This window comes from Camellia sinensis, chromosome 7 (genome assembly GCF_055761805.1).
Source record: "Camellia sinensis isolate YWXY chromosome 7, ASM5576180v1, whole genome shotgun sequence".
In the NCBI taxonomy this organism is placed as follows: Eukaryota; Viridiplantae; Streptophyta; class Magnoliopsida; order Ericales; family Theaceae; genus Camellia; species Camellia sinensis.
In genome coordinates, this window is record NC_138967.1 from 130,490,435 (window position 1) to 130,562,523 (window position 72,089).

Sequence of the window (72,089 nt, forward strand, 5' to 3'; positions counted from 1 at the left end):
ACCCAGACACACGCTCGAGCGAAGGAACTATAGCTCGAGCGAAGGATGAACTAACTCGCTCGAGCGAAGAAAAGCTCGCTCGAGCCAAGAATGCACAGCTACAGGTCCAAATCAAACACTACCTCTCGCTCGAGCGAACAACTCCTCGCTCGAGCGAAGAACCAAAAACCTGGACAGCAACTCTTGGTTTCTAAACCCAACCAACCTGAAACAAACCTGCCCAACACATCCTATAATTCCAAAAGAGAAAATAAGGAATAACAACAACAGCCATTATACAATGACAGAATCTACGGAACAGTCCGGATACAATAATTAAATGGGAAAAGACCGGGGTCGCTATAACCTCCCCCCCTTCAAAGAATTTCGTCCCCGAAATTAGACACAAATTTGAAAACAGGTTTTTTTTTTTTTTAATACCCAAAGATAGTATATAACAATAATAAATAACTTGACCCAATACTGGTCACTTTATCTCTTTATCAAGAGGCATCCCACAATATATATAAAACAACATATATTTCAACCTGCACCACTATTATGCATTATTCCTTTCAATGTTAACAATTTCCATATCATATTCAACTGCATGATATATATACCACATCTAACAATGTAATCAACATATACAATGTTACACTAATCTTTCTATAATGAAACAAGTTTCAAGATACACCCATTTACCAAAATATACCCAATGTTTTACAACTTAAGACATATGTAAAGCTCTTAAGTTCAACAATATAACAGAATCTAGTTATAAGATTACAAATCAACAAACATGTCCGGATATTTCTCGCGGACTTCCAATTCACGTTCCCAAGTGGCTTCCTCCACTCCGTGGTGTCTCCACAAAACTTTGACCAAAGGGATGGTCTTGCCTCGCAAGACTTGATCCCGCCTATCCAATACCCGAACCGGTCTCTCCTCATACGAAATATCCACATCAACCACTAAATCGGTCCAATCCAACACATGTGATGGATCCGGCTCATACTTCCGAAGCATACTCACATGAAACACGTCATGTACTCCAGACAACTGTGGCGGCAAGCTAAACGATAAGCAGCCTCGCCAATCCTCTCAAGGATCTCAAACGGACCAATGAATCGAGGGGACAACTTCCCACTCTTCCCAAACCTCATCAAACCCCGTCTAGGTGATATCTTCAGAAAGACATGATCACCCACCTCAAACACCAAAGGTCTCCTCCTACGGTCGGCATACGATTTCTAACGACTCTGTGCTGTAACAAGCCTCTTACGGATAAGCTCAACTTTCTCCGTAGTTTCCCTCACCAACTCTGGACCCAACAGAGGTGCATCACCCACCTCGGCCCAACACACAGGAGATCTACACGGTCGGCCATACAAGGCCTCAAATGGTGCCATACCGATACTAGACTGGAAACTGTTGTTGTAGGCAAACTCCACCAACGGCAAGTGCCTCTCCCACGACCCACTAAAGTCTAGAACACAACCCCGAAGCATATCCTCAAGTATCTGAATAGTACGCTCGGACTGTCCGTCAGTCTGAGGATGATAAGCCGTGCTAAAGGTCAACTTAGTGCCTAAGGCACTCTGCAAACTCTGCCACAACCTGGCAGTAAAACGAGGATTTCTATCTGAGACGATCGTCACTGGGACCCCGTGCAATCTCACTATGTCCCGAATATACAAGTCGGCAAGATGATCTACCGAATCTCTCGCGCTCATAGAAATAAAGTGCGCCGACTTAGTCAACCGGTCTACAACCACCCAAATAGCATCACTACCCCGCTGAGTCCTCGGAAGACCTACAACGAAGTCCATAGTGACATGCTCCCACTTCCACTCGGCAATAGGCAAGGGTTGCAACAAACCCGCTGGCCTCTGATGTTCGGCCTTCACTTGCTGACAAGTAAGACACTTAGATACGAAAGCTGCCACATCTCTCTTCATACCCCGCCACCAGAACTGACGACCCAAATCCCGATACATCTTAGTGCCTCCCGGATGCACCGCAAGGCGTGAATGATGAAACTCTCGGAGTACCTCCTCTCGGCAAGACTCCGGCACAAACGGACGGTCTCGGTATCTCACACTCAGGTCGGAATACACCGTCAAACCTTTCTCAACCTTTCCACTGGAAATCTTCTCACGGAGAGATTCTACCTCAAGGTCACCTCTCTGAGCCTCTAACACTCGAGTCACAAGTGTAGGCTGTGCAACAACAGAAAACAAGGCCGCAGCCTCAACGGATTCGCCCATAAGTAAATCAAACTCTCCAAGTGCACCCAACATCTCCCACTCTCGGATGGCTATGCTAGCTATGTCACCAACAGGTTTCCTGCTAAGGGCATCGGCCACCACATTGGCCTTTCCCGGATGATAATGCAACTCAAAGTCATAATCCTCTATGAACTCCATCCACCTCCTCTGCCTCAAGTTTAAGTCTTTCTGTGTAAATAAATACTTCAAACTCTTATGATCCGAGAACACCTCGAATTTCTCACCAAAAAGATAATGCCTCCAAATCTTCAAGGCAAATATCACAGCTGCTAACTCTAGATCATGGGTAGGGTAATTCTGCTCGTGAATTTTCAACTGACGAGAGCCATAGGCAACTACTTTCCCTTCTTGCATTAACACACAACCCAGACCCTCTCGTGAGGCGTCACAATAGACTGCATAACCCAACCCTCTCTCTGGAATAATCAATACTGGAGCGGTAGTCAGTCTAACTTTCAACTCCTGAAATGACTTTTCACAAGTCTCACTCCATACAAATTTGACTCCCTTCCGAGTCAGTTTAGTCAACGGTGATGCTAACCTGGAGAAATCTTTCACAAACCGATGGTAATACCCAGCTAACCCCAGAAAACTGCGGATCTCAAATACACTCTTAGGCTGTGCCCAATCCTGCACTGCCTCTACCTTGGATGTATCTACAGACACTCCTTCACCGGATACCACATGGCCTAAGAATTTGACTTCTTTCAGCCAGAACTCACACTTCCCAAACTTGGCATACAGCCTATGGGCTCTAAGTAACTCAAGCACCACCCTTAAATGTGCCTCGTGCTCCTCCTCAGAAGGCGAATAGATAAGGATGTCGTCCACAAAAACGACTACAAACCGATCCAAGAATTCCCGGAAGATCCGGTTCATCAAATCCATAAAAACTGCCGGTGCATTGGTGAGCCCGAATGGCATCACCAAAAACTCATAATGGCCATACCGCGTATAGAATGCCGTCTTCGGAATATCCTCTTCCCTGACCCTCAACTGGTGGTAACCCGATCTCAAGTCTATCTTAGAGAAACAACGGGAACCCTTCAACTGGTCAAACAAATCATCGATACGAGGCATAGGGTACTTATTCTTAACCGTAGCCCGATTCAATTTTCGATAATCTATACAAAGTCTCAAAGCACCACCTTTCTTTTTAACAAAGAGGGCCGGTGCTCCCCACGGTGAAACACTAGGACGTATAAAGCCCTTATCTAGTAACTCCTGGAGTTGAATCTTCAACTCAACTAACTCGGCTGGGGCAAAACGATAAGGTGCCATAGAAATCGGCGCCGTGCCGGGCACCAGGTCAATAGAGAACTCAGTCTCTCGATGCGGTGGCAAACCAACAAGATCCTCGGGAAAGACGTCCGAGTACTCACAAACCACCCTTGGCAACTCAATCTGAGTCTCAACATCCTCATTAATCGAAAGGTTAGCAAGTAGACCACTAAGCTCACTCCGTCCTCGCGGAACATACCCCGGTGGCAGCACATCACCAACCCGGTCCCCCAGAAAATGAAAATACTCTCCGCTCACAGTACAACAAGTAACCCTCTGGCGGTAGCAATCAATAACTGCCCGGTATGACGATAACCAGTCCATACCCAAAATAACATCGAAACCCCTCATTGGCATAACCACAAAGGAAAATGGAATTCTATGATAATCAACCTCTATATCACAACCCCTAACGCCTTGTTTCAAAATCAATTCACCCCCAAGAGGTGATACTACACATATAGGAGATGCTAACTGTGCTAACTCCAACTCCAAAACAGATGCAAATGCAGCAGACACAAAGGAATGAGATGCACCCGTATCAATCAAAACATTAGCAACCGAGTTGCAAAACAAGAAGGTACCTCTCACAACTGATGGAGTCGGTACAAGATCCTGCGCGGTAACAGCATACACGCGCCCAGACGACCTCTGATCAACCTGCTCAACCCTAGGAGCATAAGATTGCTGCACCAACTGAGACGATGAAGCCCCCTGATTGGCCTTTGAGGCCTGACCCGACTGAGCTGGCTGCTGACCCTGAATCGGCCTCAAACCAGATGCACCAGGTGTGCCACCCAACTGCGGGCAATACCTCTTCATATGCCCTGGCTGACCACACTGATAACACGAGAGTGGCTGACCTCTACCCTGACTCTGGCTCTGAGATCGAGCCGAAGAAGATGCTGCTCTCTAAACTCCTCCCCTCTGAGGACAAACTGGAGACTTGTGGCCCAGCTGGCCACACTTGAAACAGGTAATGTCTCCCTGGCTGCCTTTCCCCGAACTAACACTCGGTACAGGAAAAGTCGATCGAGAAAAGCTACCCTGAGACTGCTGGGGATTAAAACCCTTCTGTCTCCTACCATCATTCTGACCATCCTGACTCCTCTTGGAGCCCTTCTGCCCTTCCTCCTCCTCCTGCATCATGATCTCCATATGGGCTGCAGCATCAACCATACGCCCATAATCCCGAATCATAGTTCCCCCAACTCTCAGCTTGAGGCCACGCCTCAACTTCTTCTCAAACTCAATACAACGGCGTTCCTCAGACGCCACCAACTCAGGTGCAAACCTGGACAAACTAGTAAATGCAGCCTCAAATTCGGCCACTGAAGAACTCGCCTGCTTAAGCTGACAAAACTGGTCTCGCAGCTTCTCCCTGACTGCCGGAGATAAAAACTTCTCCTGGAATGCATTCACAAAAGCCTCCCATGTACCTCCTATACGCCCCTTAGTAAATTTCCACCACTGACCCGCATCCCCCTTCAACTGGAAAGATGCCAGGGTCACTTTCAACCCCTCGTCTTCGATGCCAAGCATCTCAAACGTCTTCGTTGTCTGTTCGAGCCATTCATCTGCCTTAAGTGGCTCTTTAGGATCACCCACAAATTCATCCGGATTGGACCGGAAGAACTCCCTCTTCAGAAAGGAAGGTCCTGCATCCGCAATACCAGCCTGAGCTTGATTCTCAGCTCTAAGAATGCCTACAGACTCCCTGAATGCCCCTGCTATCTCTCGGGCGAGAGCGCCCATAGCCTGCTGGCCTACTGGCTCGGCCACATTGGCTTGGCCAATTCCCTCCTGAACTGCCGGAATCTCTTCTGGCACAGGCACCTCCTGCCTACCCGGCCTACCACGCCTACCGCGTCCTCGTCCTCGTCCTGACATCCTAATAAAGGAAACAAAGACATTAGCACATTAATAAATGTGTCGAAGCTAAACACTCGCGTCCTAATTCAATGGACAACAATAATTCATTCCACGTAAGCACATAATCACATAAGCACCTACGAATTTCATTCCCGGATAATGATAGTCCCAATGCGTTACTATAGTTCCGGTTGGAAGCAGCAGTGATCAAGTGCCTTTCCAACAAGACTACAAGAAACTCAAGGGTCCAATCAACATCCTAGAACTACATTCCATACCCACATAATCACATAAACATGTTATCATAAAAGCATATAACATTACACTAAGTCTCTATCAAACGAGACGAACCCAATGTGATACTAATCACTTCCCACGTACCCAAAGTATTCAAACCCGGTACGCTCTGATACCAAGTTGTAACGCCCTCAAAATTAACCCATTATATATATATATATCATTGACATTCATTATTTAAAGAAGACAATCTATTAATTCATTCATCAGAGTATTACAAAATAAAGCATTACATGTATTATCGAATAAAATGCCCTACAGGCTTACATCTTTCCAAGCCAACACTTGAATACAAAAATATGAGTTCTAACTCAATACAAGAAAAGCCCTAGGCTTGAATGTTTACATGTACTAATAACTTAAGACAGTTGACTATAAGTAATCTTCTTCAATCCAGAAGCCAAACCCTCCCAAGCTAATTCCTTGGAGGTAGTTTATCACCTGAACCTGAAAATGATGTTCCCATAAAGGGTGAGCCACAGCCCAGTAGAAATATACTAAACCACATATAAGCAATGAATAAAGCAATAGCATTCAACAGATGGTTAACCAAGATAATCAAATACTTTATTTTACAGTCTCATGACACTATTGTCTAAGATACGTTTTACTTTCCAATTTTATCAACATGGCTCAGAACCTGGCCAAACTTACAACAGTGAATCACATATATCATATTCACATCCTTCCAATATCAACTAACAAATGAGACTCAAGCTCAAATCAAACACTTCATACTTCCAGATTGATACACATTTTAGTGCTGTATCAATAAAACACTTCTATATAAATAAGCACACATAAAAGTGATGCTAATGGAGTCCATCCCCTATCTCCTCCCAAACAAAATCCGGTTTAGAGGTCCATCCCCTATCTTCCCCTAAACCGTGGAGTACATCCCCTATCTCCTCCCACACACAAACAATGTATGCAAATGCAATGCTCAATCAATACATGTATTTTCTGTATCAATGCCACAGTCAAAATTAATGACTTAACCAATGTGATTAGTTCCAGTTATTCCTAATCCACATGCAATGTCTACAACAATCATGACTATCCTCCACCGATAGCCCAAAACAGTTATTTCTAAACTGAAAATAACTATGTCCACAATTCAATAGACAAATGATTCAAATTATCCAATTATGCCATTTAATCAATGAATTTCCCCAATTCCATGAATTTAACCATCTTTTCCCAATTCCATGAATTAGTTATACAAATCAATTCAATATTTCAACTAAGGTTTTTCCCAAAATTTACCAAAGTATTCCCAACATATTAAAATACCAAAACTTAGAACATAACCTATAAAATGGAGTAGGAAATCCCTACCTCAAAGAAAACAACCCAAAAGGTGAAGAAAGAGATGAGTGCCCAAATGCCAAAGTGCTCCAAATCGCCAAATGCTCAGATTAAATGGTAGCCCTTGCCTCACTCTATCTTTTTAATGAAGGATCTAGGGTAGAAACACACCCTAAGTGGATCAAATCTAAGAAAGAAGGTGAGTAGGGAGAGAGAGAAGTCGAACCTGAGGTTTTGAATCAAAAGAATATGAAAAAGACTGATCAAATCCCGCTGCTGTGTATATAAACTGGACAGGCTCGCTCGAGCGAAGACTTGGTCGCTCGAGCGACCAGACACAGAGAAACTACGCTCGAGCCAAGGAAGCCTTGCTCGAGCCAACAACTCAAATGCTCGCTCGAGCGAAAGAAAGCTCGGTCGAGCGAAGAACTCAAACCCTCAGGTCTGAACCCAGACACACGCTCGAGCGAAGGAACTATAGCTCGAGCGAAGGATGAACTAACTCGCTCGAGCGAAGAAAAGCTCGCTCGAGCCAAGAATGCACAGCTACAGGTCCAAATCAAACACTACCTCTCGCTCGAGCGAACAACTCCTCGCTCGAGCGAAGAACCAAAAACCTGGACAGCAACTCTTGGTTTCTAAACCCAACCAACCTGAAACAAACCTGCCCAACACATCCTATAATTCCAAAAGAGAAAATAAGGAATAACAACAACAACCATTATACAATGACAGAATCTACGGAATAGTCCGGATACAATAATTAAATGGGAAAAGACCGGGGTCGCTATAGATTATCAGGGCGTCAGTTCTCCAGGCGCTAGCTGGAAGGGTATGATACCTGTGATTATAAGCGCTGAACACATAAGTGTGTGGAGTCCATCCCCTATCTTCTCTCACACACTGGAGTACAACCCCTCTCTTCTCCCCAACCGGTATACAAAAATAATGTAATTCAGCATTTCATTACATATGATGTTCAATCAACAATGGTGTAATACATACACAACAATTCAACACAACCTTATCATCCTCCACCGATGACCAAAATCTCCAGATGCATGCATATTATACATCTATTAACAGACCCAACTAACATGAGAGTACAAAACTCAGCAACAACATGAACATGGTAGTTAAACTATACCCCACACAAGTGTGTTCAACACTCAAGATACAACATTCCAATTTTCAAAATACCTTTCCCATTTCACAAAATGAATTCCACTTCCTTTGTTTTCACAAAATCATTCCCATGGACAAAAGCCATACTTCATTTGAATTCACTACATTCTTTTCAAAGCCATTTCAAACTAATTATGCACATTAAGTCATAAACAATAAATTAGGGTCTTTCCTTCCTCTTTTTCAATATTGACCAAAAAGGCCCAATTAACATCAACAAACAACAATAACCACAATTAAGACTCAAAATACCTAAGTATTTGCCCAAAGATCTAAACCCCTCAACTAATCTATTAAATCAAATAAGAAAATTTAGGGTTTCCTCTCCTTTCAACAACCACATGCTAATTAACACTCCAATTAGCCCAAACCACAACTAATGATAATAAACCCAAATTCAACAACCAACCCAAGGTTCAGTCCCATGATTTTCATAAATCCAACATGATACAATTTTTTATGCAATACAAAAACTACCACATGTCTATCTATAGATGAAGTATTGAAGAGAAACAAGGAAAATCCCTACCTCAAAAGAGAACTCAAAAAGAGATGATGACCCGAAATCCAAGTGCTCCAAATCCACTATTTTTCAGATTAGAATGAAGCCCAAGCCGCCCTCTATCTTTCTTACAAAGAACTTAAGATGGATTCACACTAGAAGTAGATGAAAACCTAGAAAGAAGATGAGTTTAGAGAGAGAGAAGTCGGACCTAGGGTTTGGAAACTAGAAGAGGATGAAAAGACTGATCAAAACCCGCTGCTGCCTATTTAAACTGGACAGGCTCGCTCGAGCGAAGACTTTGTCGCTCGAGCGACCAGACACAGGAAAGCCTCGCTCGAGCGAAGAAACGCTCGCTCGAGCTAAGAAACACTGCTCTCAGGTCTAAACTAGACGCAAACGCTCGCTCGAGCGAAGAAACCCTGGCTCGAGCCACCAGACACAAAACTCAACCCTCGCTCGAGCGACCAAACTCTCGCTCGAGCGACCAATCCAAATTCTGGACAGTAACACCTGGTTTCCAAACCCAACCAATCTAAAACAAACCTGCCCAACACATCCGATAACTCAAAAAAGAGAAAATAAAGGATGACAACCACAATTATACGTTGAGAGAATCCAGGGAACCTAAGTCCGGATACAACAACCAAAAGAAGAAAGACCGGGGTCGCTATAACGACCGTCCGTATCATAGCTAGTAAATGTGGGGGATTTTTTTTAAAAAAAAATTGGAAAATGGTTTTTCGTTGCCCACGACTGTCCGTATAATAGCCGGTAAATGTGAGGGTGGTTTGAATTCAAGGTGCCCAATTCCCTGTCTAGGCTTATCACTGGACGAATGTGGGAAAAGTGTTTTTGGGTGTCCACATAGTTCTGCCGTATTGTAGCTGACGAAAGTGGAAAAATGATTTTTGGGTGTCCACATAGTCCTGCCGTCTTGTAGCCGACAAAAGTGGAAAAACGGATGGTTTTCGAAAATGTTTTGGGTGCCCACGTCCTGCCGTATAATAGCCGGCAAATGTGAGGGATGGTTTTTAAAAGGTTGAAAATGGTCTCCGGAAAAAGATATAGTTTTTGAGAAAATGATTTTAGGAGTTCACTTCCCGCCGTATAATAGCCGGCAAAAGGTGGAATGTGCTATGAATTGGGTGCCCGCTATCTCGCTGTATCAAGCCGGCAAACGGTGGAATGTGTTGTAAAGTGTGTTGAGTTCAGTGATGATATATGTGACTTGTGATGAATTTGTGAAATTACCATTTGATGTGTAAATTGGTATGGAATGGGAATGCATATAGAAATTATTTGAAAAGAATGGACAATGAAGTGGTACTTGGATAAGAGATTGGGGATAAAGAACTCACCGGGTTGTTTGTATCTATAGGGAAAGATTAAGAATTTTGCTTAGTAATCAATTAAGAAATTGAATTAAAAAGGGTTTATTGTTTGTGTGATGTGTTGAGCCATGGTTGATAATGTAAATGTGGATGTGATGTAATTGTTCTTGGATTTCTACGTTAAAGAATAATAGCAATAAAGGATGGACAGGTGGGAATGGAGTGTATGAGGGTTGTTTTGGGAACTGAGGGAACATGAATTTGAGGTTATGGAGTTTTAATAAATGTAACTAGTAAAAGGGGAGAATGGGAATAAAAAGAGGAACGTTAAGATGGGAATTTAATAAGAAATATTTTGGAATGGGTTAATAAATATAAAATTATGTGATTCCTTAAACATGTTGTTCTCAAAAAGGATTTATGGTTTTCTAATGAAAAGGGATTGTTTTGATGGTCGAAGGTTTTCCTTAAATGTTCAAATAAACCTTGAGAAAAAGATACTCTACGTATGATATTTTGAAATTACAAAACGTCATCTACTATATGATATCACCCTGCATGCATGATCACTTCTATCTATAGGATGGTTATTGTTTTAGAACTGTGAGATTCCTATTGAGCAACTGTGCTCACCCCTTATTGTTTCTTTTTTTTTTTGCAGGAAGAGATTTCGGATTGTTTGGTTGAAGGATTAGGGAGTTCATGTATCTCTTATGTGTAATCTCATTGTACATTGATGTTTGTATTTATTAATTTGTAGCTCCACAATGGAAGTGGGAATGCATTATTATTATTGTTGTACTCATCATGAGGGAGACAACATGTACTATTATGTTTCTATTACTCAAGGGTAATAGATATTTTTAATAAAAAAAAAATGGACTTAAATTTCAGGCTCTTGGTAATGTTTTCGAGTAATTAAAATTTGGGACGTGACACACACCCCCTAAATCTATCCTTGGGATCTTACCCATTATATGATATCTATATTTCATTGTGTGTTTAGTTTTTGGAGGATTGCTTTATTCCATTTACAAATTAACACTTAACCTTTTGTCTCCTAGAACATTAAATAATTTATGTTAGTTTTTGTGTTCTTGACATTGATATAGCAAGATTGGCCCATAATAAATATAGCACTAAAGTAGAGAAGATTGAGCTTTAAGTTGTTATTGATTAATTGCTAGTAGCAACTCAAGCCAGCATGCATAGTCCATCAATTAATGTAGTTTTAAAATTGGATCAATGGTCGGGATTGAACTTCCAAGAAGTTTCCTAAGATGTTTTGGACAGGGGCAAGTTAACATTTTCATAATGGTAAAGTTGTGGGAGTTGATCTGTGACCTCCTATAATAGGGATTGCTCAATATTTTTGAGGTTTTAGAAGAAATTATAATAGTGATTTTTCCATATTCAAATATTACAACCAGGAATCACGTAGAAATTGATATCATTTCCCTAAAACCCAAGAGGCGTAATTCCAAAGGAAGGCAATTGAGGATTGATGATCGGGAAATTGCAATCTAAATTTAAAGTGGTTATGAGGGAATAATTTTCGATTGTGAAACAGAATAAAATCATATCAGTCAAAACCAAAAAAAACAAAATATGACATCCAATATTTAAATATTTTTTTAATGAACTCCAAATCAAGATTAGGCAAATTACAACTTTGGACATAATTTTAGTCAAATAAAATCATATTAAGATTTATATTCAAAATAAAAACATAGTGCTAAATTTAGAACTCATACATATTTTTGTTTGGGTAATATTGTAATTTCCATCGTAAGCCCCTAGCATATCCACCTTGAAATTATTTTACTTTTATTTGGATTTGGATAGAAAGAGAATATTCAAATAAGCTTCAAATTTAAAATTGTAATTGAAAAGGAATTTAAATATTTTTTTTTTGTGTGCACACTTTCCAATGGCCAAGGATAATAAAATAAATTGGGAAAATCAAACCTGGTGGTTGAACAAGGGTTGTGCTTCAGATCTTGTAGGCCAGTTGTAGAAACTTTTAAGGCTCACCAAATTATAAAGATTAAGAGTTGTTAATTAAGAGAACACAATGATATCATTAGTGGTGGTTCCTTCTTCTTTTTCTTTCTCTGAGACTACCACTTCCACCTTTGGACAATTATCTTCCCTGAATATGTTCAGATTTTGCAGTCGTGGGAGCATATTGAACTGAACCACATGCTCCAATTTCTCACAATCAGAAACCGTCATACCTTTCAATTGGCAGAAGGACTTTGATTCTTTTTCTGAAGCTATGAGTAATTGCTTGTCCCATATCTCTATTATGGTAGGCAATTTCCGAATTTTCAAATACTCCAAGACTGGGAAAGCAACCTGTAAAGTAGTTTACAACACTTTAGGTTAGTGACTGTTACAAAATTGTGGATAAGCAACAATTGACAATTGTAACACTTTCAACATGCATGCTCTGATCATGTACGAGCTTTTGTACTTGTGGCTATGTGCAAATGAAGAGCAATAGGCAAGCAAACTAATAATTGCATATCTCCATATTCTTCTCAAATATTTGGAGTATCTAATTATTAACTAAAGCACCTTTTGTTGTCAGCTCTTCACATTGTTTTCCATCTTTCATCATTATTTATCTATTTTCCTTTAATAATTTGTGTTCCATAATTTTATTGGTTATTTTTTAGATAACGTAAATTATGTTGTTGATTTGAGTATTAGACCTATGAAAAAGAAGAAAATCTTATTTTGAAAATTCACCACGTGCCTTGATTATTTTTTATATTGATAATTTCTTATTTAATTTAATATTCATTTTCTTAGCATATCTATTTAAGTTAGATGGTAAAATAAATGAAGTTATTTGAACTCCAATTATGTTGGGCACATTAAAATTATTTTAAGAATGACTCATTATATTAATAAGTTAAAATTGAACATATTTTGAAACTTATCATCAATTTTCTGAGTTCAGCTCGAAGTTAGTTCCACAAACTTAAATGTATAATACAATATCAAGTTATTTGAACTCGGTTCGATTAAAGCTCATTTGTGTTTGGCTCGAATGGTAAACAAAGATCATCTTTTGTTGATAAAAAATAAAAAGATAAACTCAAATATATTTTTAAACTCATTAAGTTTTTCAAATTAAACTTGAACAATATCTTGTTGTGCCTTTGTAGATGTTTTAGGTTTCTATTTAAGAGATGTTAAGTCCAACTTTAGGCCCTACAGAAGATATGGCCCCACACCACACGTAGATCATGTTCACAAAAGCCATCCATCCCACAAAAGTCCCGCATCATTCTCTATTTTAGATACTAATCTGGTCATCATGTTTAGGTTTGTTCTAGTAGGGTCATGTTTGGTTCTTTGTTACGTTGTTCTACATTTTTGTAATTTTGTTAGGTTTTGATTATTTCTCATGTACTCTTTATCTAAAATTGTGTTTGATTTATGAATTTGAGAAGTGATTTGGAAATGAAAAGGGAAAAAGTAGGTGAAACGTTAATGAAATATAACTAAATTTCACACATCTTTTCCCTTTCACTTTCCAAATCTTTCCTCACATTTATGAACCAAACATAGCCTAAAGCAATAAAATGGTGGCATTATTTTTGTTACACACCCCAAAAAAGGAAAATATTATATGAACTGTGACAACTCAACTTAGGTATAAACTTATTGATTTTTACTATTTTATTCTTTCAAGTTTTTAGATAGTAATATTCAAGCAAATATCAAAGTATTAAATAGGAAAGATTCAAAATAAATACACATTATCAATACATGGCTCACAATGGTGCCATTCGGGCTGTGGGAGTCGACCACGGGTCACGTTTTGATAATTTAAAATTTTCATTTTGTAAAGTCTGTGTGTATATCATCTAAAAAAAAGAAGATTGATCCAATAATCTTAGCCTATTTAATTCATTACAATTGTATCTAAAAAAAAGAATGATAAGTGTGTTTAAAATACATACAAACATGCATATATATATATATATATATACGTATATATACATTTGTGTTTCTGGTTTTACTGGTCCTGTGCAACCAAAACTGATGAGGACATTCATACCTGGCTAGTGAAGAGGGATTGTGTTTCAGATCTAGAGGTGAAAAAGCTTTTGAGGCTCTGCAAATCTTCAAGTGTCAAACTCGTTAATTGAAGGAACGAATTGGTATTATTGTTGTTTTCTTCTTCTTCCCCCCCATTCTTCAATACTATTACTTTCAGCTCTCGACAATGACTAACCTCAAGTCGTTCTAGTTTCTGTAATTGTCGAGGCATATTGGACGAACCGACATTCACCAATTTCTCACAGTTCCTGATGGTCACGTCTCTCAACTGTCGAAAAGAGTCTGATGAAAGTAATTTCCTATCCCATATCTCTGTTATCATTGTTAGTCCATCAATATCCAATGTCTCCAAGGCAGGGAATGTAACCTGCAACATTCATAACAAAATTGTTAAACATTAGACTCCGAGGTCAGCATTATAACAAGCAGTACAATATAGCCCAATAAATTTATGTTAGTCTTAATTAGTCAATAATTGAAGTCCAATAAATTGATTTTACTATGTTCCAATTAATGCCAAAACTTAAATTGTTGATTCCATAACAGCTAATATGATTTTGTTTTATGTAATGGAAACTATAATAGATTGGAAGTAACAAATCTTTTTGTTGCATTGGTGCAACCTTTTGTCCTCAATGAGAAATAGGTGTTGTGCACGAGTTGGTTTGATTGTTTTGACAACAAATCATCAATTGAATATATTAAGAAAATTTCAACCAACAATATATCCACCCTTTCTCAAAATTGATGGGTTCGGCAGATTAAAAGTACAAAATGAGAGAAAATCAGGCTTCACATTATTTTCACATTTCATCGTGATTTTTTTTCTATTTGACTTTGATAATCTATGTTCTATGATTTTATGAAAGCGAATCGTTTGTCTCCAATTGAAATTTCAACTGGACAAGACTATTGAGATCTCTTACCGATAAAAGTCATTAAACGAAGGTCTCTTACCGCTGCGAGTTTATGAAAAGATTTAACTAAACGAAGAGTTAAAATAATGGGCCAATGCATTTCATAAACTCTTACTGGTAAGAGACCTCCGTTTAATGACTGTTATCGGTAAGAGACCTTAACTGTCTGTTCCATTTGAACTTTCAACTACAAAAAAGACAAATCCCTTATAAAAACACACCATTTCAGGTTTATTTAAAACCTTGAATTTTACTATTTTAATTTTTCAAGTTTTTAGATAGTAATATTCAAGCAAATGTCAAAGTATTAAATTGGAAAATATGAAAGATTCAAAATAAATACACAAATCAATACATGGCCAACAAGGGTTCCTTTCGGGCCGTGGGAGTCCACCATGGGTCACGTTTTGATGATTTAAATTTTTCTTTTTGTAAAGTCCTTAGTGTATATCATCTAAAAAAAAAGATCGATCCAATAATCTTAGCCTATTTAATTTATTACAATTGCATCTGAAAAATGAATGACAAGTGTGCTTAAAAAAAAATTCTATAAAATAAAAACCTTCATTTTTTTTTAATGACAAACAAGATAAATTGAAAAGGCTAAAATTATCAAATTGATTTAATTTTTCTTGCGGATAATATAAACGAAGAATCCTAAAAAATGCACGCTTCGAATAATTAAAAAGAGAGTTGTAGTGGACCCACGGGCCCAAACAACACATTTGAGTCTAGATTATTGACACGAGAGAAGCCTAATCTAAGAAAAATACAAACATACATATATATATATATATACGTATATATACATTTGTTTTTCTGGTTTTACTGGTCATGTGCAACCAAAACTGATGAGGACATTCATACCTGGCTAGTGAAGAGGGATTGTGTTTCAGATCTATAGGTGAAAAAGCTGCTGAGGCTCTGCAAATCTTCAAGTGTCAAACTCGTTAATCGAAGGAACGAATTGGTATTATTGTTGTTTTCTTCTTCTTCCCCCCCATTCTTCAATACTATTGCTTTCAGCTCTCGACAATGACTAACCTCAAGTCGTTCTAGTTTCGGTAATTGTCGAGGCATATTGGACGAACCGACATTCACCAATTTCTCACAGCTCCTGATGGTCACGTCTCTCAACTGTCGAAAAGAGTCTGATGGAAGTAATTTCCTATCCCATATCTCTGTTATCTTCGTTAGTCTTTTAATTTGCAATCTCTCCAAGGAAGGGAATGCAACCTGCAACATTCATAACATAATTGTTAAACGTTAGACTCCACGTTCAGCATTATAACAAGCAGTACAATGTAGCCCAATAAATTTATGTTAGTCTTAATTAGTCAATAATTGAAGTCCACTAAATTGATTTTACTATGTTCCAATTAATGCCAAAACTTAAATTGTTGATTCCATAACAGCTAATATGATTTTGTTTTATGCAATGGAAACTATAATAGATTGGAAGTAACAAATCTTTTTGTTGCATTGGTGCAACCTTTTGTCCTCAATGAGAAATAGGTGTTGTGCACGAGTTGGTTTGATTGTTTTGACAACAAATCATCAATGGAATATATTAAGAAAATTTCAACCAACAATATATCCACCCTTTCTCAAAATTGATGGGTTCGGCAGATTAAAAGTACAAAATGAGAGAAAATCAGGCTTCACATTATTTTCACATTTCATCGTGATTTTTTTCTATTTGACTTTGATAATCTATGTTCTATGATTTTATGAAAGCGAATCGTTTGTCTCCAACTGAAATTTCAACTGGACCAGACAGTTGAGATCTCTTACCGATAAAAGTCACTAAACGAAGGTCTCTTACCGCTACGAGTTTATGAAAAGATTTAACTAAACGAAGAGTTAAAATAATGGGCCAATGCATTTCATAAACTCTTACTGGTAAGAGACCTCCGTTTAATGACTGTTATCGGTAAGAGACCTTAACTGTCTGTTCCATTTGAACTTTCAACTACAGAAAAGACAAATCCCTTATAAAAACACACCATTTCAGGTTTATTTAAAACCTTGAATTTTACTATTTTAATTTTTCAAGTTTTTAGATAGTAATATTCAAGCAAATGTCAAAGTATTAAATTGGAAAATATGAAAGATTCAAAATAAATACCCAAATCAATACATGGCCAACAAGGGTTCCTTTCGGGCCGTGGAAGTCCACCATGGGTCACGTTTTGATGATTTAAATTTTTCATTTTGTAAAGTCCTTAGTGTATATCATCTAAAAAAAAAGATCGATCCAATAATCTTAGCCTATTTAATTTATTACAATTGCATCTGAAAAAATGAATGACAAGTGTGCTTAAAAAAAAAATTCTATAAAATAAAAACTTTCATTTTTTTTTAATGACAAACAAGATAAATTGAAAAGGCTAAAATTATCAAATTGATTTAATTTTTCGTGCGGATAATATAAACGAAGAATCCTAAAAAATGCACGGTTCGAATAATTAAAAACAGAGTTGTAGTGGGCCCACGGGCCCAAACAACACATTTGAGTCTAGATTATTGACACGAGAGAAGCCTAATCTAAGAAAAATACAAACATACACACATATATATATATATATACGTATATATACATTTGTTTTTCTGGTTTTACTGGTCATGTGCAACCAAAACTGATGAGGACATTGATACCTGGCTAGTGAAGAGGGATTGTGTTTCAGATCTATAGGTGAAAAAGCTGCTGAGGCTCTGCAAATCTTCAAGTGTCAAACTCGTTAATTGAAGGAACGAATTGGTATTATTGTTGTTTTCTTCTTCTTCCCCCCCATTCTTCAATACTATTACTTTCAGCACTCGACATTCATGAACCACAAGTCGTTTTAGTTTCGGTAATTGTCGAGGCATATTGGACGAACCGACATTCACCAATTTCTCACAGCTCCCGATGATCACGTCTCTCAACTGTCGAAAAGAGTCTGATGGAAGTAATTTCCTATCCCATATCTCTGTTATCTTTGTTAGTCCATCAATCTCCAATGTCTCCAAGGCAGGGAATGTAACCTGCAACATTCATAACAAAATTGTTAAACATTAGACTCCGAGGTAAGCATTATAACAAGCAGTACAATGTAGCCCAATAAATTTATGTTAGTCTTAATTAGTCAATAATTGAAGTCCAATAAATTGATTTTACTATGGTCCAATTAATGCCAAAACTTAAATTGTTGATTCCATAACAACTAATATGATTTTGTTTTATGTAATGGAAACTATAATAGATTGGAAGTAACAAATCTTTTTGTTGCATTGGTGCAACCTTTTGTCCTCAATGAGAAATAGGTGTTGTGCACGAGTTGGTTTGATTGTTTTGACAACAAATCATCAATTGAATATATTAAGAAAATTTCAACCAACAATATATCCACCCTTTCTCAAAATTGATGGGTTCGGCAGATTAAAAGTACAAAATGAGAGAAAATCAGGCTTCACATTATTTTCACATTTCATCGTGATTTTTTTCTATTTGACTTTGATAATCTATGTTCTATGATTTTATGAAAGCGAATCGTTTGTCTCCAATTGAAATTTCAACTGGACCAGACAGTTGAGATCTCTTACCGACAAAAGTCACTAAACGAAGGTCTCTTACCGCTGCGAGTTTATGAAAAGATTTAACTAAACGAAGAGTTAAAATAATGGGCCAATGCATTTCATAAACTCTTACTGGTAAGAGACCTCCGTTTAATGACTGTTATCGGTAAGAGACCTTAACTGTCTGTTCCATTTGAACTTTCAACTACAAAAAAGACAAATCCCTTATAAAAACACACCATTTCAGGTTTATTTAAAACCTTGAATTTTACTATTTTAATTTTTCAAGTTTTTAGATAGTAATATTCAAGCAAATGTCAAAGTATTAAATTGGAAAATATGAAAGATTCAAAATAAATACACAAATCAATACATGGCCAACAAGGGTTCCTTTCGGGCCGTGGGAGTCCACCATGGGTCACGTTTTGATGATTTAAATTTTTCTTTTTGTAAAGTCCTTAGTGTATATCATCTAAAAAAAAAGATCGATCCAATAATCTTAGCCTATTTAATTTATTACAATTGCATCTGAAAAAATGAATGACAAGTGTGCTTAAAAAAAAAATTCTATAAAATAAAAACCTTCATTTTTTTTTAATGACAAACAAGATAAATTGAAAAGGCTAAAATTATCAAATTGATTTAATTTTTCTTGCGGATAATATAAACGAAGAATCCTAAAAAATGCACGGTTCGAATAATTAAAAAGAGAGTTGTAGTGGGCCCACGGGCCCAAACAACACATTTGAGTCTAGATTATTGACACGAGAGAAGCCTAATCTAAGAAAAATACAAACATACATATATATATATATATATATATACGTATATATACATTTGTTTTTCTGGTTTTACTGGTCATGTGCAACCAAAACTAATGAGGACATTCATACCTGGCTAGTGAAGAGGGATTGTGTTTCAGATCTATAGGTGAAAAAGCTGCTGAGGCTCTGCAAATCTTCAAGTGTCAAACTCGTTAATTGAATGAACGAATTGGTATTATTGTTGTTTTCTTCTTCTTCCCCCCCATTCTTCAATACTATTGCTTTCAGCTCTCGACAATGACTAACCTCAAGTCGTTCTAGTTTCGGTAATTGTCGAGGCATATTGGACGAACCGACATTCACCAATTTCTCACAGCTCCTGATGGTCACGTCTCTCAACTGTCGAAAAGATTCTGATGGAAGTAATTTCCTATCCCATATCTCTGTTATCATTGTTAGTCCATCAATATCCAATGTCTCCAAGGCAGGGAATGTAACCTGCAACATTCATAACAAAATTGTTAAACATTAGACTCCGAGGTAAGCATTATAACAAGCAGTACAATGTAGCCCAATAAATTTATGTTAGTCTTAATTAGTCAATAATTGAAGTCCAATAAATTGATTTTACTATGTTCCAATTAATGCCAAAACTTAAATTGTTGATTCCATAACAGCTAATATGATTTTGTTTTATGTAATGGAAACTATAATAGATTGGAAGTAACAAATCTTTTTGTTGCATTGGTGCAACCTTTTGTCCTCAATGAGAAATAGGTGTTGTGCACGAGTTGGTTTGATTGTTTTGACAACAAATCATCAATTGAATATATTAAGAAAATTTCAACCAACAATATATCCACCCTTTCTCAAAATTGATGGGTTCGGCAGATTAAAAGTACAAAATGAGAGAAAATCAGGCTTCATATTATTTTCACATTTCATCGTGATTTTTTTCTATTTGACTTTGATAATCTATGTTCTATGATTTTATGAAAGCGAATCGTTTGTCTCCAATTGAAATTTCAACTGGACCAGACAGTTGAGATCTCTTACCGATAAAAGTCATTAAACGAAGGTCTCTTACCGCTGCAAGTTTATGAAAAGATTTAACTAAATGAAGAGTTAAAATAATGGGCCAATGCATTTCATAAACTCTTACTGGTAAGAGACCTCCGTTTAATGACTGTTATCGGTAAGAGACCTTAACTGTCTGTTCCATTGAACTTTCAACTACAGAAAAGACAAATCCCTTATAAAAACACACCATTTCAGATTTATTTAAAACCTTGAATTTTACTATTTTAATTTTTCAAGTTTTTAGATAGTAATATTCAAGCAAATGTCAAAGTATTAAATTGGAAAATATGAAAGATTCAAAATAAATACACAAATCAATACATGGCCAACAAGGGTTCCTTTCGGGCCGTGGGAGTCCACCATGGGTCACGTTTTGATGATTTAAATTTTTCATTTTGTAAAGTCCTTAGTGTATATCATCTAAAAAAAAAAGATCGATCCAATAATCTTAGCCTATTTAATTTATTACAATTGCATCTGAAAAAATGAACGACAAGTGTGCTTAAAAAAAAAATCTATAAAATAAAAACCTTCATTTTTTTTTAATGACAAACAAGATAAATTGAAAAGGCTAAAATTATAAAATTGATTAAATTTTTCTTGCGGATAATATAAACGAAGAATCCTAAAAAATGCACGGTTCGAATAATTAAAAAGAGAGTTGTAGTGGGCCCATGGGCCCAAACAACACATTTGAGTCTAGATTATTGACACGAGAGAAGCCTAATCTAAGAAAAATACAAACATACATATATATATATATATATACGTATATGTTAGGTCCCTGTGTTGTCAAATCCGGAGACAAAATCTTGTGTTGATTCAAAACTATGTTTTTCTGTTTTTGTACTGTCCGCTCGAGCGGAGACTCTTGAGCTCGAGCGTAGATTAGCAGGTCACAGTAGTTTGACAGGGCAAGCACAGATACTGGTGGGTGTGATTTTACGCTCGAGCGGAAACTCCTACGCTCGAGCGCATCTCAGCTTATTCATATGCAGTTTTTGGTCAGCCCGCTCGAGCGGGCTGTTGTGAGCTCGAGCGGAGATCGCGGATCCAGTTCTCTATTTAAAGCTGCTAAGGGTGTTTTTGTGAATGATGTTTTCCTAGATCTGATCAAAACAAACTAGGGTTGTGTTTAAAGTCTTCTTGGGAGATTTTTGATCTTTTTCCTTGATGTTCTTAAGAGAGTTCTGAACTTATGCATTAAAATTCATACATCAAGGAGGTTGCTTCTTAAGTTTCAAGTGAGTTCTCTTCGGTGGATTCCGAAGATCAAAGCGTAGGATCCAAAAGGCGTTTGAGTCTACGCAGTCGTTAATTCGACGAGTGAAGTTGTGGTGTGGAATCAACTTCAGAATCAATTCCGTGACGAAGGTGTGGTGAAAAGAGTTACAGAAGATTCAGAGACAAATTGACTAGGGTTGGGTAATTTGTATGATTTCTTTGTAATCTTTTCGTTCTTCAGTAGTGGATTGATAGTGGCGGTTCGCCCGTGGTTTTTGATTACAATTAAAGGTTCTTCAATTGTGGTTTTTTCCACGTAAAAAATCGTTTGTGTTGATTTATTGTTTATTCTCAAAAACAAACAAACTAAAATCACTCTCGTAAGTGTTTGACGATTTTAGGTTGAGTGTTTTGAATTTATTGGGTTTTGGAATTTGTTAATCTTGATCTAATCACAAATCACGTAGGATTTTCAGTATATATACATTTGTTTTTCTAGTTTTACTGGTCATGTGCAACCAAAACTGATGAGGACATTCATACCTGGCTAGTGAAGAGGGATTGTGTTTCAGATCTATAGGTGAAAAAGCTGCTGAGGCTCCGCAAATCTTCAAGTGTCAAACTCTTTAATTGAAGGAACGAATTGGTATTATTGTTGTTTTCTTCTTCTTCCCCTTCATTCTTCAATACTATTACTTTCAGCTCTCGACAATGACTAACCTCAAGTCGTTCTAGTTTCGGTAATTGTCGAGGCATATTGGACGAACCGACATTCACCAATTTCTCACAGCTCCTGATGGTCACGTTTCTCAACTGTCGAAAAGAGTCTGATGGAAGTAATTTCCTATCCCATATCTCTGTTATCATTGTTAGTCCATCAATATCCAATCTCTCCAAGGCAGGGAATGTAACCTGCAACATTCATAACAAAATTGTTAAACATTAGACTCCGAGGTCAGCATTATAACAAGCAGTACAATGTAGCCCAATAAATTTATGTTAGTCTTAATTAGTCAATAATTGAAGTCCAATAAATTGATTTTACTATGTTCCAATTAATGCCAAAACTTAAATTGTTGATTCCATAACAGCTAATATGATTTTGTTTTATGTAATGGAAACTATAATAGATTGGAAGTAACAAATCTTTTTGTTGCATTGGTGCAACCTTTTGTCCTCAATCAGAAATAGGTGTTGTGCACGAGTTGGTTTGATTGTTTTGACAACAAATCATCAATTGAATATATTAAGAAAATTTCAACCAACAATATATCCACCCTTTCTCAAAATTGATGGGTTCGGCAGATTAAAAGTACAAAATGAGAGAAAATCAGGCTTCACATTATTTTCACATTTCATCGTGATTTTTTTTCTATTTGACTTTGATAATCTATGTTCTATGATTTTATGAAAGCGAATCGTTTGTCTCCAATTGAAATTTCAACTGGACCAGACAGTTGAGATCTCTTACCGATAAAAGTCATTAAACGAAGGTCTCTTACCGCTGCGAGTTTATGAAAAGATTTAACTAAACGAAGAGTTAAAATAATGGGCCAATGCATTTCATAAACTCTTACTGGTAAGAGACCTCCGTTTAATGACTGTTATCGGTAAGAGACCTTAACTGTCTGTTCCATTTGAACTTTCAACTACAGAAAAGACAAATCCCTTATAAAAACACACCATTTCAGGTTTATTTAAAACCTTGAATTTTACTATTTTAATTTTTCAAGTTTCTAGATAGTAATATTCAAGCAAATGTCAAAGTATTAAATTGGAAAATATGAAAGATTCAAAATAAATACACAAATCAATACATGGCCAACAAGGGTTCCTTTCGGGCCGTGGGAGTCCACCATGGGTCACGTTTTGATGATTTAAATTTTTCATTTTGTAAAGTCCTTACTGTATATCATCTAAAAAAAAAGATTGATCCAATAATCTTAGCCTATTTAATTTATTACAATTGCATCTGAAAAAATGAATGAGAAGTGTGCTTAAAAAAAAAATTCTATAAAATAAAAACCTTCATTTTTTTTTAATGACAAACAAGATAAATTGAAAAAGCTAAAATTATCAAATTGATTTAATTTTTCTTGCGGATAATATAAACGAAGAATCCTAAAAAATGCACGGTTCGAATAATTAAAAAGAGAGTTGTAGTGGGCCCACGGGCCCAAACAACACATTTGAGTCTAGATTATTGACACGAGAGAAGCCTAATCTAAGAAAAATACAAACATACATATATATATATATATATATACGTATATATACATTTGTTTTTCTGGTTTTACTGGTCATGTGCAACCAAAACTGATGAGGACATTCATACCTGGCTAGTGAAGAGGGATTGTGTTTCAGATCTATAGGTGAAAAAGCTGCTGAGGCTCTGCAAATCTTCAAGTGTCAAACTCGTTAATTGAAGGAACGAATTGGTATTGTTGTTGTTTTCTTCTTCTTCCCCCCCATTCTTCAATACTATTACTTTCAGCTCTCGACAATGACTAACCTCAAGTCGTTCTAGTTTCGGTAATTGTCGAGGCATATTGGACAAACCGACATTCACCAATTTCTCACAGCTCCTGATGGTCACGTCTCTCAACTGTCGAAAAGAGTCTGATGGAAGTAATTTCCTATCCCATATCTCTGTTATCTTTGTTAGTCTTTTAATTTCCAATCTCTCCAAGGAAGGGAATGTAACCTGCAACTTTCATAACGTAATTGTTAAACATTAGACTCCACGTTCAGCATTATAACAAGCAGTACAATGTAGCCCAATAAATTTATGTTAGTCTTAATTAGTCAATAATTGAAGTCCAATAAATTTATTTTACTATGTTCCAATTAATGCCAAAACTTAAATTGTTGATTCCATAACAGCTAATATGATTTTGTTTTATGCAATGGAAACTATAATAGATTGGAAGTAACAAATCTTTATGTTGCATTGGTGCAACCTTTTGTCCTCAATGAGAAATAGGTGTTGTGCACGAGTTGGTTTGATTGTTTTGACAACAAATCATCAATTGAATATATTAAGAAAATTTCAACCAACAATATATCCACCCTTTCTCAAAATTGATGGGTTCGGCAGATTAAAAGTACAAAATGAGAGAAAATCAGGCTTCACATTATTTTCACATTTCATCGTGATTTTTTCTATTTGACTTTGATAATCTATGTTCTATGATTTTATGAAAGCGAATCGTTTGTCTCCAATTGAAATTTCAACTGGACCAGATAGTTGAGATCTCTTACCGATAAAAGTCACTAAACGAAGGTCTCTTACCGCTGCGAGTTTATGAAAAGATTTAACTAAACGAAGAGTTAAAATAATGGGCCAATGCATTTCATAAACTCTTACTGGTAAGAGACCTCCGTTTAATGACTGTTATCGGTAAGAGACCATAACTGTCTGTTCCATTTGAACTTTCAACTACAGAAAAGACAAATCCCTTATAAAAACACACCATTTCAGGTTTATTTAAAACCTTGAATTTTACTATTTTAATTTTTCAAGTTTTTAGATAGTAATATTCAAGCAAATGTCAAAGTATTAAATTGGAAAATATGAAAGATTCAAAATAAATACACAAATCAATACATGGCCAACAAGGGTGCCTTTCGGGCCGTGGGAGTCCACCAGGGGTCACGTTTTGATGATTTAAATTTTTCATTTTGTAAAGTCCTTAGTGTATAGCATCTAGAAAAAAAGATCGATCCAATAATCTTAGCCTATTTAATTTATTACAATTGCATTTGAAAAAATGAATGATAAGTGTGCTTAAAAAAAAATTCTATAAAATAAAAACCTTCATTTTTTTTAATGACAAACAAGATAAATTGAAAAAGCTAAAATTATCAAATTGATTTAATTTTTCTTGCGGATAATATAAACGAAGAATCCTAAAAAATACACGGTTCGAATAATTAAAAAGAGAGTTGTAGTGGGCCCACGGGCTCAAACAACACATTTGAGTCTAGATTATTGACACGAGAGAAGCCTAATCTAAGAAAAATACAAACATACATATATATATTTATATATACATATATACACATTTGTTTTTCTGGTTTCATTGGTCATGTGCAACCAAAACTGATGAGGACATTCATACCTGGCTAGTGAAGAGGGATTGTGTTTCAGATCTATAGGTGAAAAAGCTGCTGAGGCTCTGCAAATCTTCAAGTGTCAAACTCGTTAATTGAAGGAACGAATTGGTATTATTGTTGTTTTCTTCTTCTTCCCCCCCATTCTTCAATACTATTACTTTCAGCTCTCGACATTCACGAACCTCAAGTCGTTTTAGTTTCGGAAATTGTCGAGGCATATTGGACGAACCAACATTCACCAATTTCGCACAGCTCCCGATGGTCACGTCTCTCAACTGTCGAAAAGAGTCTGATGGAAGTAATTTCCTATCCCATATCTCTGTTATCTTCGTTAGTCTTTTAATTTGCAATCTCTCCAAGGAAGGGAATGCAACCTGCAACATTCATAACATAATTGTTAAACGTTAGACTCCACGTTCAGCATTATAACAAGCAGTACAATGTAGCCCAATAAATTTATGTTAGTCTTAATTAGTCAATAATTGAAGTCCACTAAATTGATTTTACTATGTTCCAATTAATGCCAAAACTTAAATTGTTGATTCCATAACAGCTAATATGATTTTGTTTTATGCAATGGAAACTATAATAGATTGGAAGTAACAAATCTTTTTGTTGCATTGGTGCAACCTTTTGTCCTCAATGAGAAATAGGTGTTGTGCACGAGTTGGTTTGATTGTTTTGACAACAAATCATCAATGGAATATATTAAGAAAATTTCAACCAACAATATATCCACCCTTTCTCAAAATTGATGGGTTCGGCAGATTAAAAGTACAAAATGAGAGAAAATCAGGCTTCACATTATTTTCACATTTCATCGTGATTTTTTCTATTTGACTTTGATAATCTATGTTCTATGATTTTATGAAAGCGAATCGTTTGTCTCCAATTGAAATTTCAACTGGACTAGACAGTTGAGATCTCTTACCGATAAAAGTCATTAAACGAAGGTCTCTTACCGCTGCGAGTTTATGAAATGATTTAACTAAACGAATATTTAAAATAATGGGCCAATGCATTTCATAAACTCTTACTGGTAAGAGACCTCCGTTTAATGACTGTTATCGGTAAGAGACCTTAACTGTCTGTTCCATTTGAACTTTCAACTACAGAAAAGACAAATCCCTTATAAAAACACACCATTTCAGGTTTATTTAAAACCTTGAATTTTACTATTTTAATTTTTCAAGTTTTTAGATAGTAATATTCAAGCAAATGTCAAAGTATTAAATTGGAAAATATGAAAGATTCAAAATAAATACACAAATCAATACATGGCCAACAAGGGTGCCTTTCGGGCCGTGGGAGTCCACCATGGGTCACGTTTTGATGATTTAAATTTTTCATTTTGTAAAGTCCTTAGTGTATATCATCTAGAAAAAAATATCGATCCAATAATCTTAGCCTATTTAATTTATTACAATTGCATCTGAAAAAATGAATGATAAGTGTGCTTAAAAAAAAAAATCTATAAAATAAAAACCTTCATTTTTTTTAATGACAAACAAGATAAATTGAAAAGGCTAAAATTATCAAATTGATTTAATTTTTCTTGCGGATAATATAAACGAAGAATCCTAAAAAATGCACGGTTCGAATAATTAAAAAGAGAGTTGTAGTGGGCCCACGGGCCCAAACAACACATTTGAGTCTAGATTATTGACACGAGAGAAGCCTAATCTAAGAAAAATACAAACATACAAATATATATATATATATATATACGTATATATACATTTTTTTTTCTGGTTTTACTGGTCATGTGCAACCAAAACTGATGAGGACATTCATACCTGGCTAGTGAAGAGGGATTGTGTTTCAGATCTATAGGTGAAAAAGCTGCTGAGGCTCTGCAAATCTTCAAGTGTCAAACTCGTTAATTGAAGGAACGAATTGGTATTATTGTTGTTTTCTTCTTCTTCCCTCCCATTCTTCAATACTATTACTTTCAGCTCTCGACATTCAAGAACCACAAGTCGTTCTAGTTTCGGTAATTGTCGAGGCATATTGGACGAACCGACATTCACCAATTTCTCACAGCTCCCGATGATCACGTCTCTCAACTGTCGAAAAGAGTCTGATGGAAGTAATTTCCTATCCCATATCTCTGTTATCTTTGTTAGTCTTTTAATTTCCAATCTCTCCAAGGAAGGGAATGTAACCTGCAACATTCATAACGTAATTGTTAAACATTAGACTCCACGTTCAGCATTATAACAAGCAGTACAATGTAGCCCAATAAATTTATGTTAGTCTTAATTAGTCAATAATTGAAGTCCAATAAATTTATTTTACTATGTTCCAATTAATGCCAAAACTTAAATTGTTGATTCCATAACAGCTAATATGATTTTGTTTTATGCAATGGAAACTATAATAGATTGGAAGTAACAAATCTTTTTGTTGCATTGGTGCAACCTTTTGTCCTCAATGAGAAATAGGTGTTGTGCACGAGTTGGTTTGATTGTTTTGACAACAAATCATCAATTGAATATATTAAGAAAATTTCAACCAACAATATATCCACCCTTTCTCAAAATTGATGGGTTCGGCAGATTAAAAGTACAAAATGAGAGAAAATCAGGCTTCACATTATTTTCACATTTCATCGTGATTTTTTCTATTTGACTTTGATAATCTATGTTCTATGATTTTATGAAAGCGAATCGTTTGTCTCCAATTGAAATTTCAACTGGACCAGATAGTTGAGATCTCTTACCGATAAAAGTCATTAAACGAAGGTCTCTTACAGCTGTGAGTTTATGAAAAGATTTAACTAAACGAAGAGTTAAAATAATGGGCCAATGCATTTCATAAACTCTTACTGGTAAGAGACCTCCGTTTAATGACTGTTATCGGTAAGAGACCTTAACTGTCTGTTCCATTTGAACTTTCAACTACAGAAAAGACAAATCCCTTATAAAAACACACCATTTCAGGTTTATTTAAAACCTTGAATTTTACTATTTTAATTTTTCAAGTTTTTAGATAGTAATATTCAAGCAAATGTCAAAGTATTAAATTGGAAAATATGAAAGATTCAAAATAAATACACAAATCAATACATGGCCAACAAGGGTGCCTTTCGGACCGTGGGAGTCCACCATGGGTTACGTTCTGATGATTTAAATTTTTCATTTTGTAAAGTCCTTTGTGTATATCATCTAAAAAAAAAGATCGATCCAATAATCTTAGCCTATTTAATTTATTACAATTGCATCTGAAAAAATGAATGATAAGTGTGCTTAAAAAAAAATTTCTATAAAATAAAAACCTCCATTTTTTTTAATGACAAACAAGATAAATTGAAAAGGCTAAAATTATCAAATTGATTTAATTTTTCTTGCGGATAATACAAACGAAGAATCCTAAAAAATGCACGGTTCGAATAATTAAAAAGAGAGTTGTAGTGGGCCCACGGGCCCAAACAACACATTTGAGTCTAGATTATTGACACGAGAGAAGCCTAATCTAAGAAAAATACAAACATACATATATATATATATACGCATATATACATTTGTTTTTCTGGTTTTACTGGTCATGTGCAACCGAAACTTATGAGGACATTCATACCTGGCTAGTGAAGAGGGATTGTGTTTCAGATCTATAGGTGAAAAAGCTGCTGAGGCTCTGCAAATCTTCAAGTGTCAAACTCGTTAATTGAAGGAACGAATTGGTATTATTGTTGTTTTCTTCTTCTTCCCCCCCATTCTTCAATACTATTACTTTCAGCTCTCGACAATGACTAACCTCAAGTCGTTCTAGTTTCGGTAATTGTCGAGGCATATTGGACGAACCGACGTTCACCAATTTCTCACAGCTCCTGATGGTCACGTCTCTCAACTGTCGAAAAGAGTCTGATGGAAGTAATTTCCTATCCCATATCTCTGTTATCATTGTTAGTCCATCAATATCCAATGTCTCCAAGGCAGGGAATGCAACCTGCAACATTCATAACAAAATTGTTAAACATTAGACTCCGAGGTCAGCATTATAACAAGCATTACAATGTAGCCCAATAAATTTATGTTAGTCTTAATTAGTCAATAATTGAAGTCCAATAAATTGATTTTACTATGTTCCAATTAATGCCAAAACTTAAATTGTTGATTCCATAACAACTAATATGATTTTGTTTTATGTAATGGAAACTATAATAGATTGGAAGTAACAAATCTTTTTGTTGCATTGGTGCAACCTTTTGTCCTCAATGAGAAATAGGTGTTGTGCACGAGTTGGTTTGATTGTTTTGACAACAAATCATCAATTGAATATATTAAGAAAATTTCAACCAACAATATATCCACCCTTTCTCAAAATTGATGGGTTCGGCAGATTAAAAGTACAAAATGAGAGAAAATCAGGCTTCACATTATTTTCACATTTCATCGTGATTTTTTTCTATTTGACTTTGATAATCTATGTTCTATGATTTTATGAAAGTGAATCGTTTGTCTCCAATTGAAATTTCAACTGGACCAAACAGTTGAGATCTCTTACCGATAAAAGTCATTAAACGAAGGTCTCTTACCGCTATGAGTTTATGAAAAGATTTAACTAAACGAAGAGTTAAAATAATGGGCCAATGCATTTCATAAACTCTTACTGGTAAGAGACCTCCATTTAATGACTGTTATCGGTAAGAGACCTTAACTGTCTGTTCCATTTGAACTTTCAACTACAGAAAAGACAAATCCCTTATAAAAACACACCATTTCAGGTTTATTTAAAACCTTGAATTTTACTATTTTAATTTTTCAAGTTTTTAGATAGTAATATTCAAGAAAATGTCAAAGTATTAAGTTGGAAAATATGAAAGATTCAAAATTAATACACAAATCAATACATGGCCAAGAAGGGTGCCTTTCGGGCCGTGGGAGTCCACCATGGGTCACGTTTTGATGATTTAAATTTTTCATTTTGTAAAGTCCTTAGTGTATATCATCTAGAAAAAAAGATCGATCCAATAATCTTAGCCTATTTAATTTATTACAATTGCATCTGTGAAAATGAATGATAAGTGTGCTTAAAAAAAAAATTCTATAAAATAAAAACCTTCATATTTTTTAATGACAAACGCGATAAATTGAAAAGGCTAAAATTATCAAATTGATTTAGGTTTTTTTGCGGATGATATAAACGAAGAATCCTAAAAAATGCATGGACCGAATAATTAAAAAGAGAGTCGTAGTGGGCCCACGGGCCCGAACAACACATTTGAGTCTAGATTATTGACACGAGAGAAGCCTAATCTAAGAAAAATACATACATTATAGCGATCCCGGTTTCCCCTTTCCTTTAACTGTTGTACCCGGACTTAGGTTCTGTGGAGTTGGTTGTTGTATATGTCTTGTTTACACCCTTTACTCCTTGCATTCGAGTCTTGAGTTGTGTTGGGCGAGTTTGAAACAGGTTGGTTGAACTTAGAAACCAAGAGTAGTTACCCAGATTTTGGCCTTTACGCTCGAGCGGGGATTTTGACGCTCGAGCGGGCCCTTCGTTGTTGTCTGTCCGCTCGAGCGGGGTTTTCGACACTCGAGCGTAGTTTTCCATCTTCCAGTATCTCCTCTGCAGAGTTGTACGCTCGAGCGGGAGTTTTGACGCTCGAGCGGGTTGTTGTGTGTGACGCTCGAGTGGGAGGGTTGACACTCGAGCGGAGACCTGGTTCTGTAAAAGTTCTGGAAGTGTGTATTCGCCGCTCGAGCAGGATTATTGACGCTCGAGCGGGAGTCTGTGAGTGACGCTCGAGCGGGGCGTTGGACGCTCGAGCGGGGCGACTGGGTTAAAGCTCCGTGTTTTGACTTTTCAAATCACTTTTTCCATTTCTCTTCTCTCTCTTACTTTTCCAAAAACCCCATTGTTGAGCTTCTCACTCTAAGACTCTACCTTCTCTCTAGGTATTGATCTAGTAGGAGTGATTTTCTCACCTTTGGCCTTTACAAAAGAGTTGTTGATCGTCGAGGGCTACCTTTTGATCCGAAAAGTTTGTGGTTTGGAGCACTTCCGTTTTCTTCGTCTTCTCGGTTGGGAGTCATCTTTTGAGGTAGGGATAACCTACTCCTTACTATGGGTTTTGTCTTTAAATTTTAGTAGTTTGAGATGCTGGAGTTGGTTTGGTAATTTTGTGAAAGCTTGAGACTTTTGTGCAAATTTACAAAGTTGGGGTTTTAACTATATAAAAGCCTAGATGCATGTTTGGCATGGAAAAGTGGAATTAATGTTAAAACATTAATGAAAATGGAACCTAAGGGTTGTAATGTTAATTATGGAAAATGCCCTAATTACATTGGTTAATTAATTTGTAAAATTAATTGTGAGAAACGAGGAATTGAATTGGAAATGTTGAGATTGGGAATACATGGGATTAAAGGGTGTTGTTGGATTTTTATGTCACTCACCTAGTTGGAAATGTCGATTTTATATCCATTTGTTGCATTTATTTTCTGTATAGAAATAACTACTTTGGGCTATCGGTGGAGGATAGTCTTGGTTGTTGTAGACAATGCATGATGATTAGGCAAACTAAAACTAATCACCGGAATGTGTCATTGAGTATGACGGTTGAATGAATACATTAAATGTTATGTATTGGTTGATGATGTGTATAATTATTATTTATATGCATTGTGTTGTGTTGGAGGAGATAGGGGATGTACTCCACGGTTTAGGGGAAAATAGGGGATGGACCTCTAAACCGGATGTTGTTGGGAGGAGATAGGGGATGGACTCCGTAGATAGAGCTCATATGCTTATCTAGTGATGTATTGACAGAGCTCATATGTTTGTCATTGGAAGTGTGATAGTGCTCATATGCATATCTGTGGAAGTGATGATATAGCTTGTATGCTTATCTGTTGTTGTGTGATATAGCTAGTATGCTTATCTATTATGAAATGGGAAGTGTTTGATATGAGTTACTGTCTCATATGAGTTGTTGGCCAGGTTCTGAGCCATGGTTGTAAATTGAGAATTGAAAGGAATTGGAAAATGGACTGTAATATGGACTTGTATGTCATGAAACTGTAAAGTGTGATAAGAGAAAGTATCACTGTTGGCCATCTATCAACTGCTAATCTTTTAGTCATTGTTCATATTTGGTTGAGTGTATTTCTACTGGGCTGTGGCTCACCCTATATGGGAATATCATTTTCAGGTACAGGTAGCATGCCACCTCCAAGGACATAGCTTGGGAGGCTAGAGGCGGACACACTTTCGTTGTCTTATTTCCTTTTTGATGTATTACATGTAAATTCAAGCCAAGGGCTTAATGTGTAAATGAGTTAGTACTCTTTAATTGTAACCAAGTGTTAACTTGGAAAGCTGTAAGCCCGTAGGGCATTTGCTTTTGTCGTTAACATGTAATACTTTTTGTAATGGAACTCTGATGAATAGAAGAATGTGGAGTTTTTATATATCAATGCATGTCTATATTGATGGATTTAATGTTATATTTTTGAGGGCGTTACATACATACATATATATATATACGTATATATACATTTGTGTTTCTGGTTTTACTGGTCCTGTGTAACTAAAACTAATGAGGACATTCATACCTGGCTAGTGAAGAGGGATTGTGTTTCAGATCTATAGGTGAAAAAGCTTTTGAGGCTCTGCAAATCTTCAAGTGTCAAACTCGTTAATTGAAGGAACGAATTGGTATTATTGTTGTTTTCTTCTTCTTCCCCCCCATTCTTAAATACTATTACTTTCAGCTCTCGACATTCACGAACCACAAGTCGTTCTAGTTTCGGTAATTGTCGAGGCATATTGGACGAACCAACATTCACCAATTTCTCACAGCTCCCGATGGTCACGTCTCTCAACTGTCGAAAAGAGTCTGATGGAAGTAATTTCCTATCCCATATCTCTGTTATCTTTGTTAGTCTTTTAATTTGCAATCTCTCCAAGGAAGGGAATGTAACCTGCAACATTCATAACATAATTGTTAAACATTAGACTCCACATTCAGCATTATAACAAGCAGTACAATGTAGCCCAATAAATTTATGTTAGTCTTAATTAGTCAATAATTGAAGTCCAATAAATTGATTTTACTATGTTCCAATTAATGCCAAAACTTAAATTGTTGGTTCCATAACAGCTAATATGATTTTGTTTTATGTAATGGAAACTATAATAGATTGGAAGTAACAAATCTTTTTGTTGCATTGGTGCAACCTTTTGTCCTCATTGTGCAATAGCTATTGTGCACGAGTTGGTTTGATTGTTTTGACAACAAATCATCAATTAAATATATTAAGAAAATTTCAACCAACTATAAATCCACCCTTTCTCAAAATTGATGGGTTCGGCAGATTAAAAGTACAAAATGAGAGAAAATTAGGCTTCACATTATTTTCACATTTCATGATGATTTTTTCTATTTGACTTTGATAATCTGTGTTTTATGATTTTATGAAAGGGAATCGGTTGTCCCCAATTGAAATTTCAACTGGACCAGACAATTGAGATCTCTTACCGATAAAAGTCATTAAACGGAGGTCTCTTACCGCTACGAGTTTATGAAAAGATTTAACTAAACGAAGAGTTAAAATAATGGGCCAATGCATTTCATAAACTCTTACTGGTAAGAGACCTCCGTTTAATGACTGTTATCGGTAAGAGACCTTAACTGTCTGTTCCGTTTGAACTTTCAACTACAGAAAAGACAAATCCCTTATAAAAACACACCATTTCAGGTTTATTTAAAACCTTGAATTTACTGTTTTAATTTTTCAAGTTTTTAGATAGTAATATTCAAGCAAATGTCAAAGTATTAAATTGGAAAATATGGAAGATTCAAAATAAATACACAAATCAATACATGGCCAACAAGGGTGCCTTTCGGGCCATGGGAGTCCACCATGGGTAACGTTTTGATGATTTAAATTTTTCATTTTGTAAAGTCCTTAGTGTATATCATCTTAAAAAAAAGATCGATCCAATAATCTTAGCCTATTTAATTTATTACAATTGCATCTGAAAAAATGAATGATGTGTGCTTAAAAAAAAAATTATATAAAATAAAAACCTTCATTTTTTTTAATGACAAACACGACAAATTGAAAAGGCTAAAATTATCAAATTGATTTGATTTTTCTTGCGGATGATATAAACGAAGAATCCTAAAAAATGCACGATTCGAATAATTAAAAAGAGAGTCGTAGTGGGCCCACGGGCCCAAACAACACATTTGAGTCTAGATTATTGACACGAGAGAAGCCTAATCTAAGAAAAATACAAACATACATATATATATATATATATACGTATATATACACGTATATATACATTTGTGTTTCTGGTTTTACTGGTCCTGTGCAACTAAAACTGATGAGGACATTCATACCTGGCTAGTGAAGAGGGAATATGTTTCAGATCTATAGGTGAAAAAGCTGCTGAGGCTCTGCAAATCTTCAAGTGTCAAACTCGTTAATTGAAGAAACGAATTGGTATTATTGTTGTTTTCTGCTTTTTCTTCTTCTTCCCCCCCATTCTTCAATACTATTACTTTCAGCTCTCGACAATGACTAACCTCAAGTCGTTCTAGTTTCGGTAATTGTCGAGGCATATTGGACGAACCGACATTCACCAATTTCTCACAGCTCCTGATGGTCACGTCTCTCAACTGTCGAAAAGAGTCTGATGGAAGTAATTTCCTATCCCATATCTCTGTTATCTTTGTTAGTCTTTTAATTTGCAATCTCTCCAAGGAAGGGAATGTAACCTGCAACATTCATAACATAATTGTTAAACATTAGACTCTACGTTCAGCATTATAACAAGCAGTACAATGTAGCCAAATAAATTTATGTTGATCTTAATTAGTCAATAATTGAAGTCCAATAAATTGATTTTACTATGTTCCAATTAATGCCAAAACTTAAATTGTTGGTTCCATAACAGCTAATATGATTTTGTTTTATGTATTGGAAACTATAATAGATTGGAAGTAACAAATCTTTTTGTTGCAGTGGTGCAACCTTTTGTCCTCATATTGCAATAGGTGTTCTGCACGAGTTGGTGTGATTGTTTTGACAGCAAATCATCAATTGAATATATTAAGAAAATTTCAACCAACTATAAATCCACCCTTTCTCAAAATTGATGGGTTCGGCAGATTAAAAGTACAAAATGAGAGAAAATTAGGCTTCACATTATTTTCACATTTCATCATGATTTTTTCTATTTGACTTTGATAATCTGTGTTCTATGATTTTATGAAAGGGAATCGTTTGTCTCTAATTGAAATTTCAACTGGACCATACAGTTGAGATCTCTTACCTGTAAAAGTCATGAAACAGAGATCTCTTACCGCTGCGAGTTTGTGAAAAGATTTAACTGAACGAAGAATTAAAATAATGGGCCAATGCATTTCATAAACTCTTACTGGTAAAGTAGCTCCGTTTAATGACTGTTATCGGTAAGAGACCTTAACTGTCTGTTCCCTTTGAACTATCAACTACAGAAAAGACAAATTCCTTATAAAAACACATCATTTCAGGTTTACTTAAAATACAGATTGCCTATGTAATTTTAGAAATTACATCTTGCACTTTTAAGTTTCCAGTTGTATAACAAATCACTTATTTCATTAATAAAATTATCAAGTCAATTAATATTTTTAATAATGTCATAAATATATTTCAATTTACTATTCAAGTAATTTTTATTATTGCATACGAGAGTAATTAGATTTTTTTTGTTCTATTAATTATGTTAAACAAGAAATTCTAACAGTGGGGTATTTATAATTTCTGGAACCATAAATAGTAATTTATGTTTTAAGAAATATTAAGGAGTGTATTTATAATTTACCTTAATTTTAAATAGTGAAAATCATATGATGCGTGCAAGTGTTTGACCTATGGAAAAGAAAAAAAATAAAAATTAATCATCACGTGCCTTTGCTAGTATGGCTTTATTGTTTAGGTTTTTCAGCGCATTTAAGTCAATTGCGATTCTATTTTTATTTTATTTTTTTGATCAACCCAAAAAACTTCATTGATGATAAAAAAAAATGTACAAGCATAAATATTACATCAACATAGATGAAGGAGTGAAAACAGCATCACAAAAGACCATCACCATCCCAACTAAGTTGGCACCGCGAGGCCTTACCGATCATATGCTAGCACAGCCCGAAGTTGGTGAGAGACCAACTAGCAAACAGAGACAACACCAAAAAAAAACAGCAGCAGAACAGAGTTTCTCTGCCTCAAGCCAACTAGGCTCATCCCAACTCAAGGCAATAATGCTCCTCCAAAGCACAACCTGATCTGACTTATATTATAAATGAAATCATTGATTGTGAAATTAAAATCCTTCTGGTGTGGGTTCAACCACAGAGCGATCCTAGTCTTGATCAACTCACACAACTCAAACCAGTTTGGGTTAGCTGCCTTGAAGACGCACTCATTTCTAAGTTGTCTAATTGACCTTCAGTATGGTGTGAATGGAATAATTTGCATTGTTATGAGACTCTTGTAGAATTTTTATCGATCAAAATAGAAAATCATGGTTGCAAGATTACTCAGCCTAAGTATGTAGAAGATTAAACAAAATATGAGATACTGATGTATCATAAAAGGTAGGTCTCACATCATGTGGACCTCTTATGTTCAAGGATGAATCTAGGATTATCATTATAGGGGTGCAAAAATATACTTGGAGGTGTAAATTATTATTTTAATTATTTTAGATTTTCTAGCATAGTATATAATATTTTTCAGATTTTTGGGGGGTGCGGTCGCCACCCTCCGCATCCCGCTAGATCCATCCCAGGGACCTTACCCCATGTGAGATATCTATATTATATTATGTGTTTAGTTTTTGTGTTTTTCATATTGATATAATAAGTAAAACACTAAAGTAAAATCGATTGAGCTTTAAGCTGTTATTGATTAATTGCTAGTAACAACTCAAGCCAGCATGCATAATCCATCAATTAATGTAGTTTTTAAATTGGATCGATGGTTGGGATTGAACTTCCAAGAAGTTTCGTAAGATGTTTTGGGCAGGGGCAAGTAACATTTTCATAATGGCGACGTTGTGGGAGTTAATCTCTGACCTCCTCTAATTGGCCGTGTTATCAATTCAAAAGTCTAAATCTGTGGGAGGACACAAAAAAAAAATATATATATATCCAAACAACTCTAATAAAAGCATTATTACAAGCCTTTTTTGTGGATGAAATAAACAAAGTTCCCAACAAAATAAACGGTTCAGATCATAGAAATAGGACCCGTAGTAGACCTTACGGGCTCAAATAGCAGGAGATCCTCCTCCTTCTCAATAAAGGTTGTTTTTTAGGGATCCTTACTCCAATTGGCAAATATTATATTGGATCTTACCAAGGGATAATCCTCCTACTAATGTTTGAATCTTATTCCTTGTATATTTGTTTAGGTTTTTCTTTTATACTTTTGAAATTTCTTTTTGTATAAATTATATATTATATTTGACTATTATAATTTATTGAGTTTTATTCTAATATCAAATATTATTATTTATAGCGATTCCGGTATTTCCTGTTGTTGTTTAACTGTAATCCGGACTCGGTTCCGTAGATTCGTTGTTGTCTTATCCTCATTTCTATCCCCTACTCTTTTAATTAGAGTTTTGGGTTGTGTTGGACAAGTTGGGAATAAGTTGGTCGTGTTTTAAAACTTAGAAATTTTGCCCAGGTTTTGGTCTCTCCGCTCGAGCGGATATTTGACGCTCGAGCGGGATTTTGTTGCTGCCTTTCCGCTCGAGCGGACGTTTGGACGCTCGAGCGTGAATTTCCTTCTCTCAGCTTTTTGGACATCTGCAGAAAATTCTGAGAGAGTGCATCCGGCGCTCGAGCGGATCTTGGAACGCTCGAGCGTGAACCTGTGTCTGACGCTCGAGCGGGGTGTTGTACGCTCGAGCGGACCTGTTTTTATATCAGTCCGTGAAATCACCTTTTTTGATCACTTTTTGATTTCCTTTCTCTCTCTTACTTTTTTCAAAACCTCCATTGGAGAGCACCTCACTCTAAAACCCTAACTTCTCTCTTAGAATTGATCTAGTAGGAGTTGTTTTCTCACCTTGGGCCTTTACAAAAGTTGTGTTGATCGTCGAGGGCTATCTTCTAATCTGAAAATTTCGGGATTTGGAGCATTTCCGTTTCTTCATCTCCTTCGTTGAGCCCCATCATTCGAGGTAGGGATAACCTACTCCATCTTATGAGCTTTGTCTTTGAATTTTAGCATTATGATATGTTGGGGGTTGTTGGGTAATTTTGAGAAAGTTTGGGCCTTTGTGTAATTTTACAAAAGTTGGGGTTTTAAATATATAAACCTATATGCATGTTAGGCATAGAGAAATGAGATTAATGTTGGGACATTGATGGAAATGGAACCTTAGGGTTGTTTTGTGAACTATGGTGATTTGCCCTAATTGGATTAATTAATTAATGCATACGATTAATTGAAGAAAATGAGGAATTGAATTGAGAATGTTAAAATTGGGAATGTATGTGACTAAAGAGTGTAGATGAATCTTTTATTGCTCATCTAGTTGAAATGTTGATATATTATCCATTTGTGCATTTATTTCCTGCTTAGAAATAATTGCTTTGGGCTACCGGTGGAGGGTAGTGTTGATTGTTGTAGACAATGCATGATGATTAGGCAAACTAAAACTAATCAATCGGATGTGTCATAGAGTATGACGGTTGATAGGATACATTAACTGTATGTATTGAGTGATTGTGTATATGCCCAATGCGTTTATATGCATTATGTGTAGACGGTTAGTAGAATACGTTAAATTTATGTATTGATTGATTGAGTATGTGATTCTGTGTTTACATGCGTTATATTGTGTATAGAACCTTTGTGTTTATATGCATTGCTTGTGTAGAGGAGGAGATGGGGGATGTACTCCGCGGTTTAGGGGAAGATGGGGGATGTACCTCTAAACCGGATAGGATTGGGAGGAGATGGGGGATGAACTCCGTAGACACAGCTCATATGCTTGTCTAGAGAAGTGAAGATACAGCTCATATGCTTGTCTTTGTGAAGTGTAGATATAGCTCATAGGCTTGTCTAGTGAAGTGTGGATACAGCTTATATGCTTATCTGTTGATGTGTAACATGCTTATCTGTTATGGTATTGATATAGCTCATATGCTTATCTGTTGTGGTATTGAAATAGCTCATATGCTTATCTATTGAAAAGTTGGTTTGATTTGATATAACACTAAAATGTATATCATCATCGTTTGTGAAGTACGGAAGTAGCTTGTGTGTTATTGATATAACATCAAAATGGGTATCCACCGTGAATTTCGAAGGTGTTCTAGTGATGAACTATAACCTCATCAAATGTTTTGGCCAGAGTACTGAGCCTTGTTTTCAAACTCAAAGTTGAATAAGAAATGAAAAGTGAATTGTATCATAGACTTAGTTGTCATGGAAATTGAAATAAGATATAAATGGAGGTATATGTATTGACCATCTTTCAGTTGCTAATCTTTTAGGCATTGTTTATAATTGGTTTAGTATATCTCTGCTGGGCTGTGGCTCACCCTATATGGGAACATCATTTCAGGTTCAGGTAGCATGCCACCTCCAAGGACATAGCTTGGGAGGCTAGAGGCGGACAGACTTTTGTTCTCTTATCTCCGTTTGATGTGTTACATGTAAATCCAATGCCAAGGGCTTAATGTGTAACCGAGTCAATACTCTCTTTGTAACCAAGTGTTAACTTGGAAAGCTGTAAGCCCGTATACTTTTGTTGTTAACATGTAATACTTTGGTAATGAAGTACTCTGATGAATTGAGGAAATGTGGATCATTTGTATATAAATGTATGTTTATATTGATGGGTTTAATGTTATTATTTTGAGGGCGTTACAACTTGGTATCAGAGCGTACCGGGTTCGAATACTTTGGGTACGTGGGAAGTGATTAGGATCACAATGGGTTTGTCTCGCTTGATAGAGACTTAGATGTAGTGTCATATGCTATGTGCTTAATTGATAACATGCTTATGTGACTATGTGGGTATGGGATTTAGTTTCTAGGATGTTGATTGGATCCTTGGGTTTCTGGGAGTCCTGTTGGAAAGGCACTTGATCAATGCTGTTTCTAACCGGAACTCTAGTAACGCCTCGGGACTATCATTATCCGGAAATGAAATTCGTAAATGCTTATGTGTTTATGTGCTTACGTGGAGTGAATTACAGTTGTCCATGTATTAGGACGTGAGTGTTTAGCTTCGGCACATGTATGAGTGTGCTAACGTGTCTCTGTTACTTTTACTAGGATGCCTAGGCGAGGAAGTTGTGATTTCCCTCCTTCCGCTCGGGAAGGGTTGCGGAAACAGTTTGTGGAGTTACGCCAAGGTACTACACCTTTGGTGCGGTTCGAAAGATGGTTTGCTAACCTGTCGAGGTTTGCTCCAGAATTGGTGGAGACGGAGGACTTGCGCTGTTTTGAGTTTGAGAGTAAGCTGCGTGACGACATCCGTGTGAGGATAGCGGGGTCTTGGCAAAAAAAATATAGTGTGCTTGTTGAGGCGGCTGCTCATGTTGAGGCAGCGGTGTTAGCTATGAGACAAGATAGGGAAGAGCCCGTGGTGATGGGTGTTGGCCAGGTTAGGAAGGAAGCCATTATGGGGACCCCTACGGTTTATAGGTACTCTAGGCCCAGTAAGAGGCAAAGGGGTTTAAACTCGCAGCAGGGAGGTCGGGCTAGAACTACCCTTCCAGTGTCGGATTTGGGTTCGGGAGAAAGTAAGCAGAGGGGCGTCTTTTGTTTCAGATGTGGTCTGCTGGGCCACAAGGTTTCGGTTTGCCCAGAAAGGAAGGGGGCTGGTTTGTCAGTTCGAACAGTAGTTGCACCACCAGAATCTTCTAGCCAGCCGGGTATTGGCCCAATCGAACATATAGTGGGGGAGCAGTCATTGGGGCCTTCATCAGCCCAGATTCTGAACCAGTCTCGTGCTCAGGCACCGCCTACTTGTTGGATGTGTAATCATCCGGGTCACATTCGACGTTTCTGTACTCAGTCGGGGGCTTCTTTGGGGATTTTACAACCTAGCCAGGCTCAGTTTCATTCGACTGGGCAGGAACAGTATCGTTTTGGGGGACTAGCAGGCCAGACTACGAGAGCCTCAGTAGAGTCGAGTTCCCTGGCCCCAGTTGGGGAGGTTTGTAATTGTTCCAGGTGTGGACAGAGGGGGCACGTCAGTAGTTCTTGTCCGTGGCTTGTAAGTTCGTAGGTTATCCTATGTTTGGGGATGACCAACTTCGACGGTCCAACAAGGGACGGTAATAGTAGTAATACTGATGGGATGGTTTTGTTTTGACTAATCCGTTTTGTAATCAGTGGATTATTATTTTGTGATCATTGGGTTCCATTGTGTAACCAATATGTTTTGGGGATGTTGAAACATCTAAACTGTTTGTTTATCCATATATATATACATATATGCTTTGTTTGTTAATTTCCTTGGAATGGGTGAAGTGGAGCATGTTGTAGCTCTGAAGTTTTATTAATGTATAAAGTTGCTGTAAAACCATAAAATTCTTTTAGTATTAGGCGTGTGACTTGATTTGGGAAAGATAAGGGCCGAGGAGCCATGTTTTCAAAATTTGAAAGAACCATTAAGGGTGCGTGTCCTAGCCAAGGCAATATTGGAGCGAGAACTGTCTTACTTACAAAGTGTGTGGAATTTCATGGGTACTACCCATTTAAAATTTTGTGTGTGGCATAGCTTTTGGTCTACTGTTGGGAGAACTCGAGAGGATGTGAAGTGTACGATTAATACTAGATGTAACACGTATTTAATATGGTGTCCTGCGGGGGCATAGCGCATAATTTTGTTAAGGTTAGACGTGTACCTTCGTGGTGAGTAACGTTACCGAGATTGCAAGTGTACTGATTGGCCGTTTTAAGTGAGGGGATGTTAGCCCCTATATAAGGTTGTGATTGTTGTATCGGGAGCGATGTGTTGTGGGTAGCTGGTACTATATCTCGGGCAGTAGTATAATGGGTGTTTCCCTAAGTTTCCAAATTCCTTTATTTGGGTCGAATGTGATAGGTTCGTACCTTAGCACTGGTCAGGTCAGAGGATGTTATCAGAAGGGTTAATTGGGTATATAACCCGTGGTTAGAGTGTGACCCGTGGATGGAGTCACAGTGGTATGGTGTTTACGGATAGAGACGTGGATTAATAGTGAGGAGGGCGAGAACCTTTACTCTGCTGGATAGTTAGAAGAGTGAATCCTTGAAAGCCTTGTCGGCGACTTGTAGTGGTGTCGGGGTTTGGATCATGGTGATTGTCTAGCGGTAACATTGGGGGCTTGCAAAATAAGGAGGTTTTGCCTAGTACAGTTGTATGTGTTAGATGTGATGGTTTCACGAGTTGCGTGGTGTTGGCAAGATTATGTGAGAATGTTCTAGGGAATGTGAGATTTGTATCTCGAGTTAGTGGGAATGGTACCTGTATGTTGGTTCGTGTTTTGGGTCTTGCTAGTCAGTGAGTCCGTGGTGACCCCATTGGTTGTGTAGGGGTAGCGTTCGTGTTGTGATTGAGGTTGACCGTGTCGGTCTTCAGTCAAGGAGGCGAGCAGGCTTGCTAGATAATCATGGTGGGGGTTGGTGATTCCCTTCGACGCAGTGTTGATGCGGTTCAATTTTAGGAGATCCGGTGAGATTCCAAAATTTGTGGTTTGTGTAGAGAACTCTGTGGTTGGGGTTAGTGGTTTTAGCGGCACGTCAGTGTGTGGGTTACGGAATGTAAAGTTTATGAGATTGATTAGTTAGCTTGTTGGTATCGGGCTTTCGGTTGGCATTAGTCACCTTGAGTTTAGTCTCGTTTGTTGTAAACTTTATATGTTGATTAGGGAAAACTGAAACTAATCGGACATGTTTTGTCGTTGAATCTGACGGTTGGAATGATACATCTAATATATGTATTGATTGATCATTGTGAATGATTGGCTTTTTATACAGTATGTATGTTTGTATGAAAATCGCAAAACCATGATTTTCTTATGCCTTATGTGTTGTTAGTACTGTCGTTATTTCTATTAACCATCATTATAGAAATGTTATATTCTATGTCGGTCGTGACATCACTGCGTGAGTGATGGTTGTGGATAGTGCTGTTTTGGAAAGAAATGGAAAACAAAATTTTCCCGGTGTTTGGACCATCTGGGGGCGTTGTTGAAAAGTTGATTTAAATTCAAGGATTTTAAAGAATTCTAGATTAATCTTTTTGACAAATAAACTGTGGATAACTCTGCATTTGGGTAACATCGTATTTGGAAAAAAAAAAAAAAAAATTTACAAAGCTTTTGAGTTTTCGTATGGAAAACGCAAGATTTATCCCGGAACGTTAACGTTGAAAATTTAAACATCTTTGAGAAATGCCTCTTGAACAAGAAAATGTTTTCTTACAATCTACTCTAAAGATTTGCTTTGGTCGTGTTGTTGAGTAGTGACTTAGCTTGGGGTACTAGTCGGTTGTTGGTGAATTGTTTCGGGGGAGGTTTGGTTTGTTGAGGCTTGCGTACCTAAGGTGTGGTCGTTTAGAATGTGTTCCCTTGGTTAGTCTCTTCCTTGGTAAGAGTGAGTTGGAGGTTGGTTGTGAAAGTAATTTCTTTCCTTGGGACTCGATTGTTGAATACTTTGTAATCTGTTGGCCTTGTGTTTTGGCGTACCCTTAATTTCGGGGACGAAATTCTTTAAGGGGGGAGGTTATAGCAATTCCGGTATTTCCTGTTGTTGTTTAACTGTAATCCGGACTCGGTTCCGTAGATTCGTTGTTGTCTTATCCTCATTTCTATCCCCTACTCTTTTAATTAGAGTTTTGGGTTGTGTTGGACAAGTTGGGAATAAGTTGGTCGTGTTTTAAAACTTAGAAATTTTGCCCAGGTTTTGGTCTCTCCGCTCGAGCGGATATTTGACGCTCGAGCGGGATTTTGTTGCTGCCTTTCCGCTCGAGCGGACGTTTGGACGCTCGAGCGTGAATTTCCTTCTCTCAGCTTTTTGGACATCTGCAGAAAATTCTGAGAGAGTGCATCCGGCGCTCGAGCGGATCTTGGAACGCTCGAGCGTGAACCTGTGTCTGACGCTCGAGCGGGGTGTTGTACGCTCGAGCGGACCTGTTTTTATATCAGTCCGTGAAATCACCTTTTTTGATCACTTTTTGATTTCCTTTCTCTCTCTTACTTTTTTCAAAACCTCCATTGGAGAGCACCTCACTCTAAAACCCTAACTTCTCTCTTAGAATTGATCTAGTAGGAGTTATTTTCTCACATTGGGCCTTTACAAAAGTTGTGTTGATCGTCGAGGGCTATCTTCTAATCTGAAAATTTCGGGATTTGGAGCATTTCCGTTTCTTCATCTCCTTCGTTGAGCCCCATCATTCGAGGTAGGGATAACCTACTCCATCTTATGAGCTTTGTCTTTGAATTTTAGCATTATGATATGTTGGGGGTTGTTGGGTAATTTTGAGAAAGTTTGGGCCTTTGTGTAATTTTACAAAAGTTGGGGTTTTAAATATATAAACCTATATGCATGTTAGGCATAGAGAAATGAGATTAATGTTGGGACATTGATGGAAATGGAACCTTAGGGTTGTTTTGTGAACTATGGTGATTTGCCCTAATTGGATTAATTAATTAATGCATACGATTAATTGAAGAAAATGAGGAATTGAATTGAGAATGTTAAAATTGGGAATGTATGTGACTAAAGAGTGTAGATGAATCTTTTATTGCTCATCTAGTTGAAATGTTGATATATTATCCATTTGTGCATTTATTTCCTGCTTAGAAATAATTGCTTTGGGCTACCGGTGGAGGGTAGTATTGATTGTTGTAGACAATGCATGATGATTAGGCAAACTAAAACTAATCAATCGGATGTGTCATAGAGTATGACGGTTGATAGGATACATTAACTGTATGTATTGAGTGATTGTGTATATGCCCAATGCGTTTATATGCATTATGTGTAGACGGTTAGTAGAATACGTTAAATTTATGTATTGATTGATTGAGTATGTGATTCTGTGTTTACATGCGTTATATTGTGTATAGAACCTTTGTGTTTATATGCATTGCTTGTGTAGAGGAGGAGATGGGGGATGTACTCCGCGGTTTAGGGGAAGATGGGGGATGTACCTCTAAACCGGATAGGATTGGGAGGAGATGGGGGATGAACTCCGTAGACACAGCTCATATGCTTGTCTAGAGAAGTGAAGATACAGCTCATATGCTTGTCTTTGTGAAGTGTAGATATAGCTCATAGGCTTGTCTAGTGAAGTGTGGATACAGCTTATATGCTTATCTGTTGATGTGTAACATGCTTATCTGTTATGGTATTGATATAGCTCATATGCTTATCTGTTGTGGTATTGATATAGCTCATATGCTTATCTATTGAAAAGTTGGTTTGATTTGATATAACACTAAAATGTATATCATCATCGTTTGTGAAGTACGGAAGTAGCTTGTGTGTTATTGATATAACATCAAAATGGGTATCCACCGTGAATTTCGAAGGTGTTCTAGTGATGAACTATAACCTCATCAAATGTTTTGGCCAGAGTACTGAGCCTTGTTTTCAAACTCAAAGTTGAATAAGAAATGAAAAGTGAATTGTATCATAGACTTAGTTGTCATGGAAATTGAAATAAGATATAAATGGAGGTATATGTATTGACCATCTTTCAGTTGCTAATCTTTTAGGCATTGTTTATAATTGGTTTAGTATATCTCTGCTGGGCTGTGGCTCACCCTATATGGGAACATCATTTCAGGTTCAGGTAGCATGCCACCTCCAAGGACATAGCTTGGGAGGCTAGAGGCGGACAGACTTTTGTTCTCTTATCTCCGTTTGATGTGTTACATGTAAATCCAATGCCAAGGGCTTAATGTGTAACCGAGTCAATACTCTCTTTGTAACCAAGTGTTAACTTGGAAAGCTGTAAGCCCGTATACTTTTGTTGTTAACGTGTAATACTTTGGTAATGAAGTACTCTGATGAATTGAGGAAATGTGGATCATTTGTATATAAATGTATGTTTATATTGATGGGTTTAATGTTATTATTTTGAGGGCGTTACATTATTAATAATAAAAAGTATTACCATAAACAATTGACCGATCTGGCCCATTCCCACTCTTAGCATGACAATATTTCTTGAATACCCTTTTAGATAATATTATTTTAAAACATTTAGTTGAAAAGTAGATCATTACAAATTTTTTTTAAAATATAATAATACAATTTTATCCTAAAAAAGAATAAAAACGATATTTACATACCATAATTATTTTTCCCACACCTTAACACAATTTAACAAAGTTATTAAATTTGTCATTTCATCAATTACACGGCCTAAATTCAGTTAAAACATACAATTATATAATCCTTCACTTTTAGTAGGAAAATGTGGTGTGTTGAAGAAAGTTGTTTGGACTTTCTTTTTTTTTTTTTTAGATGGCGAAAAGTTGTTCAAACTGAAAGGAGAAATATTATGATACACACTCTTTAAATATGCATTTTATAATTAAAGAAAAAAATTATATAATTCTATACTTTCTGAGTCTTAACTTAAAAAGAAAATAAAAATAAAATAATAAATAAATTATAACCAAACATTACATAAGGTATAACCAAAGATCTCATAAGTCAGAACTAAAATAATGTCATAACTAAAGAGGAAAATAACATAACTAGGGATATATATGATTTCATGAATCATAATTAAGATAATCATTTTAAATGGTGTGTATTGTAGAATTTCCAGACTTAAAAACACATTAAATTCCACCTAGAGTATTGAAATTAAAAACTTATAGAATCTCCTAAATAAGAGTATATTTTCTGGTGTCTAGGTTTGATGGTCATGTTTGAGTTTGAATCCCATTTACGATTAGATTTTAGGATAGAAATATTAGAAAATCACAATTTAAATATTATAATTCATCTAAAATGATGTGACAAGACAGTTATGTCTTATATGACTAGATTTGTGATAAATTAAAAATTGACACTTAACAAATCATACCATTATTGTTGATCAAATTAAAAGAATCTTTTTAAGAGTCTCGAAAGTTTTTCATAGCATAAACGTTAGAATTTCAGAAATTTTCAAGCTATTACGTGTATCACAACTCAGTTGGCATTTTCCATTAATACAATATATGGCTTTGTCTACTGTTGAATTTTAATTGTCTAGTTTATTACAATATTTCTCATATTTATAATTAATCTTATATCAATTTTAAAAAAAAATTACTTGGTTAATTTACCTGTCACCATAAATTTGAGCTAGTAATGCGTATTTTTAACATTTAAAATAAAAAATTAGATTAATGCTTTGGGGCTTCAGCTAAATTTACTTCGTATGGATTATGGGTAGGGGGCTAGGAGCACATTAGTTTTGTTTAGTAGCAAATCTGAAAGTAAACCAATCCCTAAAACTTCATTTGGAATACTCGGTGACAAAAAAATTTGATTAATTAAATTTGACGTGGAAATGAAATAATAGAAATAATTGATATTTCTCTTCATTTATAGAGGCAAGGGAGAAAGAGTTTTAAAAATCAAATTTTTGTCCCGAAAATGAAGGGAGAAACATTTAGGGACTAATTTTTGTTAAAACGTCAAAAAATGTGGTTAATAAATGCACTTTAAGAGAAAACAATTTGATGCATAAGATGTTCACTTTTTTAGACAAATTTTGGTCAATAAATGATAATAATTCGTCACTAAATATCTAATTTCATTGCTAAGTATAAAAAAACGACACTTTTGACAACTTAAATATTTTGTTCTTAAAAATTAATTTTATTCATAATTTTTTATTTTTAAAATCTTAATTTGTTGTAATGATTTCATGCTTGCCACTGTGTGACCAACCATTTGGTGATTTTTTTAGGGATTAACAATTTTGATTTTTATTGAAAATAACCTAGCACTGTTTGATTGTATTCCTAATGCATAAAGCATTTTATAATAACTAGATATAATGGATTAAAGCAAATGAAAAGGGTATTGATAAAGCATACCTTTTCATTAAACAAAGATTGTGCCTGGGTAGAAGAATTTCCTTCAGATGTTGTCATCTTCTCCACTTTGGGGTAGAAGCTTATGAGCTTGGGTAGATTCACGAGATCCAAATATTTCAACTGACTGAAATTAATTACCTGACTTGAGAGTTCATCTTTATCTTTTTCTTCTTCAATTCCAACTATTGCTTCCATCATCTCACAATTCCATATTTCTAGTCTCTGGAGTCGTGGAAATCCTCTTGCACAGGACAGGGAGAAGAGATATTCCAACCTACAATCTCGAATTGTTAATTCAATTAAATTATTGAAGAAGCCTGATGGATTTAGTCCATGACGTTCCATCAAAGACCCCTCTCCACCTCTGTCATGCAGCACCTCTTGTAAACCTTCAATATTTTCCAAAAGTAGCGCTTCAGCTGTCAGCAACAAAACGATTAACTTGTCCATTAAGGAAACACCCCAAAGTTTACACGACTTTGAATAAGTTTTAGAAATACCCATACCCATACGCATACCCATACCAATTGATATTTTAAATCTGATCAAGTTTTCAAAGCAGAAGTCCTTGGGCAATAGCATGACATTTGGTATGTGAATCTCTAAAGTGGTTAATTGCGTCAATTTCCCGAACTCATCAAGATTCACTTCGCTTCTTTCCCGCCTATACTCATCTAAAATGTACAATTCTTCCAGGCAAGACAAATTGGATATGACACCTTGTGGAATCTCTCTGAGCTTGTAACAATTTCCCAGATCTAACAACCGAAGACGAGTCAATTGTCCTATCTCTGATGGCAAAACCTCGATATGAGAACCTCGAAGGCTAAGTATTTCAAGGTTATTATTTAGATCCTTGAGTATAGCTATGTCTCCCAACTCACAACCATCTAACCATAACATCCGAAGGTTAACCAAATTTGCAAGAGATAATGGAGGCAACATACAGATTCTATTCAATTCTAAAATTGTAAGTTTCTCCATTCCACTGAAAAACCTATCTGGAACATTAAGCAAAGGATAGGTACCTAGTATGGTCAAGGTGTGGAGTTGTGGACATACCAAATCATCCGGAAGCTCAAGAGTGTTGTCGAACCTTAATGACATTGCTGAGGAAGATTCGCATGTATCTTTCTCGGGCCACTTTTTGTCACCATGTTTTACTAGAATTTCCTTGCCACCATCTTTCGCAATTGAAAGAGCAACATCTCGAATGACATCATGCATTTTGACAAAGTTTTCATCTTTTCCTTCTAATAACAAACAAGCATCTTTGAGGATATCGACCACTGTAAGTATTCGACGGCTTGCTCTTCTTAGTGTATTTGTGTTTTGTCCAAGCAAACTTCTTGCTATGCAGTGTCTCGCCAACACTTCAATTGAAATATTAGTATCTTCAGGAAAGAAACAACATAGTAAGAAGCATGATTTTGCATCACTGGATTCTAGCCGATCATAGCTTAACTTTAAGGAAGCATACACCTTTGGGTCAATTCCCGCAATATTCTTTAGCATGGAATCTTTGAATTGATCAAGTACATCTTCCCAAACATATTTTTTCTTATTTTTCAATGCGGCTCCAACTGCAAGTATAGCGACCGGCAAGCCTCCACACTCTTTACAGACTGCATTAGCTATATCATGGAGTTCAGCAGAATCAACAGAATTTCCCACCTTCGTCTTGAATAGGGCCCATGCTTCTTTCTCTAATAATACTTGCATTGGAACATAACTATTAACATGCATCTTTTCCAGCACACCACGGATTCGAGACGTTATCACAACTTTGCAACAATTGTTTCCATCAGTGATAGGAATCCCTATTGTCTTCAAGTCCAATTCTTGCCACATATCATCCAATATAATGAGATTTTTCTTCCCATTGTTCAATCTATTCCACAATTGGTTTGCTTTTCCCACTTCAGTTTCCCCTTTTAGTTCCAGATTCAAGCGATCAGCGAGTTGCCCTTGAATATTGCTCACATATGCGTCCTGAGAGACAACTGCCACCACAACTTCATTAAAAAGTCCATTTTTCACTTGTTTGCCAATCTCTTCGACAATGGTTGTCTTACCAACGCCTCCTGTTCCATATACTCCAATCATTTTAACATTCGAATCTTGTAATGCCAGCATGATGTTATTGAAAACCAATTCTCGCGACTCAAAATTTGAATAGTTTGCACTTGATGATGGGAATTGAAGTTCTTGAGCAAATGGCTTAGGATGTGCAACTGTGCTAAAATTGCCACTCTGAGTGAGATTTTTTACTTCTTCCATCTTGTTTTCGGCATCCTTGCTCATTCGGTAGCGCGAGATGTAATCCGGACATGAGAATGTAAAGCACTGCATGTTTTCGTCAATAGTATTGTCTTCCTTAATTTTTTGAACTCTTTCTTCCACCTCCTCTAGCCAGTTTGAAACAGGTTCATCAACTTCTTCACCACGAGTAATGGCTTCATCAACTTTTTCTTCGATTTGTTTTCTCTGCTCTTCAAGGTTTTTAATTTCAACTTCCAGTTTCTTCTGCTTCTTCTTGTACTGAAAAACAAAACCAACGTGGAGCACCACCAATTGGATCACGGGCTCAACTATTCTCCCTGCAATTGCCCCTACAATTGAAAATACACCTTGCAGAGCACTCATTTTCAATCCACTTCTTCTCTTTCTTTTTTTTTTCTTTTTTTTGTTTTTCTTTTTCTTTTGGCCTTTGTTTTTTTTTTTTTTTTTTTGCAAACAAATATAGAAGAAGAAACTAGGTTGAGATTCGAATTTTAGAGGATAAAGCTCTCTCAATCTGTATCTGCAGGTAAAAAAAAAATAGAGATATCAAAGAAGAGAAATAAAAAGTGAAGATAAAATTCTCATGAAAAAGAAATTAACATTAACTAAGTAGGAATTACCTAAAAGTTTTATTTACAAATGTTATGGTAGTTTAGATCCCATCTAAAATTTTTTGAATCAATAAGTCCTATTTAGTAAAATTGAGAATATTATCAGTTTTTCCCAATTTATAAAGCTAAGAACAGTATCAATTTTGCATAATAATGTTCCAGAAAATTGTTTCACTAACTGATAAAAAAACAAAGTATGGAATTAAATGGTTTTGCCGTTCTACTTATTGGTTTGATTCAACTATCCAATAAAACTGAGAACATTATCAGTTTTTTTTCAATTTTAAAATTGAGAATATTATCAATTTTTTTCAATTTTAAAGTTTTTACTATTTTTTTTTCAGTTTTGCACATCAATGTTTCATCGTCATATTCCCTTTATAGACACAAAATTTTCAGTTTTGCACAAAAAACATAATTCAATTTTTTCAATTTTTTTTAAATATATATATATATATATATATTTTTTTGCATATAATTTTATTTTTGTCAATTTGAAAGTCAAATCATCATGTTCCTTTATAGATAATCATAAATGATGAACAATCATTATTTAAAAAGCAATTTCGATTATTAAAAATTTAATAGACTTGAAGGTCTAAAGAATCTAAATTAGGAATTAATGGAATATAAATTTATAAATTAAAACTAGTGTGTAAATGTCCAAAGTAGAAAAAGAAAACGGATAGGGTTATTGTTCTGCTTAATCTATTATGATTATCCAAATTATTCATATTATAGGGTATATGAAACATATTATTCATAAAAAATAAAAAATAAAAAATAAAAATAGATTAGTTGGATATCTATAGTCTCATGATCAAGTCTTAATTATTTAAAAAAAAATTACCAAAAAATCATACTGACCGTTTATTTCTTTTTAAAAAACAAATGATGTTGTTGTGAGGTTAAAAATGTCTAATTAACTTATTTTTTTATAGACGATTTACTCAGCAAACATTAAAATATAGGTAAAATATAACTATAATTCATTCAAATTTCAACCACTTTTTTTTTTTTTTTTCAATCTCTAATTAAATTCATGATTTAAGCAGTCTTAAAATATAGATGAATAATACTAAGGCCTTGTTTGGCTGAACTTCTCCGAATATTTTATTGACCAAACCAAATCAAGTCAAACTTTAAGTCTCATTAAATAGGGTGAGCTATATTTTTTTCTATGACCATTTCTTAAAATTATTTTTAGTTTGTTTAAAGAAAAACAAAAGTCAGGTCACTTCACTTGTTTTTCAAAATCTATTTTCTACATTTTTTTTAAACGAAATATAAACTAGTTTGATTGAAATAAATACCAAAAAATATTTGGCTCAAAAAAAATATATGAATCAATGAACACTCAACATTTTCTAATCCTTTTGAATTGGGAAAATCTCTGTTTTTTTTTAGTTTTTGAAAATTATCTGAAAGTTATATGTTTTTATATTTTTCATTTTTAGTGATTTTTTTAGATACACTTAATGTAAATGTACTTAAAATGAAAAATATTTTAAAAAAATATATATATAAAAAAAAAATCACTAAAGACAAAAAATAATACTAATAAATATTTTTTATTTTTAGTAATTTTTTAAATTTTCTTCACAAATATTTTACTTTTTAAAAGCCAGTAGATTAGATGTATCTAAAAATTAATTTGACTAAATTTATAAATAAATAAAAAATATTAAAGACAAAAATATTAAAAATTAATTTTGAAATTTGAAAACTAAACAAGGTTTAAGTTTATAAATATAATAATCACTAGGGTTAGTAATGGCAAAATATAATAATATTTGGTGGCAAAATATAATAATATTTGGTGGCAAAATTAAAATTTTAATAAGAGAAATGTTTGAGAGCTCTAGGGAGAGAGTTCTAGTAGCTCTAATTTGTGTGTTGGTCCTATCTGATATAATGTTTTAATTTTTGGAAAATGGGGGAGACTCCCACTGGGGGAGACCCCTACTGATTGGCCCAATTTTTTTTTTTTTTTTGGTTCATCCTCTCCCTGCCCCCCACGTGTATGTGGAGGGTGGTGGGGGTTTGCCCCAACTGGAGGTTTGCAGCATTGCTCTTAATTTTTTAATTTTTTTTTTTAATTTTTACATCACTAAAACTCAATTAAAACTCTAATTTTAAGGGGATGAATCAGTACAGTTTTAATAATTATGATAGAATTGGAAAGTCACTTCTCCCCAAGTTGTTTCGAGAAGCCACTCTCTGCGACTTTCAATTGATGCACTCAAGGTAGAAATCCCTCTAAAAAATCTCACCAAACAAGTATATGTTTTGTACGACTTATGAGCTTAGGGGTCGTTTGAGGCTGATTTTTAAATTTTTTGGCTATTTTAATCTATTTTAAATAGTTTTATTTGAGATAAATTTTTGATTTTTTTATAATTTTGTGAGAAAAAAAAATGAAATGATTATGATTTGGATATAATATTTTATACTTTTAAATCTTTTTTCTGTTTTTGTAAGCTAATTTAGCCCCAACCAACATCCCAAGCGACCCCTTAGAAGTTCTACCAAATACTCCAAGGTTGTATTTGGTTCATAGATTTTAGGAGGTATTTGAAAAGAAAAGAAAAAAATGCATTTGAAATTATGTAAAATATAGGTATATTTTATTTATATTTCACCTATTTTTTCATTTTATTTTTCAAATTCCTTCCTAAGTCCTTGAACCAAATGCAACCCAAAGCTATGTTTGATTCATAGATTAGTGAGGTGATTTGAAAAAAGAAAAAGAAAAAATATGTTAAATATAGCTGAAATATAATTATATTTTATTCATATTTTATCTTTCTTTTTTTTTTTCCTTTACAAATCTCTTTCTAAATTTATGAACTAAGCAGTGTTTAATGCACATTGGGGCTCTCTCTACCAAAAACATTTTTTCTTTTCTTTTTTCAATTCAGAAAATATGACAAACACCAGAGAAACACTTAAGGAGAGATGAGAAATTGTAGATACTACATAAAGCATTCACAAATATTTGTATGTTAATAACCATAACAAAATAGAATCCCTTTAAGTATAGGAAAAATTGGTGAAAAGCCTTTTTTCAAGAATTTTTTTAGTCATAAATATTATGGAAATAAATGTGATCTGATAAATTCTATATATGTATGAAATTGTATTAGAAATCCTTTTATTGAAATTAGATGTTTTTCTATGACAGTTTTATCCTTATTTTGGTCAATATGCTTATATTTTTATTTTATTTTTTTATCGGTGAAAATCAATTTTTAATTGTTAGATTACCATCCATGGAAGTTAGCCACCTCATCCTTTACAAAGTCAAGTGCTTGCCTCTTTAATGCAATTCTCTTAAGGAGATTTAAACATACAAAAGTGTTAGAGATCCTAAAAATTCTACCAAAAGTTTTACTAAATGTCTTACATGGATGTGGGACCGCTAAACCGCTTAGCCCTCTCACTCACCTCAAAATCTAAGCCCAAATCTCTCTCTCCTCTGCCTCTCCCTTCTTTGTCCTCCGCCTCTCCTCTCGTGACACCCCCACCAACTACCACAACCACCAACCACCCCACCACCACCGCTTCTTATCTTATCTCGCCCTCATTTATTGTCTTTCTTCTCTGATGACTATTTGTCTTGCCAAATGAAAATGGCCCCGTCCCCATTCTCTCTTTTTCTCTCTGAAATCTAATCTCTCCATGTGCATCAACACACTCTTCAAATTTTTTTTATTATTATTAAACCTATCTTGATTGCTCTCCATCTCATTTTCTCTCTCTTAGATTTCCATTCTCCCAAGCCCACAATTCTTGCTTTTTTTAATTACAACCCATCATCCACAATTAATTAATTAAACCCATCATCCTTCCCAAAAAAAATTTTTTTTTTTTTGGTTTACTTTTTTTAATCACACTCATCACACACTCATCTCATTCTCTCTCTCACGGGTAGGGATGGCAATTTGAACTTGACCCGACAGGGACCCGACCCCCCGACCCTGATTAGAATGATTTTTCACCGAAAAATACCCCCGTGGGGACGGGGATGATATTCAAAATTAAATCCCCGATCAATTTCGGGCCTGGAACGGTGATAAGTTTCCCTTCCCCGGCCCCGGCCCCGGCCCCGCCTCGCAATTTCCCCGAAACTTCCCTGTATGCGTATATTATATTTTATCTATCTATATAATATTATTATATGTGTTTTAGGTTGCTGTTTAGGTTATATGATATTATATTATATTTATATATCTATCCCAGTTCTATCTCTTGTTTCCCCTCTGTCTCATCGCTTCACTCGCTCATCCCTCCCACTGCTCTGAAACTATCTCCTCTCTCTTATCTTTCCTCTCTCTCATCTCGCCGTTGATCGCACCATCCATCTGCACCGTGGTGTCTTCGACTTTGACCTTTCTCTCAATCGCCGGAGTTACTCAACCACACAATCCAGATCCACCACCACCACCGGCCGTGAGATCAGATCTGATCTGATTTGATCCGTGTGTGCATGACCCAGATCCACCACCACCACCGCCCTACCTCATCTCTCTCTCTCTGTGATCTGATCCGTGTTTTTTTGTTTTTAAGTTGATGATTGTTGTTGATGATGATGATGATGATGATGAAACATAATAAAAAATAAAAATAAAATTACTGATTTAATTTTTGTTCATCAAACATAATTTTTTTTTAATTTGTTTTCATTATACACATATTTGTTGTTCTACATATTTGATTTGTTTCATTATACAAAAATTTAATTTGTTTGCATTATACACATCTGTTTTCAAACTTCATATTTAATTTGATTTACGCATATATGATGATGATGATGATGAACATTGTTGTTGTTGATGAATATATAAGATCTGCTGTTGTTGAATATGGATGATGTTGTTGTTTTTTTTTTTTTTTTTTTTTTTGGCCGGGGAATTTTCGGGATCGGAAAAACCCGATCCCTGTTAGGAGACGGGGACGGGGGCGGTGATAGACTCCTCATCGAGGATCGGGGACAGGAAGTATGATCCTCGGCCCCGCCCCCAGCCCGTTGCCATTCCTACTCACGAGTCATTTGTTTTTTTTATCCATCCAAGTTAAGACCCAAGCACCAAGAGATGCCCTACCACTTTCAAACCCACAACACACTTTTTTAATATTTCAACCTTCTTTTTTTTTTTTTTTCAACCCACTTGGGCACGTCTCTCACGAATCATTATTTTATTTTATTAAATTAATTACCTAAAAATTTTATTTATAAATATTATAATAACTCAAGTCATATTTAAGATTTTTTGAACTAATAAGTCCTATTTAGTAAAACTGAGAATATTATCAATTTTTCTCAATTTTTAAAATTAAGAACATTATCAATTTTTCATAGTAATATTTTAGATAATCGTTTCATTAACTGATGAAAAAAAACAAAATATGAGATTAAACGTTCTTCCCCTTTTACTTATTGATTTGATTCAACTATTCAATAAAATCGAGAATATTGTCAGTTATTTTCACTTTTAAAACTAAGAACATTATCAATTTTATCATTTTAAATTTCTTTTCCAGTTTTGCACATCAATGTTTAATTATCATGCTCATTTATATATACAAAATTTTTAATTTTGCACCAAAAAAAAAAAATCAAATTTTCATTAAAAAAAATAATAATTCACTCTATTTGTGTTTCCATTTCCAGAATTCACTTTTCAAAAATTTTACTTTTTTGTTTTCACTAAAAAATTTTTAATATTTTAAGTAATTTGTTTAATTTTAAGACACACCTAACATAAATACACTTAAAAAGTATAATATTTGTGAAAAAAAAAACTTTAAAAAATTCACTAAATACCAAAAATATAAATATATATATATATATATATATATGAAAATTTATAACATTTTTCGTATTTTTGTATATTTATTAATTTTTCATAAATATTTTACTATTTAGATACATCTAAGTAAGGTGCATCTGGAAAAGTAAAAAAAAAAAATTGCTTAAAATTTTAAAAATATTCACTAAAAATAAAAATAAAAACCTCAATTTTCAAAAAATTGAATTCAAAAAATTAAAACAAAACACAATGATTAGTTTTTTTTTTTTTTTGCATATAATTTTTTTTTAGTTTTTTCAATTTGAAAGTTGTTGTTTTAATGTTTTAAAAATCAAAATAAATGTCAAATTATCGTGTTCCTTTATATATAATCATAAATGATGAATAATTATTGTTTGAATGACAATTCTAACTATTAAAAATTTAATGAGATCTGAAGATTTTAAAAAATTTAGTTACGACTTAATAGAGTATAAATTCATAAATTAAGATTTATATATAAATGTCCCTATTTTATTTCTATAAGCCGAGCAATTCCTGCTCAAAATATATATATATATATATATATATATATATATATATAATGTAACTCAATCACCTTATCCCACTACTTCTTCTTTTTTGACAAATTGTTCACCATATTTACACCAACTTTTGTCGGATATGGGTGCCTGCTGTGCTGAGTGCACAGCAGGCACTCCTATGAGGCCTTCTAGGCTCATTTAGGGATCCAGTTTGATGATCTGAACCGTTTACATTTTAAAGTACATCAAGTAAAATATATCTATAAAAAAATTGAGTTAATCGAATATCGTTAACCATTTTAATTACTCACATTTGTATCTACAAAAATAAATGAGATTGTGATTTAAAATATTAAAATGAATACAAATGTGAGTAGATGAAAAGGTTAACGCTACCTGATTAATTTGATTTTTTATAGATATATTCTACTTGATATATTCTAAAATATGACGATTTATATTATCAAACCGAACCCTAAAATGAGTCCATAAAACCACACAGCAGTACTTGTTGTGCTGGGTGCACAACAGACGCTCCGGATCCACTTTTGTCCCACTAACTTTTGGAAAGTTCAAACTTCAACTCTCTGAGCAGAGAGCTCAATGTACAAAACCCAAAACAATAATGCAAGCATGGCTTCGAGCAATGTGTGGCGGCAGATCCCACATGAGTAGAAGTGTAAAAATGGCCTGCGGCCTGCCCGAAGCCCGAGGTGGATCTGGCCCGTTTGGGCTCGGGCCCGAGCCCAGCCCAGCCCGAGACCCTGGGCCATCATTTTGAAGCCCGACCCGGCCTGCCTAGCCTGACCCGTGGGCTTACCCACCGGCCCGCTTAAGGCCCGGTCAAAACTCGACCCGCCCAAGGCCCAGTGTTTTTTTTAATGAAAAATAATAAAATTTTGGTAGAAAAAAAATTAAAAAAAAAAAAAAAAAAAAAATTTGTTAAGGCCTACCCAAGCCCGTTCCAAGCTCGAGCCTAGGCCCACCGGCCCGCCCAAGGCCCTAATACCCCTGGGCCTGGGCTTGGGCCTATGCCTAATTTTTTAGCTCGTGGGTCGGGCTGGCCTGGCCCAAATTTTGGCAAGAGCTTGCGAGACTTGACATGAGTCGGGCCGGGCCGGGCCGAGCCAAAATTACACCCCTACACAAGTGTTTGTCACCTCCCAAAATATTTTATTTTGTATTATTCAATTCACCTTGGTACAATAAAATTTATAATATCTTAAAATTTTGTAATATAAATCATAATTCTATCTCACCATAAATCATAATAATTTTATGTTAAAAAATATTTGTGGCAAAAAAAAAATTTAATTGTAAAATTTGAACACAAAGTTTAAATAAATAAATAAAATGAAAAAAATGTTTATGTTTATTAAGAAATGTAATTATTAGAAATATTTATGTTTATTAAAAAAACATAACTATCATTTTCAAAAAAAGAGAAAAAAAAAAGTGATTATGTGGAAAATGTTGTTTTTTTTTTAAATTTTTTTTTTTTTTGGGATAGATAAATTTGAACTCAAAATTTAAATTGAGTTTTGTTAAAATGTAATCTTTTCACAAGACATGTAAGAGAGGAGAAATAACGAGGGTGGTGTGATTTGTTTAAAGACTAAAAAAAGAGTTTTTTTTAATTTTATTTTTACAAAACTTTTTTATCTACCTCGGCGATAAAGCCCCCGAGACATATTCTTACAATAAATTACTTTTCTTCTTTTTTTTTCCAGTTTTTACTTTAATTTTATTGGGTGCATTTTTATCCGAGTAATTTTACATAATTGATTTGAAAGTTGAAACCGAATTTATATTTATATTTTGATCTCAAATTTTTAGCAACAGATTTGATAAATTACATTTTAATTTAATAATTTTATTTTTAATTATATTTTAATCTCATTATTAATTACATTGTGCACGGGCATACTAGTACCTGTATATCATAATATTTAAGTAGGTCCAGGACCAATAAGCTACTGTCCAAAAAAAATAAAAAGAAATTTGTCCATATTTCAAACCTGTAACGAAGATTCAAGAGTTGTTTCTTAGGTCCATAAATAAAATAAATTTAAATAATGTTGAATAAAATTGAGATATTTATTTATAAATTCTTTTTAATCCACTTATATTTAGTCTAAATTATTTTTTGTTATTCTAATAAATTTTATGAGTGACATACTTACTAAAATACCTCTAATAATAATAGGGTAAAGCACATTAATGTTAACAATATAAATGTATAGTGATGTAAACATTTTAAATATGAATGTTCACATCACTAAGTTGTTAAGAGTTCAAAAAATATTTGTAAATTTATAATTGTTCAAAAAATACCTTAAATATAAGAATTAGGATTTAGTGAATCAAATGTCCAAATAATAAGACTTAGAATACAACAATATGTTGGGCTATTTTGAGAAGATGGTTATAATCAGCTTTTTGGTGAAAAGCTGCTTATAAGTAGCTTTTTTGTGAGAGAGGAAGTGGGTTATAATCTGGGAAGTGGATTATAACCCACTTCCCAAAATATGTATTAATCGGAATACAAATGGTTCAAATAAGATTTCCTAATAAATTTTCAAATACAATTTTGAGTATATATAGTATTATCAGCAATGTTAGGTATCATGAAAAACCTTTCATGAAAATAATCATGAAAGTTTTGTGACTCTTGAATTGCACTTAGAATAAAGTGCCACACACTAATCAAGGTAATCCAATGATCATAAATTTTTCATGATCATTTTCATAAAAAAAATTTCATGATCCCTAACTTTTTCCTAGTATTATTCAGTGCAGGACACACAACTACAGCCATATTCATACCGTCAATGTAACATATACTAACATAGCTTTCGTTGAATGAATGCAAATTTCAAACAAGGAAATAACACTGTATTTGGATATAGATTTCAATAGAAATTTGAAAATAAAAGAGAAATGGAAAAAATAATAATAATAACTTATATTTTATACAATTGTCTCACTTTTTTTTTTTTTTTTTCAAATTCATATCTAAATCTATAATTCAAAGAGCTTGATTTGAAAAAGAAAGAGGAACATAAGTAGATTTTTACCTCTCAAACGATGTCAAGATTAACCGGATCTAGATATGAACAATAAAATTCCAACACCATCGATCTTACTCAATGAAGGGTGTACAGAAAAGAAAATTCTGCAGAAACACGAAAAATTATGAAGGAGGCGACACTTTGCTTTAATCCTGTATTGATGCCAAGAAGATCTAGAAAATATTCACAGAAACTTAAAGAGCACATAATCTAAATAAATAAGTCCGCAAAATAAAAAGAGATACCTCTAAGATCCCAAGATTTTAGCACCATGTGAGATTTTAAATATCTTTCCTTATCACCAACAAGATTCACAAGAATTTCCAAAATCAATTTTCTTCAGCTTTGCATAGCTTAATGTCTTACCAAACCTTAACGATTAAAAAAATGACAAATTTTAGCTTTTGCAAAGTGTATTTATCAAATTGAAACAGAACATGATCAACCCAAGAAGAAAGAGAAATGAAACAATAACTATCAATCAAAGTTTTGATATAAAAGCTTGTAGTGGTTTGCTTAAACGAAGGACGAGATGAAACGACAATAGTTTAAGCAAAGAATAGCTCACCTATCTGCAGATCTTGCAAATTGTAATAATGAATAGAAGAGGAAATACATATGATACATCCAACATTTATGGTGATTTAGTTTTAGTTATTGAGTTTCGTACATGTATTTAGTTCTTGTTTGGAAATAAATTATTTTAGTAATTTTTTTTATTGTTTGACTAAAATATGAGATTAAAAAATTAGTATTTTTGAGAATAATTTTTTACCAATTTACAAAAAAAATGTTAAATAAAATAATTTAGTGTAATTACACTGACATCTCTTGAGGTTTTGTTTAATACAAATCCCACTTACATTTGAAAAATTACACTTACCTCCTGTCAAATTAAAATGACATATTTACGCCTTAACCTTTATAACATATAAAAAAATATATTTTGTTCCTGTCATTTTAAGGGAATCAACAATCATCTTCTTTGGTTTAATTAACACAAAAATATGAGTTTCTTCACTTTTCGTATTTTTTTTTATTTTTATTGAATTTTTTTAATATTTTAAACAATTTTTTTTATTTTTTTGATATACCTAATCTAGATGTACTTAAGAAATATAATATTTTGAGATTTTTTTTAAATTCACCAAATACAAAAAAATAAATAAATAAATAAATAACTCAATACATTATCTTGTATTCAATATATTTTTGTAAAAGTTTTTTATAAAAATTTTATACTTTTTAAATATATCTAAATTAAATTGATCTAATCTAGATATATTGGTGGAATTAAAATGAAAAATTATATTCATATATAAAAATTTATACAAAAAATAACATAAAAATGGTAAGTTGGTCATTTTAAAAATTTTAGGGTATGACATCAGCAATTCAGGAGTAATTTGTAATCATATTACAAATTTCAGTGAGGGAAATATAATTTTTTAAATATGAGAAGAAAATCTGTATTAAACAGAAATTTCGAGGGTGCCAGTGTAATTTATCCAATAATTTATAAAATCAAAATTAAGTAAATTGACAATTTTGCCCCTTTGACCAGCGCTGATGTTCAATCGTGACTTTGTACTTTTATTTGACCTGTTGTCCAGAGAATTGATGGGCGTGGTAGACTGTAAAGGCTGTTTAGCGGATTAGGTTAGAAGACATTGGCAGTAGAAGGATGGTTAGTGAATAGATTATTAATATGAGAATTATTAGTAACGATATTAATTAAAAGTGTTGTGTTTATTTTAATGATAGTGTAAGAAATGATTAATAATAGGATTATTAAATTATTTTTATTCAAAATAAATAAAAAAATTATTTCTATATTAAAACAAACAAGTGCATTTGGTAATTTTTTTTAATATAAAATAGACTAAATTAACTTACTATTTTCCTAATCAAACAAAAATCCAGCCAAGCTAATTTTTTTACTAAGGGGATTACTAAATCTCTCGCACCATCAATCCCCCCCCCCCCAAAAAAAAAAAAATCATCACCAAACACACTATGAATGAGACTCACAGTCATAACAATCCAATCCTACCAAACACGCTATGAATGAGACCCATAACCATAGTAATCTAATCTGACCATCGTAAACAAACCTGACCTAAAATGGGATGCATCAAGTGGGACTTCGTAAAATGGGGTTGTTGAGAAATCAAAAAAACTGGACTTCACCTTTTTTTTTTTTTTCGAAAAGTCCTCATCAGTTTGTGTTACAATTTTATTCATCTTGTTTGATTTTAATTTCTAGAAGGCAACAATTTAATTCAATTTTTATTTGAAAATTTCTTTTAAAAACTTATAACTATATTCTTTTCAAAATTGCATTCAAAATAAACATTTCAAAACCCCATTCCAAAATTCTTTTTAAAACTCATAACCAAACTTTCTGCAATACTATATTTTTACACACACAAAAAAAAAAAGAGCAAAAAACTCTATTATTAATTTTGTTCTTTAAATTTTTTTTCTATTTTTGTGGAATATTTTTTTTGCAAGAAATATTTTTTTGGTATACTATTTATGAAGAAAAATATTTTTTATTTAATTTTATTCAAAAAATATATTTTTATATTTTTGGCCAAAATTTGTTATGATTTTTGTATTGGCCAAAAATATGTACCCAACTCTTGAATAAAATTAAGAAAATTTGTAAATATTTTGAAAAAAATTATTGAAAAATATAACTCAAAACTCTTGAGAAAACTCATAACTAAATAAGTTTTTTCTTAAAAAAATCATTCAAAAAATTATTTTTTAAAACATAACCCCACAGTCAAAGCTTCAATTCACAAACCAAACGGAACATTGAAAAAAAAAAATTTTCATCTGAGCAAACCAAATGCTTGGGTTCTATTGGGAGTTAAATTGTTCAATCTATTTTTAGTTTACAATTTTTTTTATTTAAATTTAATATTATCATCTATGACTTAAGGAAACAGAGAGTCTTCGTTTGAGAAGAGAGAGGAACGGGGGGATATCAGTCGGTGAGAGAGAGAGACAGTTGAGAAGATTAATGTTTTACAGTCTTTGGGGGAGAGAGACTAAGGTAATAGAGAAGAGGAGATAGAGTGGGTGAGAAAGTTGAGAGATTGCAATTTGGGGGAAGTGTAATTTATCTTGGCAAGATTTTTCTTAACTTTCACTCACCTGTGATTGGTCAAGAAAGGAAAGAAAAGAAATAAAAATATATGATTGGTTTACATCATTTTGGGAGTCATAGAGGTTCTTAATTTTGGGGGTTCTTGAAATTTATTTGGGTTACTAATAAATTGGTGTTTCATTCAAGTTTCATGTCTTCATTTAGGAATTTTTTTCCTTCCTGTGAATTCATTACCTATTCTTTGAAAAGAAAAGAAAGAAAAAAAACAAAAAACAAAAAGCAAAAATTTGAATACATTCCTCTTTAATTTTGATTTATATTTTAATCGCATCGTTAATTGTACCGTGCCTTCAGGCACGGGCATACGCTAGTATATATATAAAAGAAAGTAATTTGTTCACCTCAATTATTATTTTTATATTCCTCTCCGTTGGTTTTGATATATATATATATATATATATATAATAAAAAAATAATAAAATTACTCTATTAAGCTATGTTTGTTTGACTATTTAGGAAGGGAGATTGGACTAATAATAGTCTGTGAGATTTATCTAAAGAGTGTCTGGTTAGAGACATGAATAAGTGGATTAACTATTTCCTTATACTAATAATTCCCAATGGACTAATACAGTCATGAAAGAGTTGAGATTAGAAATTAAGTGAGGAGATTAATAAAGGGTATGGTTTCTGTTCAGTTCGAGATCGGACTGAATCGTGCTGTTAGGCTCGTGGGGGCCCACCACGGGTCCCGTTTTGATAATCTGAACCGTTCAATGTGTAGAACTCGTCGAGTACTATATATTTGTAAAAAATCATGTTGATCGGATATCGATAGCTATATGATCAAATCAGTTTCGTATTAAAAAAATTGAACGGTGAACAAATTAACGGTTGACAAAAAACTATTTTGATCACATAGTTATCGATATCCGATTAACGTGATTTTTTACAGACATATAGTAATCGACGATTTCTACACATTGAACGGTTCAGATTATCAAAACGGGACCCGTGGCGGGCCCCTACAAGCCCAACAGTACGGTCCAGTCCAATCTCAGACTAAACAGAAGCCATACCCATTAATAAAATATTTAGGAAGAACTGGACTTTCTCTCTGTAGAATTGAGAGAGAGAGAGAGAGAGAGTATAACAATAAAAAACATGAGCCAATTGGGAAATTGATGGACAACCATGTGGATTCAAGTTAGAGAGAGAGAGAGAGTATAACAATAAAAAACATGAGCCGATTGGGAAATTGATGGACAACCATGTGGATTCTGCCAACGCCGAACGCTCGGCACAATACCACACAAAAAAAAATATATTTTATTATATACACATATACTTTTATTTTATATATATAATAATTCATCACCCGTATTCACGGAATAATTATAAATATTTATATTTATTTTAAATTTTTTTAATATATAAATTATATTTTTTAAATTTTTTTATAAAAATAATTTAATAATTTTATCTCTAGCCATAGTGTATGGGAGAAGTTGAAATGAGTACTGCAGTAACTATACACGGATTATATTTATAATTATTTGTGTAAGAGGATCTTAAATGATGATCAAGAAATTTTGACCAAATCAATAAATATAGGCATGTGTAAAGACATGTGAATTGAAAAAAGTTAATAAATACTTATCAGGGAATTTTGAGCAAATCAATAAATGCTGAGTTTTTCTTTTTAAATAAAAAATAAAAAATTTAAAAAATTCAAATTGAGATATTGAAACTCCCAAAGACAGTTAAAAATTTCCTTTTACTTAATATATAGTATATTGATGGGCAACCATGTGATTCTGCCCACGCCGAACGCACAGCACAATACCACACAAAAAAATATATTTTATTATATACATATATACTTTTATTTTATATATATATTAGCCTATCACTTGTGCTATGTACGGGATAATTATAGATATTTATATTTATTTTAAATTTTTTTAATATATAAATTATGTTTTTTAAGATTTTTTATAAAAATAATTTAATAATTTTATCACTAGTCATAGTGTATAGGAGAAATTGAAAAGGGTACTGCAGTAACTATATACGGATTGTATTTATAATTATTTGTATAAGAGGATTTTAAATGCTGATCAGGAAATTTTCACCAAATCAATAAATGCAGGCATGTGGAAAGACATGTGGATTGAAAAAAGTTAATAAATACTAATCAGGAGATTTTGACCAAATCAATAAATGCTGATTTTTTCTTTTTAAATAAAACATTTAAAAAATTCAGATTGGAATATTGAAGTTCCCATAGTCCTTAGGGTTAAAAACCCCTTTTTGCTAACATATAGTATAGATTAGTGATAATTCGTATTATGTACGAAACTTTATAAATTAAAAAAATTATTGCAATTATTTTGAGGTGGTTAGTGAATAGATTATTAATATGAGTATTATTAGTAACGATATTAATTAAAAGTGTTGTGTTTATTTTAATGATAGTGCGAAAAATGGTTAATAATAGGATTATTAAATTATTTTTATTCAAAATAAATAAAAAAATTATTTCTATATTAAAAAAAGATAAAAGAAATATTAAAACAAACAGGTGCATTTAGTAATTTGTTTTTATATATAAAATAGACTAAATTAACTCACTTTTTTCCTAATCAAACAAAAATCCAGCCAAGCTAATCTTTTTACTGAGGGGATTACTAAATCTCTCGCACCATCAATCCTCCCCTCCCAAATCATCACCAAACACACTATGAATGAAATTCACAATCATAACAATCTAATCCTACCAAACACACTATGAATGAGACCCATGACCATAGCAATCTAATCCGAACATTGTAAACAAACCTGACCTAAAATGGGATGCATCAAGCGGGACTTCGTAAAATGGGGTTGTTGAGAAATCATAAAAATTGGACTTCACCATTTTTTTTTTTTTTTGAAAAGTCCTCATCAGTTTGTGTTACAATTTTATTCATCTTGTTTGATTTTAATTTTTAGAAGGCAACAATTTTATTCAATTTTTATTTTAAAAATTCTTTTAAAAACTTATAACTAAATTCTTTTCAAAATTGCATTCAAAATAAACATTTCAAAACTCCATTCCAAAACTCTTTTAAAACTCATAACCAAACTCTCTGTAATACTATATTTTTACATACAAAAAAAAAAGAGCAAAAAACTCTATTTTTAATTTTGTTCTTTAACTTTTTTTTCTATTTTTGTGGAATATTTTTTTTTTTGCAAGAAATATTTTTTTGGTATACTATTTATGAAGAAATTTTTTTTTATTTAATTTTATTCAAAAAATATATTTTTATATTTTTGACCAAAATTTGTTATGATTTTTGTATTGGCCAAAAATATGCACTCAACTCTTGAATAAAATTAAGAAAATTTGTAAATATTTTTTAAAAAATTATTGAAAATATAACTCAAAACTCTTGCGAAAATTCATAATTAAACAAGTTTTCTCTTAAAAAAATCATTCAAAATTTTATTTTTTAAAACATAACGCCACACTCAAAGCTTCAATTCACAAACCAAACGGAACATTAAAAATATATATATGTATATATATAAAAGAAAGTAATTTTTTCACCTCAATTATTATTTTTATATTCCTCTCCATTGGTTTTGGTTTTGATATATATATAATAAAAAAAATAGAATTACTCTATTGAGCTATGTTTGTTTGACTCTTTAGGAAGAGAGATTAGACTAATAATATGTGAGATTTACCTAAAAAGTGTTTAATTAGGGACATAAATAACTGGATTAACTATTCTCTTATACTAGTAACTAGCATATCACCCGTGATATGTACGGATTGCATTTACAATTATCTGTATATGTGAATTGTGATTTTTAATTTTTTTTTATTAAATGTCTTCTTTTTTTAATATTATATTAAAGTTTAATATTTTGATAATAATTATATGTGTTGGACTTTTCAAGGAATTAAATATCTTCTTTTTTTATATTATATTAAAGTTTAATATTTTGATAATAATCATATGTGTTGAACTTTTCAATGAATTTTTTTTATACTTGTTCTTAATGCATTAAAGTGCTATTATGAGAGATAATAATGATATATGTTAGGACTTTTCAAGAAATTCATATGTGTTGAACTTTTTAAGGAATTTTTTTTATGCTTATTTTTAATGCATTAAAGTGTTATTATGAGGGTAAGGCTTGGGAGTTGAGAGAAGTTAATAAATGCTAAAAAAAAAATTTAAATCAAAAAATCAGGAAATTTAGGCCTAGTTTGGAAAGACTAAATAAGTGCACTTTTTGACTTTTTTTGTATTATGTGTAGAAAAAGTAGAGAGGAGATGTTGATTGATGTGACCCAAAAAAGATAAAAAGATGAAATAAGTGCACTTTTTCCTTTGTAGCCAAACTTGGCCTTAGATTGTGATATTGGAGCTCCCACAAGACTTGGGGGTTGGAAACCCCTTTTTCATTAATATAGATGCTAACCTATCACTCGTGCTATGCACGAGATAATTAAGATATTTATATTTGTTTCAGATTTTTTTTAATATATAAATTATGTTTTTAAGATTTTTTATAAAAATAATTTAACAATCTTATCACCAACCACAGTGTATAGGAGAAGTTGAACAGGGTACTGCAGTAATTATGCACAGGTTGTATCTATAATTATCTGTATGAAGGGATTTTAAATGCTAATTAGAGAATTTTGACCAAACCAATAAATACAGGCATGTGAAAAGACACGTGAATTGAAAAAAGGTCATAAATGCTGATCAGGGGATATATATGTCAATTGTGATTTTTAAATGTCTTCTTTTTTTTTCTTTTTTATATTATATTAAAATTTAATATTTTGATAATAATCATATGTGTTGTACTTTTCAATGAATTAAATGTCTTGTTTTTTTATATTATATTAAAGTTTAATATTTTGATAAGAATCATATGTGTTGGGACTTTTCAAAGAATTCATATGTGTTGGACTTTTTCAAGAATTTTTTTTTATACTTATTCTTAATACATTAAAGTGTTATTATAAGGGTAAGGCTTGATGGTTGTGAGAAATTAATAAATGCTAAGGTTTTTTTTTTAAATCAAAAAATCAATAGATTTAGATTGAGATATTGAAACTCCCACAAAACTTGTGGGTTAGAGATAGATATAAGTAAATAGATAGATATAGATATAGATATAGATATAGATATAGATATAGATATAGATATTTGTTTTAAATTTTTTTAATATACAAATTATTTGTTTTGAAAAAGGTACTACAGTAATTCTGAGAGAAGTCAAAAAGTCTTGTGGGTTGAGATAAGTTAATAAATGCTGAGGTTAATTTTTTTTTTTCATAAACAAAAAATTAAAAAATTAGGATTGACATATTGAAGCTGCCACAGGAATTGGGGGTTAAAAACCCCATTTTGCTTAATATATAATATATATTATATTAAACTTTAATATATTGATAAGAATCATATGTGTTGTACTTTTCAAGAAATTTTTTTTATGCTTGTTCTTAATGCATTAAAGTGTTATTATGATAGATAATAATTATATGTGTTGGGACTTTTTAAGGAATTCATATGCGTTGGACTTTTCAAAAAAAAAATTATACTTATTCTTAATGCATTAAAGTGTTATTATAAGGGTAAGGTTTGGGGATTGTGAGAAATTAATAAATGCTAAGGTTTTTTTTTTTAAATCAAAAAATCAAGAAATTGATATTGAGATATTGGAACTCCCACAAAACTTGTGGGTTAGAGATAGATATAAATAAATAGATAGATATAGATATAGATATTTATATTTGTTTAAAAAATTTTTAATATATAAATTATTTGTTTTGAAAAAGATACTGCAACAATTATGTGAGAAGTCAAAAAGGCTTGTGGGTTGAGATAAGTTAACAAATGCTGAGGTTAAATTTTTTTTTTTTCAAAAACAAAAAATTAAAATATTAGGATTGGCATATTGGAGCTGCCACAGGCCTTAAGGGTTAGAAACCCCATTTTGCTTAATATATAGTATAGATAATACATAATATATAATATATATATATATATATAGATTATAAGATGAGAGAAATAAAGTGCTATCTTGTTATAATTGAAGAGATCTTATAAAAAAAAACGTGTAGACATGAATACCCTCCTATTTTATTGTGTTTACAATTATTTATATATGTGAATTGTGATTTTTAAATGCTTTTTTTTTAAATTTCTTATTTTTTTCCTTTTTTATATTATATTAAAGTTTAATATTTTGATAATAATCATATGTGTTGGACTTTTCAAGGAATTAAATGTGTTTTTTTTATTATATTATATTAAAGTTTAATATTTTGATAACAATCATATGTTTTGGACTTTTCAAATTTTTTTTTTTTATGTTTGTTCTTAATGTATTAAAGTATTATTATGAGAGATAATAATCATATGTGTTGAGACTTTTCAAGGAATTCATATATATTGGATTTCAAAGAATTTTTTTATATAGATTATAAGATGAGAGAAATAAAGTGCTATCTTATTATAATGGAGGAGATCTTATAAAAAAAAGTGTAAACATAAATGTCCTCCTATCTTATTGTATTTATAATTATTTATATATGTGAATTGTGATTTTTAAATATTTTTTTTAAATGTCTTGTTTTTTTCTTTTTTTTTTTAATTATATTAAGGTTTAATATTTTGATAATAATTATAGGTGTTGGACTTTTTAAGGAATTAAATGTGTTTTTTTTATTATATTATATTAAAGTTTAATATTTTGATAATAATCATATGTATTGAACTTTTCAAGATTTTTTTTTTTTTTTTTATGTTTGTTCTTAATGCATTAAAGTATTATTATGAGGGATAATAATCATATGTGTTGGGATTTTTCAAGGAATTCATATATGTTGGATTTCAAAGAATTTTTTTTAAACTTGTTCTTAATGCATTAAAGTGTTATTATGAGGGTAAGACTTGGGAATTGAGAGATGTTAATAAATACTAAGATTTTTTTTTTTTTAAATCAAAAAATCAAAAAATTTAGATGGAGAGATTGGAGCCCCATAAGGCTTAGGGTTAAAAATCCCTTTTTACTTAATATATAGTATAGATTCCCAATGTAATAGGACTAATAAAGTCATGAGAGAGTTGAGATTAGAAATTAAGGGAGAGTATTAATAAAATTTTTGGGAAGAGCTGGACTTTCTCTCTCTAGAAGTTGGAGAGAGAGAGAGAGAGAGAGAGAGAGAGAGAGAGAGAGAGAGAGAGAGAGAGAGAGAGAGAGAGAGAGAAATTGTATAATAATAAGCCAATTGGGAAATTGATGGACAAGCCATGTGGATTGTGTCCCACGCCGAACGCTCGGCACAATATCACACAAAAAAATATATTTTATTATATATATATATATATATATATTAGTATATCACCCCTGTTATGTACATATTATATTTATAATTATTTATATATGTGAACTGTGATTTTTAAATATTTTTTTATTATATTAAAATTTAATATCTTGATAATAATTATATGTGTTGAACTTTTTAAGAAATTAAATGTCTTTTTTTTTATTATATTATATTAAAGTTTAATATTTTGATAATAATCATATGTGTTAGACTTTTTAAGAAATTTTTTTTTTATGCTTGTTCTTAATACATTAAAGTGTTATTATGAGAGATAATAATCATATGCGTTGAGACTTTTCAAAGAATTCATATGTGTTGGATTTCAAAGAATTTTTTTTATGGTTGTTCTTAATACATTAAAGTGTTATTATGATGGTAAGACTTGGGAGTTGGGAGAAGTTAATAAATGCT

General features: G+C 33.7%; 1 protein-coding gene across 1 annotated transcript; it reads right to left on the reverse strand.

The window, feature by feature from the left end:
• Positions 1–12,092: 12,092 nt before the first annotated feature.
• On the reverse strand, positions 12,093–51,535 carry LOC114264285 (uncharacterized). The gene is made up of 13 exons (XM_082881101.1): positions 48,854–51,535; positions 35,144–35,521; positions 33,348–33,716; positions 29,365–29,733; positions 27,582–27,950; positions 25,791–26,159; positions 24,005–24,373; positions 22,213–22,581; positions 19,495–19,863; positions 17,702–18,070; positions 15,911–16,279; positions 14,125–14,493; positions 12,093–12,407 (listed from the first exon to the last, which is right to left on the reverse strand). Exons 1-13 carry the CDS (start codon positions 51,497–51,499, stop codon positions 12,111–12,113), a joined length of 7,011 nt encoding a protein of 2,336 aa, XP_082737227.1. The 5' UTR covers positions 51,500–51,535; the 3' UTR covers positions 12,093–12,110.
• Positions 51,536–72,089: the final 20,554 nt, after the last annotated feature.

What these genes read in the sequence shown, in the direction of transcription:
- LOC114264285 (XM_082881101.1), bottom strand. Translation starts at nt 51,499, where the DNA reads ATGAGTGCTCTGCAAGGTGTATTTTCAATTGTAGGGGCAATTGCAGGG. An exon ending in ATTCCCTCTTCACTAGCCAG is followed by an intron (nt 33,717 to 35,143) that starts GTATGAATGTCC and finishes TGAATGTTGCAG; the next exon opens with GTTACATTCCCTTCCTTGGA. An exon ending in AATCCCTCTTCACTAGCCAG is followed by an intron (nt 27,951 to 29,364) that starts GTATGAATGTCC and finishes TGAATGTTGCAG; the next exon opens with GTTACATTCCCTTCCTTGGA.